The sequence below is a fragment of the Hyla sarda genome, chromosome 2, assembly GCF_029499605.1.
Source record: "Hyla sarda isolate aHylSar1 chromosome 2, aHylSar1.hap1, whole genome shotgun sequence".
NCBI classification, from domain to species: Eukaryota; Metazoa; Chordata; class Amphibia; order Anura; family Hylidae; genus Hyla; species Hyla sarda.
Window position 1 is genome coordinate 353,480,331 of NC_079190.1, and position 72,089 is coordinate 353,552,419.

The following is a 72,089-nucleotide window of genomic DNA, read 5'->3' on the forward strand; positions in this document are numbered from 1 at the left end:
TAGGCAAGGAGCTTGGTGTGAAGAAATCAACTGTGGGAGCAATTATTAGAAAATGGAAGACATACAAAACCACTGATAATCTCCTTCGAACTGGGGCTCCACACAAGATCTCACCCTGTGGTGTCAAAATGATCACAAGAACAGTGAGCAAAAATCCCGGGGGGGGGGGGGGGGGGCTAGTGAATGACCTGCAGAGAGCTGGGACCAAAGTAACAAAGGCTACCATCAGTAACACACTACGCCGCCAGGGACTTAAATCATGCAGTGCCAGACGTGTCCCCCTGCTTAAGCCAGTACATGTCCAGGCCTGTCTGAAGTTTGCTAGAGAGCATTTGGATGATTCAGAAGAGTATTGGGACAATACCATATGGTCATATGAGACTAAAGTATAACTTTTTTGTAAAAATCCAACTTGTCATGTTTGGAGGAGAAAGAATGCTGAGTTGCATCCAAAGAAGACCATACCTACTGTGAAGCATGGGGTGGAAACATCATGCTATGGGGCTGTTTTTCTGCTAAGGGTCCAGGACAACTAATCCGTGTAAAGGAAAGAATGAATGGGGCCATGTATCATGTATTTGAGTGAAAAACCTCCTTCTATCAGCAAGGGCATTGAAGATTAAATGTGGCTGAGTCATTCAGCATGACAATGATCCAAAACATACACCCCAGGCAATGAAGAAGTGGCTTCTTAAGAAGCATTTCAAGGTCCTGGAGTGGCCTAGGCAGTCTCCAGATCTCAACCCCATAGAAAACCTTTGGAGGGAGTTGAAAGTTCATGTTGCCTAGTGACAGCCCCAAAACATCACTGCTCTAGACGAGATCTGCATGAAGGAATGGGCCAAAATACCAGCGACAGTGTGTGAAAACATTGTGAAGACTTACAGAAAACGTTTGACCTCTGTCATTGCCAACAAAGGGTATATAATAAAGTATTGAGATGAACTTTTGTAGTTGACCAAATACTTATTTTCCACCATAAATTGAAATAAATTCTTTAAAAATCAGACAATGGGGTTTTATGGATTTTTTTTTCTCATTATGTCTCTCATAGTGGAGGTATACCTATGATGAAAATGACAGGCCTCTCTCATCTTTTTAAGTGGGAGAACTTGCACAATTGGTGGCTGACTAAATACTTTTTAGCCCCACTGTATTTTCATACATACTGTAGATATGCACAAGCTTAAGCCATGCCCAGGTTTTTATGTAAAAAAAGCTATTCACCCGAGGTCATGTCCTTTTTTGAGGTATGATGGAAAGGGACCAAAAAAAGTATCCAAAACTCCTAGTTTTAGCACCAGAACTTCCAATAGTAAAATTGGGCCAATATGTTTCTTAGGATAACCCTTTAATAGAGATGTTGTGAATTGTTTTCCGGTGAACGGTTCCCTGCGAACATAGCTTGTTCGCGTTCGCCGTGCGAACATATGCAATGTTCGATCCGCCCCTTATTCATCATCATTGCAAGAAACTTTGACCCTGTGTGTCACAGTCAGCAGACACATTACAGCCAATCAGCAGCAGACCCTCCCTTCCAGACCCTCCCACCTCTCTCACGGACTCCATTTTAGAATCATTCTGAAGCTGCATGGTTAGAGAGAGGAGGGCTAGAGAACCAGCTCCTGATTTAAAAGGGAAAGTGATAGTTAGGTGGTTTATTCAGGGTCCACTACACTCCTGAAGCACTAATCTGATCTCTGCTGTAACGACAGCTATCCAGTCACTAGTCGTTTTGTGGTGTAATGGTCCTTGTGTGGCGGTATTATGTGTCCCTTATATAGGTGTAATATTGGTAATATTTATCTTAGTATACAAGTATTATTGGTATTATTGGTCTTAGTATGCCCGATCTGGTCAGGTTACAATAATATAAGCTAATATTTACTCTTAGTTTAGTGTTATCAATCGCATGATTAGTATATTCAGATATTTAGGTATACAGTATTACATATATATATATATATATATATATATATATATATATATATATATATGTGTGTGTGTGTGTGTATTTGTGTATTTAAAAAAAATTTGGTCCCAGGCACCACAATGTCTTGGGCTGGCCCTGACCTGACCTGTAGTGAATGTAGTGTTGTTTGTAATGGTCCAAAAGAAACAAGATCAGTTTATGTATTGCTCCTTATGATACATAGAGCATTATCTTTCATCAAAGAAAAATAAATGCTACATAGAGCATTATTTTGGCAGTACACTAGCATCTTTGTCAAGTTCACAAAGTACTGTACTGTTGAAAGGTTTTTTCATTTTTTTCATTGTGAAGAAATGAAGCTCAATGTTGCTTTATATGAATTCTAAATGTTTTTGTATTACTGCGGTATTCTATCTCTTGGATTGTTTGTTGCTTGAGAGGTTAAAGGGGTACTCCTGCGGAACAAATTTTTTGTAATCAACTGGTGCAATAAAGTTAAACAGATTTGTGAATTACTTATACATGAACATCTTATTCCTTCCAGTTTTTATCAGCTGCTGTATAATACACAGGAAGTTGTATTGTTCTTTTCTGTCTGACCACAGTGCTCTCTCTGCTGACACTCTTTTTATTAGAAAAATACAAAACTTATCAAATACAAAACACAAAGCAAGCTTAACCAGCTATAACATAAATAAGAAATACTCTAGAACCAAAAACAAAACCTCATAAACAAAACCCTGCCTAACCGGCCAGCCCAGCTTTACTGAGATACTAAAATACTAAGATATTAAAGTATGCCCAAAATATCTAATCAAACACTCACACACTTACCGAAAATGAACATAAGAAAAATAAATAAATAAATAAAATAGCACAACTTGGCTTGTCAAAATATAAACATAAAAGTTATCATTATCCGACTATAACTCAAAACCATCCATACTTGGGAACAGGCAACAAGAAAACTAAACAGAAACGTAGCAAGCACACCTCAAAAAAAAAAAAAAAAAAAAAAAAATTATATTTTTTGTACATATACATACATACAAACAAAAACTATAATAGTAATAATAATAATAATAATAATCATCAAAATAATCATATCACACATACATTCACTTACAAAACGTCCAAATTAACTGGATCCTCTATCCGGGACTAATGAAAATACCAAAGAAAACATAAAACAGACCAAATAACTGAAATAAACTAAATAAACCACATATCAACACAGCAACTGGTCCGGCTACCATAACGCTGAAACAATATGAAACAATATAGATATAACACAATATAGGTACAAAATTACTAAATATACTATATAAATAAAATATAATATAAACAAAATATATGCACTACAGAAAACCCCTACAAAATCAATAGAAAACCCTAGGAAAAACCCTACACTAAAACTGTACCCTCACCCACACCACCCCTCCTGTACATGGGTCAGAGTCCATACCGTTCTTACAGTTCACAAAGTCCAGTCCTTAACTGACCCATGTCAGGTCCCCCAAAGATGAACACCACCACCCACAAGCACACCCTCCCCACCTAGCACTCCTCCCAACCAACTTATACACAAACTTATACAAACTGAACCACAACCCACTTTAGGCCCAAGTTTGGTCGCCTGTAAGCCCTTCATATCATATCAGCTTAAAAACAAAACAAAAAACTAGCGTGCACATGCATCAGCCCACCACCAGGGAGAAGGATGGCAGACTTGATACATTCAAAATAATTTTACACTCTTTCCCTAACTCCCCCTACAATTCTCCCTAATCCTATCCCTTCATTCAAACTAACCCTGTTCTCATCCTATCTCTGTCCCTCTGACACTGTCCCCAACCAAAATAAAGGTACTCTACCCAAAAGATCTAGTACCTAGGGCACATCAAAAGAAAACCCTCTCCACAGGAGAGAAGCCCTACTGGTACCAAGACTGCCATACTCCAAAGACCTGATCTTCCCAAGGTCACCGGTGATGTTCCTACAGACCTCCACCTCGGAGAGGATTTTCTGTTGGGTCGACACTAAACACCGTGCATTCCACGTGTAGTACCTAACCACTAAACTGACTAAGAATAAAGTGCCCCGATCCCGGCCACCCAGGTTCCTGAATGCCCCATAAGCCCACTCCTGATAGGTAAGGCCGGCAAGTTGACTCCAGCCGATGGAAGCGCCCACCCTGTTGTAAACTCCTATATTAAAGGGACAATGAAGCAGGAAATGGTCCATGCTTTCCAGCGTGTCCCCACACTCTTCTCGGGGACATCCCCGGTCATCAGAGTTCCTACACTTCAAATTGTCCCTCACATATAGCTTCCCCTGAAAGCAGCGCCAGGCCAAGTCCCAAAACTTCTGGGGGATCCTTTTCATGTTTAAAAGGTACAACCCCACCCTCAGATCCCGACCTGGGCAGTCCCTGAGCGCCAGAGGCTTCTGGAAGTGGGTCAACAGAACCCGTTTGTCAAGGAACTGCCTTGACTGGGTCCTGATCTCCCACACTCCCAGACCCCACCGACGTATCGCCTTCAGAGTCGGGGTAGCGTAAGCCGGAAGATATCCATGGGGCGTACGGAGGTCCTTCACTTGCCCTCCTGTCTCCCATTCCTGGAAGAAAGGCCGAAACCATTCCCTACAGGAGAGTACCCACGGAGAAGCCCTCTCTGACCAGAGGTTTGAGATGTTAGCTTTCAAGAAGGTGTTGGTTAAGAACACCACAGGGTTTACCATAGATAAACCCCCTAGTCTCCTCGTGCGGTACGTAACCTCCCTCTTGACTAGGTTCATCCTGTTCCCCCATAACAGTTGGAAAAACAGGCTGTAGACCCTAGTGTAGTAAGCCTCTGGCAGGATACATACGCTGCCCAGATAGATAAACAAGGGGAGCAGGTACGATTTGATCAGGTGTACCCTTTCCCTGAGGGTCATAGACCAACCCTTCCACTGGTCCACCTTCTGAGTGGCATCCTGGAGCTTACCATCCCAGTTTTTGGTGGGATAATCATCCTGGCCGAATATGATGCCCAACACTTTTGCTGACTCTTGGGGCCCTGGAAGGGTGTCCGGGAGATCAAACGTGGGATCTCCCCCTCCCAGCCAGAGACTCTCACACTTATCCCGGTTGATCTTAGACCCGGATGCCTCCGAGTAGCGGTCCACTTCCGACATCACCACATCGACCTCCTCTCGCGAGGACACGAAAATGGTGACATCGTCAGCGTACGCCACCACTCTCTGGGCGACATCCAGCTCTGCCAGGTTCATCCCGACTCCCGCCAACGGCCCACAATCTACCCTCCGGACGAAGGGATCGATTGCGAACACGTATAATAGCGGGCTCAAAGGACAACCCTGACGGACTCCGGACCCCACCTCAAAAGAGCGGCCAGACCAACCGTTCACCAGTGGGAAACTCTCTGCCCCTGCATACAAGATCTTAAGCCAATTCACAAAAGTACTCGGTAAGCCATATCTCAGGAGGACGGACCAGAGGTACTCGTGGTTCACCCGATCAAACGCTTTGGCCTGATCCAGGGACAGCAAGTACCCCTTCCAGAGACCTGCACTACTCCTCTCCACTGCCTCCCTGACACTAAGGACTGCACTTAAGGTGCTTCGGCCTGGAACAGAGCAGTGCTGGGCCCCCGAAAGGAGCCGGGGTGCAAACTTCACCAGCCGATTAAACAGTATCTTGGCCAGAAGCTTCCTGTCCGTATTGAGAAGAGCTATGGGCCTCCAATTCTCAATACGGCTGGGATCTTTACCCTTTGATAGAAGAATCAGGGCTGACCTCCTCATTGACTTCGGCAGAGTGCCCGAGGAGAGACACTCATTAAATACCTCAGTCAAGAGGGGAGCTAAAGACTCCTTAAAGGTCCTGTACCACTCGGATGTTAAGCCATCCGGACCCGGCGACTTCTTAGGGGCGAGCCCCTCGATCGCCAGTCTCACTTCCTCTTCCCTGATTCCTTCTGCCAAAACATCAAGAGAGGGGTCTACCCCTGGCTCAGGAATGGTTTCAGCCAGGAAAGCCGACATCTTGTCTCGATCTAGATCCTTCCTCCCCAAGAGGTGCGAGTAGAAGGATCTGACGACCTCCAAGATCCCTGATCTGGACCGATTCAGAGATCCTGTACTATCAATCAGTCCTGAAATGACTTTACTACTCACTGACATCTTACAGTTTCTGTAAGGGTCGGGCGAGCGGTACTTCCCGAAATCCCTCTCAAAAACCAAAGATGCGTGCCTATCGTACTGACACCTCATCAGCAAGGATTTCACTCTGGAGATATCCTCTCGGCTACCTCCAGTCGAGACGAGAAGCTCGAGTTTCCTCCTCAGACCCTGATACAGGCGATACCTGTTCAGGGACCTGAGGCTCGAGAGCTGGCGGAAGAACCCCGCAACCCGCTTCTTGAATATCTCCCACCACTCTGACTTACTACTACATAGGCCCAGTAAAGGTACCTGACTCTGAAGAAAATCCTCAAAGGACTGTCTTATCTCCGCTTCCTCCAGGAGGGACGAATTCAGCTTCCAATAACCTTTTCCCATCCGGGGGGTCTCTGAAACATTCAGGGAAAACAAAATCATACAGTGGTCGGAGAACTCCACCTCAACCACGGACACTGCGGAAGAGACGGCTTCCTCCTTTAAATAAAACCTATCTATCCTAGACCTGCGACTACCTTGATGATAGGTGAAACCCGTGTGGCCTGAGGGGCTCCGGATGTGGGCGTCCTCTAGGCGAGCTTCTCTAGCTATGCTAATCAGTGCCACACTATCGCAAGTCAGCGGACCATTGGAGCCTCTCCTATCTTGGGACCTCGTGACATTATTGAAGTCCCCTCCAAAGATCACCTGCCGACTCGTAAAAAGAAAGGGCTTAATCCTCATAAAGAGATCTTTACGGCCCCGCTTAGTTTGTGGGGCGTAGATGTTAATGAGCCGGAGCTCTTGTCCCTTCATGAAGACATCTAAGATCAGGCACCTCCCCATTTCTAACTCAATAACCCGTCTGCATTCAACAGGAGCGGTAAAAAGGACCGCCACCCCACTATACGGCTCAGCCGCAAGAGACCAGTGGGAGGGACCGCGCCTCCACTCTCTTCTGGCTTTTACCAGGGAGGCTAAATCTGACAACCTGGTCTCTTGCAGATACAAAATGTCGGCTTCAACACGGCCGAGAAAATCAAAGGCTGCGAATCTAGCCGTATCAGACTTTATGCTGGCACAGTTAATAGATGCCAGTGTCAGTGGGGTGAGTGCCGCCATCCTGGGTGATTGAGTTAGATGGCCTCACCCTTTAAACCTTCTTCCTCTCCTTCCCTCCACCCCCATCTGAATCGGAGGAAGACCCTTTGCCTCTTTTTAAACTCAGGGATATATCCATCCCAGGATCTTTACCTCCAGCATCTGGTGTTACCTCTCCCCCTGAGGAAACTGCCCCAGAGGAAGGAGGCTCGGCACCTCCTGGAGGCCGCACTGCCTCCGGACCCTCGAGAAGAGGAGGGGAGATGGTATCCCCAAGGGCCTCATATCGATTTGAAAGGACGATCAGAGGGTCAGAGACTGAGTTGTTCCTTCTATGGTCTGAGGCTACAACTGAAGAGGAGGACGGCGCTGCCTTACTCTTACCCTTCTTCCTCCTCTTCTTCTTTTCCTGGCCACCATTTACTGTCTGCCCCTCCTTCTCCTCCTCATCCACAGTTTCGGATTCAGAGGCATGACTGGAGGAAGGAGCATCTTGACATTCTTCCCTACGCAGTCTCCCTATCTCCTCATCCAGTTCGGCCCCACCCAAAGCCTCAGAGTTATTCTGACCTCCTTCTGAGCCAGTGTCTGGAGTGGGACCCCGAGCTACCCCTGGCACCTGGGCATTCTCAAGGGCCCTCTCCAACCTGCGCTTCTCCTCTCGCCTCTTCATAGAGGGGGTCTTATGTTTTTCCTTCACTGGCTTTGGTGCCCCCTCTCCTCCACTAGTCCCCTCCCTCGCTGGGGCAACCGTTAGGCTCTCCCCAGCTGGGGCGGTCACAGTGTTGGAGAACGAGCGTGGACACCGGCTGAACGGGTGACCTAAGTCACCACACAAGTTACACCGAATCTGCCCACAGGTGGCCGCCAGATGACCCACCCCACAGCAGAGGGCGCATATCTGCTGAGTGCAGTTGGCACTAAAGTGGTTTGGGTCACCACACCTGTGACACAGCCTCGGCTGCCCCTGGTAGAAGATCTGAATCCTGTCGCGTCCCAGAAAGGCGGCCGAAGGGATGTGGGTGACCGTGTTCCCTGAACGCCTGAGACGAACGGAAAACGTCCAGGCCCCAGACCATATATTGTGCTCGTCAAAGTTCTTCCGGGGGACGTCCGTCACCTCCCCGTACCTGCCCAGCCAGGTCATAATGTCATAACAAGAAAGTGACTCGTTACGGGTCAAAACGGTCACTTTCTTTACCATACTCTGGCGAGATACCGCTTTTACAGCGAAATCTCGCCATCCGGGCTCGTTTTTCATCAGCTCATAATTAGACCAAAAGAGATCTAGTCCTTCCGGCCTAACAAAGCTGACGTCAAACTCGGAGGAGCCGAAGGGGTGAATCAGGGCAAAGATGTCCCCAGCCCTGAAACCCATCTGGAAAAGAAGCTCCACCACCTTGCCCCTTTGGGGGCACGCATCTTCGCCTTTCCAGACCAAACGGGACACATTCCTGCGACCTACCTCCTGCCCGTGTGTCTGGAGGGACCATACGGTCTCCCCATTCCTCTCTCGGAACGCTCCCAGACCATGTCTCTCCACCCAAAAAGACAGGTCCATCTCCTTTCCCTCTACCTGGAGCGTCCTTTCTCCTCTCTTTAGTGCCTCCAGGAGACGCCGTTGCAACTGACCTTCACCAGATGCAGGAGGTAAAGATCCTACTGAACCCCCAGCCGCCACACTTGCATAACTCCTGACGACCGGGGGGGCAGCCGGACCAGACACCATCCCTACATCCCCGCCTAGGCCACCTGTACTGCCACAAAAGCCACTCTTATTCCTACCATCCACACCACTACTACTACTACTCTCATTCACACAACTACTCCTCCCATCTGCACCACTACCACTCCTCTCATTTACACCACTACCACCTCTCCTATTCACTCCACTATCACCACTCTTAATCACTCCACTACCACTCCTCCCATCTGCACCACTACCACTCCTCTCATTCACTCCACTATCACCACTCTCATTCACACCACTACCACTCCTCCCATCTGCACCACTACCACTCCTCCCATCTGCACCACTACCACTCCTCCCATCTGCACCACTACCACTCCTCCCATCTGCACCACTACCACTCCTCCCATCTACACCACTACCACTCCTCTCATTCACTCCACTATCACCACTCTCATTCACACCACTACCACTCCTCCCATCTGCACCACTACCACTGCCACATACACCCCTCTCATCCACAGCACTACCACTCCCATCTTTCACACACCTTGTATTAACATTGCTTTTATTGACAGTATTTTTGGGATCAGCAGCTGCTTCACCCACTACCTCTGGGCTGGCCTGGACATGCTTTAGCTTGGCCTTTTTGTACATTCTCAGGTCGCCGGCGGCTGCCATTGTCGGCGACGCTGACTCCTCCTCCATTCGAGATGTCACCGCCGACATCACCTCCCGAAGCTGAGGCTGCCCCTCCAGGCGCACCTCCACCACTCCTCCTGCCACTGATGTGCAGGGACTCCCCTCTCTCACAGGGGAGATCCCTGCAGTGCCTGCGCCACACACTGTGCCCAACCGCACAGGCTCAGCAGCAGGTTCTGACACCTGGACGCTCCCCCCCCTCTCAGGGGAGTGCCCCGCAGCACCGACACTACTAGCAGCGCCCAGGGGACCGCCCCCCAAGCAGAAGATCTCACCACACACCTCAGGCGCCTGGACACTCCCCCCCCTCTCAGGGAAGTGCCCCGCAGGGCTAGTAACATTGCCCACAATACTCAGGGAACCGCTCCCCTTGCAAACTGCCGCATAACTATTGCCCACTATTAGCCTGTCCTGCTCTTCCCTACCAGCAGGACGCGTGACTGTAGCACCCGCGGCCATGTTGGATGCAGCACTGTACCCCCCGTGCTGGTCCCGTTCCACAGCAGAAGCGGGATCTGGCAGGGTGGGGGGCCCAGCAGCCTGAACCAACTTTTCAGGTGGCCCAGACTGCTGGATAGGAGAGAAAACAAACCTTATCTGCTCCTCAGCCTTTTTCTTCTTCTTCTTCTTCTTCCTCTTCCTCTCCTCAGGGCCCAGGTCCTGGCCAAAACTGAAATTTTCCAGACGGGTGGGTGACTCCTGCATCACTATGGCCCGCAGGAGCCCCCCACAGACCAGTCCACTGTCACCGCCATCATTACTGTCACTTTCCTCAGAGGTGGCTGGTAGGGCGACTTGGGCAGGGTTGATGTAATCCGCACTCGGGGTGACAGAGGTCTTAGGGGTACACGGGGTATCACACACATCCCCCTCACTCTCATCACCCTCACTGCCGCCATCTCCCTCACCACCTTCCTCCATCTTCTCCTCCGTGACACACAAGCACTCTTCCTCCCCCTGACTATCCTCTTCCTCCTTCACAGGGGTCCGCATGGTTTTATAGCGGTCTTCATTCTTTAATTTTTCTTTAAACATGCCTGCTCCCTCTACAATCAGCATTCGGGCTCTCACCACCTCCTGCTCCTCTGCCTTCAGCTCACACACCCTGGCAGCAAACTTAGCCCTCATAGCCTTGGCAGAGTTATCTGTTTGGTAGCGAGCAAACTTCAGGTCTTCCCTTATGATTTTCAGCTTTTTCCCCAGCTGCTCATATTCTACAAGATTTGCCTGCATGCGGGAACCGAAAGTAGCTAGCGACTCCCTGGGACCCTTCACCCCCCATTGCTGGGGTTCCATAGTATCAGACACAGTCCCCGAAGACATAACCATAAGCTTCTTACCGGACGCCTTGCGGTTTCCAGCGAAGGACGGGGGAGTGGGTTCCACATTACTGCGGAGCCTGCTGGATCTTCTCACCCTGTCCTTGGAATCGGCCGTAGCTCTCTCACTCCCACCCCCCTCCGGCCTAGTTCGAGGGGTGGAAGTCTGGGGCTCCATAGCAGGAGGCTCTCCCAAGGAAGCTGCCACCCTCCTGGGGAAAAGGCTGTAGGAAACACTGCTTCAATCCTCTCTCTCTGGAAGTCAGACACACCCAACAGCTGCTGTGTTCCACAGGAAGTGCTCTCTGCTGACACCTCTGTCCATGTCAGGAACTGTTCAGAGCAGGATAGGTTTGCTATGGGGATTTGCTCCTACTCTGGACAGTTCCTGACATGGACAGAGGTGTCAGCAGAGAGCACTGTGGTCAGACAGAAAAGAACAACTCAACTTCCTCTATATATTACACAGTAGCTGATAAGAACTGGAAGGATTAAGATTTTTCTATAGAAGTAATTGTCACGATGCCGGCTGGCAGGTAGTGGATCCTCTGTGCCAGAGAGGGATTGGCGTGGACCGTGCTAGTGGACCGGTTCTAAGCCACTACTGGTTTTCACCAGAGCCCGCCGCAAAGCGGGATGGTCTTGCTGCGGCGGTAGTGACCAGGTCGTATCCACTAGCAACGGCTCACCTCTCTGGCTGCTGAAGATAGGCGCGGTACAAGGGAGTAGGCAAAAGCAAGGTCGGACGTAGCAGAAGGTCGGGGCAGGCAGCAAGGATCGTAGTCAGGGGCAACGGCAGAAGGTCTGGAAACACAGGCAAGGAACACACAAGGAACGCTTTCACTGGCACTAAGGCAACAAGATCCGGCAAGGGAGTGCAGGGGAAGTGAGGTGATATAGGGAAGTGCACAGGTGAATACACTAATTGGAACCACTGCGCCAATCAGCGGCGCAGTGGCCCTTTAAATCGCAGAGACCCGGCGCGCGCGCGCCCTAGGGAGCGGGGCCGCGCGCGCCGGGACAGAACAGACGGAGAGCGAGTCAGGTAGGGGAGCCGGGGTGCGCATCGCGAGCGGGCGCTACCCGCATCGCGAATCGCATCCCGGCTGGCAGCGGAATCGCAGCGCCCCGGGTCAGAGGACGTGACCGGAGCGCTGCCGCGGGGAGAGTGAAGCGAGCGCTCCGGGGAGGAGCGGGGACCCGGAGCGCTCGGCGTAACAGTACCCCCCCCCTTGGGTCTCCCCCTCTTCTTAGAGCCTGAGAACCTGAGGAGCAGACTTTTGTCTAGGATGTTGTCCTCAGGTTCCCAGGATCTCTCTTCAGGACCACAACCCTCCCAGTCCACTAAAAAAAAATTTTTCCCTCTGACCTTTTTGGCAGCTAAAATTTCTTTGACCGAGAAGATGTCCGAGGAGCCGGAAACAGGAGTGGGAGGAACAGATTTGGGAGAAAAACGGTTGAGGATGAGTGGTTTGAGAAGAGAGACGTGAAAGGCATTAGGGATACGAAGAGAGGGAGGAAGAAGAAGTTTATAAGAGACAGGATTAATTTGACACAAAATTTTGAAAGGACCAAGATAGCGTGGTCCCAACTTGTAGCTAGGGACACGGAAGCGGACATATTTAGCGGAGAGCCATACCTTGTCTCCAGGGGAAAAAACGGGGGGAGCTCTTCTTTTCTTATCCGCAAACTTCTTCATGCGTGATGAAGCCTGTAAGAGAGAATTTTGGGTCTCTCTCCATATGATGGAAAGGTCACGAGAAATTTCATCCACAGCGGGCAGACCAGAGGGCAAGGGAGTAGGGAGGGGGGGAAGAGGGTGACGGCCGTACACCACGAAAAATGGGGATTTGGAGGAAGACTCAGAGACCCTGAAGTTATACGAGAATTCGGCCCATGGGAGGAGATCTGCCCAGTCATCCTGGCGGGAGGAAACAAAATGTCGCAAATAATCACCCAAGATCTGGTTAACCCTTTCTACTTGTCCATTGGACTGGGGATGATATGCAGAAGAAAAATTTAATTTAATCTTGAGTTGTTTACAGAGAGCCCTCCAGAATTTAGACACGAATTGGACGCCTCTATCCGAGACAATCTGCGTAGGCAACCCGTGAAGACGAAAAATGTGTACAAAAAATTGTTTAGCCAACTGAGGCGCAGAAGGAAGACCAGGAAGAGGGATGAAATGTGCCATTTTGGAGAATCGATCAACGACCACCCAAATAACAGTGTTGCCACGGGAAGGGGGTAAATCAGTAATAAAATCCATACCAATCAGAGACCAAGGGTGTTCGGGGACAGGCAGAGGATGAAGAAAACCAGCGGGCTTCTGGCGAGGAGTCTTATCCCGGGCACAGATAGTGCAGGCTCGCACAAAGTCCACAACATCCGTCTCCAGAGTCGGCCACCAATAGAAGCGGGAGATGAGTTGCACAGATTTCTTGATACCCGCATGACCTGCGAGATGGGAGGAGTGACCCGATTTAAGGATTCCGAGGCGTTGGCGAGGAGAAACAAAGGTCTTTCCTGGAGGAGTCTGCCTGATGGAGGCAGGAGAAGTGGAGATCAGGCAGTCAGGTGGAATGATGTGTTGCGGAGAGAGTTCAACTTCTGAGGCATCCGAGGAACGAGAGAGAGTATCGGCCCTAATGTTCTTATCGGCAGGACGAAAGTGAATCTCAAAATTAAATCGGGCAAAGAACAGAGACCACCGGGCCTGGCGAGGATTCAGCCGTTGGGCAGACTGGAGGTAGGAGAGGTTCTTGTGGTCGGTGTAGATAATAACAGGAGAACTTGATCCCTCCAGCAGATGCCTCCATTCCTCAAGTGCTAATTTAATGGCTAGAAGCTCTCGATCCCCGATGGAGTAGTTCCTCTCCGCTGGAGAGAAGGTCCTAGAGAAAAAACCACAAGTGACAGCATGCCCGGAAGAATTTTTTTGTAGAAGAACAGCTCCAGCTCCCACTGAGGAGGCATCAACCTCCAATAGGAAGGGTTTGGAAGGGTCAGGTCTGGAGAGGACGGGAGCCGAAGAAAAGGCAGACTTGAGTCGTTTAAAGGCGTCTTCTGCTTGAGGAGGCCAGGACTTGGGATCAGCATTTTTTTTGGTTAAAGCCACGATAGGAGCCACAATGGTAGAAAAATGTGGAATAAATTGCCTGTAATAATTGGCGAACCCCAAAAAGCGTTGGATAGCACGGAGTCCGGAGGGGCGTGGCCAATCTAAGACGGCAGAGAGTTTGTCTGGATCCATCTGTAGTCCCTGGCCAGAGACCAAATATCCTAGAAAAGGAAGAGATTGGCATTCAAACAGACATTTCTCAATTTTGGCATAGAGTTGGTTGTCACGAAGTCTCTGAAGAACCATACGGACATGCTGGCGGTGTTCTTCTAGATTGGCAGAAAAAATTAGGATATCGTCCAGATATACAACAACACAGGAGTATAACAGATCACGAAAAATTTCATTGACAAAGTCTTGGAAGACGGCAGGGGCGTTGCACAGTCCAAAGGGCATGACCAGATACTCAAAGTGTCCATCTCTGGTGTTAAATGCCGTTTTCCACTCGTCCCCCTCTCTGATGCGGATGAGGTTATAGGCGCCTCTTAAGTCCAATTTAGTGAAGATGTGGGCACCTTGGAGGCGATCAAAGAGTTCAGAGATGAGGGGTAAGGGGTAGCGGTTCTTAACCGTGATTTTATTAAGACCGCGGTAGTCAATGCAAGGACGTAGGGAGCCATCTTTTTTGGACACAAAGAAAAATCCGGCTCCGGCAGGAGAGGAGGATTTACGGATAAAGCCCTTTTTTAGATTCTCCTGGACGTATTCGGACATGGCAAGAGTCTCTGGGGCAGAGAGAGGATAAATTCTGCCCCGGGGTGGAGTAGTGCCCGGGAGGAGGTCGATAGGGCAATCATAAGGCCTGTGAGGAGGTAGAGTCTCAGCTTGTTTTTTGCAGAAAACATCCGCGAAGTCCATATAGGCCTTAGGGAGACCGGTTACTGGAGGAACCACAGAGTTACGGCAAGGGTTACTGGGAACCGGTTTTAGACAGTTTTTGGAACAAGAGGACCCCCAACTCTTGATCTCCCCAGTGGACCAATCCAGGGTAGGGGAATGAAGTTGAAGCCAGGGAAGTCCAAGGAGAATTTCCGAGGTGCAATTGGGGAGGACCAAAAGTTCAATCCTCTCATGATGAGATCCGATGCTCATAAGAAGGGGCTCCGTGCGGAAACGTATGGTACAGTCCAATCTTTCATTATTTACACAATTGATGTAGAGGGGTCTGGCGAGACTGGTCACCGGGATGTTGAACCTGTTGACGAGAGAGGCCAAAATAAAATTTCCTGCAGATCCAGAGTCCAAGAAGGCCACTGTAGAGAAGGAGAAGGCAGAGGCAGACATCCGCACAGGCACAGTAAGACGTGGAGAAGCAGAGTAGACATCAAGGACTGTCTCACCTTTGTGCGGAGTCAGCGTACGTCTTTCCAGGCGGGGAGGACGGATAGGACAATCTCTCAGGAAGTGTTCGGTACTAGCACAGTACAGGCAGAGGTTCTCCATACGGCGTCGTGTCCTCTCTTGAGGTGTCAGGCGAGACCGGTCGACCTGCATAGCCTCCACGGCGGGAGGCACAGGAACAGATTGCAGGGGACCAGAGGAGAGAGGAGCCGAGGAGAAGAAACGCCTCGTGCGAACAGAGTCCATATCTTGGCGGAGTTCCTGACGCCTTTCGGAAAAACGCATGTCAATGCGAGTGGCTAGGTGAATAAGTTCATGTAGATTAGCAGGAATTTCTCGTGCGGCCAGAACATCTTTAATGTTGCTGGATAGACCTTTTTTGAAGGTCGCGCAGAGGGCCTCATTATTCCAGGACAATTCTGAAGCAAGAGTACGGAATTGTACGGCATACTCGCCAACGGAAGAATTACCCTGGACCAGGTTCAACAGGGCAGTCTCAGCAGAAGAGGCTCGGGCAGGTTCCTCAAAGACACTTCGGATTTCCGAGAAGAAGGAGTGTACAGAGGCAGTGACGGGGTCATTGCGGTCCCAGAGCGGTGTGGCCCATGACAGGGCTTTTCCGGACAGAAGGCTGACTACGAAAGCCACCTTAGACCTTTCAGTGGGAAACAGGTCCGACATCATCTCCAGATGCAGGGAACATTGGGAAAGAAAGCCACGGCAAAACTTAGAGTCCCCATCAAATTTATCCGGCAAGGATAAGCGTATCCCAGGAGCGGCCACTCGCTGCGGAGGAGGTGCAGGAGCTGGCGGAGGAGATGACTGCTGAAGCTGTGGTAGTAACTGTTGTAGCATAACGGTCAGTTGAGACAGCTGTTGGCCTTGTTGCGCTATCTGTTGTGACTGCTGGGCGACCACCGTGGTGAGGTCAGCGACAACTGGCAGAGGAACTTCAGCGGGATCCATGGCCGGATCTACTGTCACGATGCCGGCTGGCAGGTAGTGGATCCTCTGTGCCAGAGAGGGATTGGCGTGGACCGTGCTAGTGGACCGGTTCTAAGCCACTACTGGTTTTCACCAGAGCCCGCCGCAAAGCGGGATGGTCTTGCTGCGGCGGTAGTGACCAGGTCGTATCCACTAGCAACGGCTCACCTCTCTGGCTGCTGAAGATAGGCGCGGTACAAGGGAGTAGGCAAAAGCAAGGTCGGACGTAGCAGAAGGTCGGGGCAGGCAGCAAGGATCGTAGTCAGGGGCAACGGCAGAAGGTCTGGAAACACAGGCAAGGAACACACAAGGAACGCTTTCACTGGCACTAAGGCAACAAGATCCGGCAAGGGAGTGCAGGGGAAGTGAGGTGATATAGGGAAGTGCACAGGTGAATACACTAATTGGAACCACTGCGCCAATCAGCGGCGCAGTGGCCCTTTAAATCGCAGAGACCCGGCGCGCGCGCGCCCTAGGGAGCGGGGCCGCGCGCGCCGGGACAGAACAGACGGAGAGCGAGTCAGGTAGGGGAGCCGGGGTGCGCATCGCGAGCGGGCGCTACCCGCATCGCGAATCGCATCCCGGCTGGCAGCGGAATCGCAGCGCCCCGGGTCAGAGGACGTGACCGGAGCGCTGCCGCGGGGAGAGTGAAGCGAGCGCTCCGGGGAGGAGCGGGGACCCGGAGCGCTCGGCGTAACAGTAATTTACACATCTGTTTAACTTTTTGGCACCAGCTGATTTAAAAAAAGGTCTAATGCTGCATGCCCTTGAGCATACATGAGTAGATCTACATTGGACTTCAATACAGGTGGTGCTGTTTTCTTTTATGCTGGATAAAATATATAATGAGAATATGATATACTTGATTGTGTTTTAACTACTCCATAAGCTGGACGTTAAGTTAAGAACCAAGGTTGCACAGTTTATTCAGTGTGTTGTTTGATTGTGAAAAATAGGCTAAACTACCTTAAATAACATGATATTTATATATCAAATATCTCTATATTTTGGTAGCAAGCTTAGAAGTACTGTAATGGGCCTTGGATGAGGTGCAGGGACGGTGCACTAGCTAAGGAGACATAGAAGTAAACAAGGATTTGCCCCTTTCTTGATGTCTTATTTTTTTTCACTTTTGGACTGAAATGTTTCAGATAATCAAACAAATTTCAATATTAAACATGCATAACCTAAGTGAACGCAGAATGTATTTTTAAGCTGATGATTTATTATTTTAAAAAATCCATCCAAACTTACATGATCCTTTGTAAAAAGAAAAAAAAAAGGAATCCACACCTCCTGGTTAAATCATGAATTTACTGTGGTTTATCACTTTATTTGAACAGCAGAGTTAGATTTCACTAGCCACACCTTGGCTTTCTTACAGGTGAGGTAGGCCAAAAGATCTCAAAACAGCAAGACATCAAGCCATGATACAAAGTGTCACGATCACACCCTATCGGTCCAGCCAAGACGCTGGAGAGAGTGTGTTGGTGCAAGGGTTAAAACCGCCAGACCTCTGGGTATCCACTAGTCTCAGCAAGTCACCAAATTAACCCTCAGATAAACGTGTTTCCACCAGAGCTGCCTTCAGAAAGGTGAGCTCATATATTTAGAGATCAAAGACCAGAGCTGATTAATTAAACATTTAATCTGATAAAAGGTATCACAGTGTTATGCATAAAAATAAACAAATGACATACAGGTATAAGAATATATATAAGAGTTATAAGTTCTTACAGGACGATGATATTAGCAGTCCATGAGAGAGAGTGAGGTTCCAGCTGTTCTTAGGATAGGCTTGTCAGCTTGTTCCACATCATTGAACACACTGACTCTAGCATTGTTAAATATTATATATCTCATTTTTGGAGGGACACCATTCCCCCCTCCCCTCTGATCCCACCAGGGGGCATCTCTCTTCCTGGCCCTCTTATCTGGTTGAATATATGATGGGAACAGTGTGTATGACTTCAAAGGAAATGTAAACACACAGCCAGACCCCCAATAAACTGCAATACACAAAAGACACAGGATACACCGTCTGAATGACCCCTCACCCCCCAGGTCTTAGTTTATACATAGATGCAATTATAAAACACATGTATGTTTCCATAATCAGGCCTTGGGCCTGACACCTCCCCCTTAAGATGGAGACAGAGAGATCTGGCCCTCCAAATAAATCCCTTAACTGTCTATTTCTTTTCTTGACACCACAGGCCCTGCATTCCCAGGCAAAGATGGCACTGAAGGGGCCTAGTACCTGATTAAGCTGCTTCCTCCTTTCATCTGAGAGCTGTGGATTGATCTCCACATCCTGAAGGGATCCCTGGCTCTTAGCTTCCTCCACTAGGTCCAGTAGGGGATCACTACCCAGCCCTTCCTCTGGTGCACTACATACACTGAATACCAACTCCTCTGGGTCATAGTATGCCTTTAGCATATTAATGTGGTACTGTCTCTGCCTCTGACCTTTCTCATCAAGAGCAACAACATATGTGGTGGGTTCTAGGTCCTGCAGAATGGGGAAGGGATCCTCCCAGGCGGCCTGCAACTTATTCTGCCTGATGTGGTTCAGAACCATTACCTTCTGTCCCACTTCATAGACCCGGTCCCTTGCATTACGATCATACCAGTACTTCTGCCTGGACTGTGCTGCTGTGAGGTTGTCATGTACCAGCCCAGTCATTGCCTGCATCCTGTCCCTGAATCTCAGAACATACTCCACCACAGAAGACTCAGGGGCATGTAGCCCCCTTTCCCATTCTTCCCTAACTAAATCTCGGGGTCCCCGCACTTTGTGACCATATAATAATTCAAAGGGCGAGAAACCTGTAGATTCTTGGGGTACCTCCCTGTAAGCAAATAACAGATGGGGTGTATACTTTCCCCAGTCTCTGCCCTCTGATTCTACAAAGGTTTTCAGCATTTGCTTCAAGGTCCCATTGAACCTCTCACAAAGACCATTTGTTTGGGGGTGGTATGGGCTTGCTACCAAGTGCTGTACATTCACCTTCTTACAGAGACTTTGCATGAGATTGGACATGAACTGTGTGCCCTGATCAGTGAGCATTTCTTTGGGGAACCCCACCCTGCAGAATATACTGATCAGTGCATCTGCCACCTTATCTGCTCGGATAGAGGATAAGGCAACAGCTTCAGGGTACCTAGTTGCATAATCCACCACAGTAAGAATAAATTGTTTCCCTGTGCTGCTGGGTATAGCTAGAGGTCCCACAATATCCACTGCCACTCGTTCAAAGGGTACAGATATGACTGGTAAGGGAACTAGGGGAACACGAATAACATCCCCAGACTTACCCACCCTCTGGCAGACCCGACAAGATCTACAATAATTGGCAACAGCAGTACCCATACCCGACCAGTAGAAATTGTGTGCCAACCTGGACTTTGTCTTGGCCACTCCCAAATGTCCTGCCAGGGGGGTCTCATGGGCCAACCTCAGCAGCTCTTTCCTGTACGGCCTAGGAACCACTAACTGCCTTTCTCTCTCCTGGGCCCCTAGCATGCCTTTGGAAAGGGACTCTTAGTACAAGATATCATTTTCCCAATATACCCGATGCCCATCTGTGTCAACACCTGTATGTTCAGCACGTTGTCTCAGCCCTTTAAGGGAAGGGTCACTGCGCAGAGCTTCCCGGAAATGCTCATTTCCCTCCCCCCATCTCGTGGTATCACGGAGCACATTTCCCCCAGGTGAACTAGTATCTCCACCTTCCTCTGCTGTGGCTTGCAAGTCAAACAGCTTGCCCCTTGCATCACCATCCTCCCTTCCTTTTAAAGCTGCAGCCCTGGCATGCTGCTGACGCGTTACCACTGCCACCATTGGTATGCCTCCCTGGGGTTTACCTTCCTCCCCCTCAGTTTCAGACATAACAATACAGGCATCATACACAGGGCTATCACTCCTTCCCTACTCCTCCTTAGGCTCACAGGATTGGGACATATCACTCACTGCTGGTCCCTCATCCTTACATGTCACCAGGGGAACACCAACCCCTCCCCCTAGCCCATCTCCACTAGGTTTTGTCATTGGCAATGCATTGTCACCACATTTCACAATACACCCCATTCCACTTTTGGAAAACATTACTGGTTCAGTCACAGGTAAACAATTATCAATCCCCTGCACCCCCTCCCAGTTACCACAGTTCGCAGTGTCTCCCAAAGTCTTGCACAGTACCTCAGAATGAACAGGGCTCTCTCCTAGCCCATCCGGTGTGCAGGTAGTGTCCTCTTGAGCATAATGACAGAGCATCCGACCCAAATCATTCCCCAGCAGAACATTAACAGGGATGTCCTCAGAGACCCCCACCTCCCGCAAACCTTTGTTTGTACCCCAATCCAGGTACACACGGGCCATGGGCACAGCAGGCCGCACACCTCCAATTCCTTTTAAAGCCATGGTTCTTCCAGGGATGATGTCCTCTGTATCCACCACTTCATGCCGTACCAAGGTAAATGAGGCTCCAGAATCTCGCAAACCCACTGTCACCCGGCCACCCACAGTTACACTCTGCAGGTTATCTGCTCCTTTCTCCACCGCTCCGGACACCAGAAGAACATCTGTGTGTCCTCCAGCTACTGGTAGAGGATTCTTTTTGTTGGGGCAAGTGGCACTCAGGTGCCCAATATTGTTGCATCTGTAACATCGGCGGGTGTCCCCCTGACCCAATGTGGCTCCTGTTGCTTTTGGGAATGATGGCAAGAATTTCCCGGCTGACCTGGTGGTGCTTTGTGGTTGTGTGGCTCCCTTCCAGGTACTTGCTCCAGCTTGTGCAGATCCACGCTTTGCTGCTGGCGCCCGGTAGTTGGCAAAGTCATCTCCTAGTTCTGCTGCTTCCATGGCTGTCTTGGGCTTGCGGTCCAAAATCCACTCTCTGGCTTCAAAGCTCTGTGTTTGGAGAAACTGATCCAGGACCATCAAGTCCTCCAGGGCCTCATAGGTAGTGACTTGTAGGCCCCCAGTCCATTGCCTGAATGCAGTCCTTAGCTGACCTGCATGTTGAGTGCAGCTTTCTGTGGCACTTTGTTGCAAAGTCCGAAACTTTTTCCGATAAGCCTCTGGAGTCAGATTAAAACTTTTTAGCACGGCAGATTTTATTGCCACATAGTCCTGGTCACTCTCAGAGGAAAGAGAAGCAAACACATCCAGAGCTTTCCCACGCAACTGTGGGGTTAGATATCGTCCCCACTGTTCCTTAGGTAGATGGAACTGCCGGCAAACCTTTTCAAATCCCCTCAGGAACACATCCAGATCACCATCTTTCTCCAACATGGGGAAATGTTCCAAGCGGGGTTTGTGGTCTCCTTGATCCTGCACATCACTCCGTGCAGATGAAGCATCCCCTCAAAGCCTCAGAACCTCCAGTTCATGCCTCCGCTGGGCTTCTCTCTCTGCCATCTCTCTCTGCAGCTCGTATCTGTGCCTCTCTCTCTGCGGCTCGTGCCTGGGCCTCTCTCTCTCTCTCTGCGGCTCGTGCCTCTCTCTCTGCAGTTTGGTACTGGAGAAGCAGTTGGAGTTTCATATGGGCATCCACATTCCCAAGGTGTTGTAAGGCAGTCCGCATATAAGAGTCCAAGGCCTCATGTGGAGTACTGTCCTGATAGGAAGTAATGTTGCTGTGTTCCCCAGGAGATATCAGTCCTTGGATGGCAGTTCCAGCTGTAGGACTTTGTCTCAGGTCACTCAGCTCTTCTGCATGGGCATCATACTTCACAGGATCAGAAATAAGTTGTTCCTTGTTCTTTCCTGCAGTAGGGATGTCCTTTTCTTGGCACATTAGCTCCAGTGCAGGCTTGGACTGCTTGCGATATGCCTCCATATTTCCGAGATGAGACAGAGGAGGAAAAACAGGAGATGGTGAGGACAGAACTGTCTTGCACTCTTTTTGTATGTCTTTTAAACCAGCACTGAGCTCCGTCTTTGGAATTTACACACAAGAAGATGTATGCAATTTATTTTTTAGTGCTAAGATTTCCTTACAGGTAAAATCCAGAAAGCACTAAAAATCTCTAAATATGTCCCGACGCTGCCACCAGTTGTCACGATCACACCCTATCAGTCCAGCCAAGACGCTAGAGAGAGTGTAAAGATGAAAGGGTTAAAGCCACCAGACCTCTGGGTATCCACTACTAGTCCCAGCAAGTCACCAAATTAACCCTCAGATAAACGTGTTTCCACCAGTGCTGCCTTCAGGAAGGTGAGCTCATATATTTAGAGATCAAAGACCAGAGCTGATTAATTAAACATTTAATCTGTTAAAAGGTATCACAGTGCTATGCATAAAAATAAACAAATGACATACAGGTATAAGAATATATATAAGAGTTTAGTAAGGCAAGTTCAGAAAGCAAAAATGAAGGTCTTACAGCACGATGATATTAGCAGTCCATGAGAGAGAGTGAGGTTCCAGCTGTTCTTAGGATGGTCTTGTCAGCTTGTTCCACAGCATTGAACACACTGACTCTAGCATTGTTAAATATTATATATCTCCTTTTTTGGAGTCCTTATATGATGGGACCAGTGTGCATGACTTCAAAGGAGATGTAAACACACAGCCAGACCCCCAATAAACTGCAATACACAAAAGACACAGGATACACCATCTGAATGACCCCTCACCCCCCAGGTCTTAGTTTATACATAGATGCAATTATAAAACACATGTATGTTTCCATAATCAGGCCTTGGGCCTGACACAAAGAAATTTAGGAACAGATGAGAAATAAAGTAATTGACTTTATCAGTTTGGAAACAGTTATAAAGCCATTTCTAAAGCTTTGAAACTCCAAAGAACTATTGTGGGAGTCATTATCCACAAACTGAGAAAATTTGAAACAGTGTTGAACCTTCCCAGGAGTGGCCAGTCTAGAAAAATTACCCCAAATGTGCAGTGAAGACTCATCCAAGAGATCACAAAAGAACCCACAACAAAATCTAAAGAACTGCAAGGTTTTTTTCTTCAGCTTTTGAGCCCATGATGGCAGGTTATAATACCGTGTAATATTCTTCTATTACCTCCATGCACAGCCAAATCCCATTTTCATGCACGGGACCCACATCCAGAAATGCTGTACTGCAAGTCTTCACTGAAGAAGAGACATATGGTGGTCTTGAAATGCGTCTGAATATTATTTTATATTTTTATACCCCAGTATGTATTCATGATCTGTAGCGATATTAGGGAATCTTGCTTAGTTTCCTTGCTCCATGGTTTACCATCATCTCAGGACACCACAAGGACGTCACCTTGCCAGTATTGTATTAGAGTCAGGACTTTACTATTCAATTAATCTGTGCCAACCATCCATCTTACCTAAGAGTGCTATTGACCATTTGCTCCAAGCAGGAGTAAGACCGTGACTCAAGCCACTGGATCTAAGCCAACTGATCTGACCTGCCTGCGCATCTGGTCTGCGATTCTATCAGGCAGCGGCATCAAAGCAGAGCTATGTAAAGATTTATAGGGACTGTCCTACCTGTGGAATGCATGCCAGATGGGTGGGCGATACAGTGTACAAATCTATACCTAATCTCAGCCTAGAAGTTAGGCCCAATGGAGACTGGGATTGCTCAGTATATTTACTAACATTCTTGTTCAAGTGACATTACTGTATTGGAACGCAGTGCAGGGTGTCTCAAAGCCTAAACGGAACTATTGCGTTCTTGGGATGGAACTTTTTTCAAGAGTTGAATGCATATTTTTTATCGACAGGACTGATAGCTTTTTTCACATAATAATGAAATCATCACTTGAAAACTGCATTTTGTGTTTTGTGTCACCCAACTGGACCCGGTGAGCGGGACATAGTCCCACTGTACTTAATTCCAGAGGAACGCAGCGTCGTTACCCAGACCGGGCACAGACCTATACTATAGACTGTGATTATCTATTTGCTATATCCCCACTGCATTAATTCCTCTTAAAGTAAACTCTGCCTATGATGATTATTCAGTAATATGACTTATACCAGAACTATATTGAGCAGAACTAGGGCCTTTTTCCCCTTACAGATGTAACCCCTTCTTTATCTAAAATGCCCAGACGATGGTGGATGGAGACCACAAATGAACTAGTATATAGTGTTGAGCAGCATAGGCCATATTCGAATTCGCGAATATTCGCGAATATATGGACGAATATTCGTCATATATTCGCGAATATTCGCATATTCGTTATATTCTCGTTTTATTTTCGCATATGCGAATATTCGCGTATGCGAAAATTAACATATGTGAATATTGGCATATACAAAATTAACACGCGCGTAAATTCGCATATGCGAAAATTAGCATATGCTAATTTTCGCATATGCGAATTTTCGCATATGCGAATTTTCGCGCGTCAGTCTCACACAGTAGTATTACAGCCTTCTTTACACCACACAAGCTGGAAGCAGAGAGGGATGATCACTGTGATGTGTACTGTGAAGAAAAAAAAAAAAAAAAAAAACGAATATTCGTAATTACGAATATATAGCGCTATATTCGCGAAATTCGCGAATTCGCGAATATGCGATATTCGCGAATAATATTCGAATTGCGAATATTCGCGAGCAACACTACTAGTATACTGCTAATAAAGACTGGAGCTGTGATCACATGATTAGCAGCCATTTCATGAGAGATGATGCTGATTGGTGTTGACTTCGGTCACATGATTGTGACATCACACAGGTCCTGTGCCCTGAGGATTTACTCAGACGACCACAAGCTCAACCAGAGAAAAGACATGCTTCTAGCTGTGAGAGACTGCACCATAGAGACAGCACCTAGCTATATTACACAGTGCAGTCTGCTTCAGTGACGCTGTGGAGCAGGACTTCTAAGGGCCCCAACACTCCTATGTGCACCAACGGCCATTAGGGCAAAGATAAGGGGGTGGGCCGCAGGTGTGCTAGTGCATTCCTATCTGTGTTACACTATTGTATTATCCTATGTATGTTGTTCATTTGTTACTTACTATATAAAGTTAGCTCACATTAGGCTGTGTCAGTCTCATTGTACCAAGTATGTTCCCAGTGGGATCCCACATCCCTACCCCGGATGCTCCACTGGGTGGAGGCACTTCCGCAGACATGTATCCCAGCTCCCAGAGAGCGGAGGCTTAGGATCTGCCTGTCGGCGTAGTGAGGTAGCATACCATAATGCTGCTGAGCAGTACACCCCTCCCCCTGACAGTGTACACAGCACAGGCACTACAGACATGCTCCTAATTCCTGCAGCAACAGCCGTGCACTCCCTTGTAGTGAGTGCAGCGCTGCCTCTGCCGGAACCCTCTTCGCTGATCTTCATGGTGGCTGCAGGTGAGTGAGGAGTGGTTAATTTAATTTGGGGTCTGGAGGAGCGGCAGGAGCTTAATTTTGGGCCTGGGGGGAAGGTAGGGGGGTTAATTTTGGGTCTAAAGGAGCGACGGGGGGTGGGAGGTTTTGGCTTAATTTCAGGTCCGGAGGAGCGGGGGGAAGGTTAGATTTGGGGTCCAGAGGCAGAGTGTGTATGTATAATGTGTGTGTGATGTGTGTGTATGTACTGTATGTATGGTGTATGTATGATATGTGTATGTACTGTATGTATGGTGTATATATGATGTGTGTGTATATACTGTATGTATGGTGTGTGTGATGTGTGTGTATGAATGATGTGTGTAATCAACATGTATGTATGATGTGTGGAGATGTGTGTACGCTACAAGGATGTATGTTTGATGTGTGGAGATGTATTATGCGGGGGGATCTGGAGGTGGCGGGTGTATGTATGATGTGTTTATGTATGATGTATGTATATGTATGATGTGTACGTATGATGTGTGTATGTATTATGCATGTGGGGGGTGGAGGCAGCATGTGCATGTATCATGTGTGTATGTACTATATGTATGATATATGAATGATTTGTGTGTGTATGAATGATAGATGTGTGTAAGCAACATGTATGTAGGATGTGTGGAGATGTGTGTAAGCTAGAAGGATGTAGGTATGAAGTGTGGAGATGTATTATGTGGGGGAATCTGGAGGTGGCAGGTGTATATATGATGTATTTATGTATTATGTGTTTATGATGTATATTTATGTATTATGCATGTGTGGGAGGGTGGTGTAGGCGGCGTGTGTATGTATAATGTGTATATGCACTGTATGTATGAATGATGTGTGTATGTACTGTATGTATGATGTCTGAATGATGCGTGTGTATGAATAGTGTGTGTATGAATGATAGATGTGTGTAAGCAAGATGTATGTATGTATGATTTGTGGAGATGTGTGTAAGCTAGAAGGATGTATCTATGATGTGTGGAGATGTATTATACGGAGGGATCTGGATGCAGCAGGTGTACGTATGATATGTGTTTATGTATGATGTGCGTGTGTAAGTATGTATTATGCATGCGTGTGTGTGTGTGTGTGGGAGGGGGGGGGCGGAGGTGCCAGGTGTGTATTTACAATGTGTGTATGTATGTTATATATTTATGCTAGATGGATGTATCTATGATGAGTGGATGTATGATGTATGTGTGTATGTATGATGGATGTGTGTATGATAGATGTATGTATGAAGGATAGGTATGTGTATGTATGATAGATGTGTATATGTATGATAGATAGGTGTATGATGTGTAAATTTCTCATACATCTATCTTACATACATAATACACACAAATATCATACATACACCAGCCTCATACACATCATATATAAATACATATACTGTTCATCACTGTTGGGGGGCCAGGAGGTGATTGGGTATTGGTCGGACTTTGGGGTCTAAAGAGTTGGGCAGGGGAGCCTAGAGCGGAATTTGAGAGTCTGGGGAGGGGGCAGAGGAGCCTGGAGAGGACTTAGTGGTCTAGGGAGGAGGGAAGAGGAGCATGTAGGAGAACTTATGGGTCTGGGGGGGGGGGGGAGTTGGAACAGAGGAGCCAGAAGAAGGATAGAGGGGTCTGGAGAGGACAGAGGGTTCTGGAGGAGGACAAGTGTGATTCAGCTAAACTGAGAAGAAACAGTGTGTAACATTATTAGTATTATTATGGAGGGATTATTATATTTGGAAGGTACAGTGTGTGGCAGGGTTATATTCAGAGGGTACAGCGGATAGCATGGTTATTTTTGAGAGTTTAAATTCAGGGGCACAGTGTGTAGTAGTATAATATGCAGGGGTACAGTGGGTGGCAGTATTAAGTTCATGGGCACAGTGTGGCAGTATTATATTCAGAGGGTACGGTGTGTGGTAGTATTATATTCATAGAGTACAGTGTGGCAGGATTATATTCAGAGAGTACAGTGTGTGGCAGGATTGGATTCAAAGGGTACAATATGTGGCAGTATTATATTCAGAGAGCGCAGTGTGTGGCAGTATTATATTCAGAGGTACAGTGTGTGACAGTATTATATTCAGGGGGTACAGTAGGTGGCAGTATTATATTCAGGGGGTACAGTAGATAGCAGTATTATATCCAGAAGGTACAGTGGGTGGCAGTATTATATGCAGGAGATACAGTGGATGGAACTTTTATATTCAGGGGCACAGTGGTTGGCAGGGTTATATTCAGGGGTACAGTATTTGGCATGGTTATAATGATTATTGTCTTCATAGAGAGGATGAGGGTCTACTGACAAAGTGAGGAGTTAATGATGTCAGGGTGTCAGACTCTGCAGAGAAGATGGAGCTGGAAGACGTCCTGGTGTCTGAACCAGATGGAGAAGAAATGAAAAGACAACGGAGAAGACGTCACTCAGGTTACTGACATCATTATGCTTTCTCATTACTGAACCATCACAGCTGTAATCAATTGTAAGTTCCGCAGTGATGATGGGTGATGCTGTACCCTAATCTGTGTCTCTCCAGCTGTTGCAAAACTACAACTCCCATAATGCCTGAGGCTTTCCAGACAGAAGGGGATTTATAGCTTTACAACTGCTGGAGAGCAACTGGAACCAAGGTGATTGGTGGGGGTCCCAACAGTTGGACCCCCACTAGAAAAATTGTCTGCTTATTCTTAAATGCCTGGGCCTATGTTTTGTCTGTCTGGCCCTGCCTGTTAGTCACTTATATTGTTGTATATTCTCCTGACTGTGTCCCATCAGTGCTGTAGTCACTGATATCTTTGTGTGGCCGAGTAAGGGGTCGTCCGGGATTGGGGAAGGGGGTCATCAGGTGGTAGGGGGGCCCAGGGCAATTTTTCGCACCAGGGCCTTGTGGTTTCTAGCTACGCCTCTAAATATTGTATATTCTTTTTTTTTTGGTCCAGACACACCACTATTCTTTTTCTCCTCTGTTTCTTTTCTTCTATCTTCACTTACCACATCTTTTCTGCTGTTGCTTTTCTTTTGCCTCCTCTCCTCTTTCCAATTGTTCATTCTTTTCACACATTATTTTCCGACATTACATGTAGATATTATATTTTGTGTCCCCCATTTTTTTTCACCTTTTTTTTTTTTTATCTCCCCAGATATCCCATATAGAACATTAGAGGACTGTACTGTACTCTTTATATTCTATATACACTGTACATTGTATTGCACAATGAAGTGCATACGCTGAAGTTTAACTTGAAGGGATTTTCCAGGGATAGAGAAACATAGCTAATTTCTTCCAAAAACAGCACCACCCCTGTACTCAGGCTTTGTGTGGTATTACAAATTGGCTCCATTTACTTGAGTGAAACTGAAATGCAATACCACACACAGCCTAAAGACTGAGGTGGTTCTGTTTTTGGAATAAATATGCTCTGTTTTTCTATCCCAGGATAACCCCTTTAAGTGCAATGGTTTACATTCTCTGTGTTGCTACCTCTGCTGGATTGTATGTACACATATAAGAGGTAAGTAAAAGCTCTTTACCACACAGGTTTAGAGAAGCTGCTAAAAAAAAAACCTGTGGAAGGAATCCCAAAGTTTACTCCTCACCCTAGAGGGCAGGAACCAACTAATCAGTGCAGTCTGGTCTTGGCCAGAGAAGATTGAGTTTGTCTCTGCCATCATTGCTGAGAATATAGTTTGTTAGGCCTGGCTCTATAAATTCACAACCTCTAGCGAATTCTATGCTTAGTCTGCCCAGTTCACAGTGAGTCCTCACAGAATCATGTGAAGTGATATTACACCCACAAGCTGATACCAGTCCATGCTGAAGGGAAATCTCTAAAGTCATCTACCTCAAAGACTGTAAAAATAGGATGAGATAAGGTGAACAAGTGTTCTTCTGCAACCACAGGTTTCTTAGAGGGCATCTGGCTGTAGCCAGTGCCATGGGGCTTCCACGTCACAAACCTTACTGCTCTACATCCTGCAATAGGGCATTGTAGCACAACAACCATGAGTAACTCAAGTAACTAAAGGTGGCTATTACCATGGGCGTCACTTCTGGGCTGTCTACTTACGTACCCTCCATGGTGCCGGTCCCTTCCGATGTAAGTCATGGCCGTAACAGTCAATACAATAAACTACAAAAAACAGACACAGGTCGGGGACAGTCGGAAGGCACACAGACTAAAAGAAAAATACTAAACAAATACACAATAAAGTCAAAGTCGACTAGCTGAGTCTGCAATAGGAAATGTCAAGATACCAAGAAGAAAATACAGTGGAAAAGTCAGAAAGCCAAGCTAAGATCAAATAACAAATATCAGGAAAAACAGGGAACACAATGCTAGTATAACTCTTTCACAGGCAAACAATGAATGGCAAAAGCCTTGTTAAATACATCTGAGCAACTGGCAGGAGGACACTGATAGGCTGCAACAGAAACACACCCAGAAGCTCAGAGGCGTCGTCCCAGCAATTAGGATAAACAAAAGTTCTCAAGGCAGATTAACCCTTCGGGTTCTTACAATGGGGAGCCAAGCTGTAAAGGTCCCTTTGCTGCAGATTCATTATTTGATGTAGAAAATGAGACCTATCTGATTGAAGGGTTTTAAAAGTAAAAGAGTTGTCCTAGGATAACCCTTTAATACAACAAAATGTCTGCACCCACTGTAAGGAAGGCAATATATATACACCTTAAGGGTCTATTCACACGTACAGCATTCTGCACAGATTTGATGCACAGGATTTCAAGCTGTGTTCAGTCATTCAGTTTACATTGAAATCTGCAGCAGAAAATCCTGCACATCAAATCTGCGCAGAATACTGTATGTGGGAACTGACCATAAATGGGTTCTCTGGTGGAAAAAATGTTTTAATCAACTGGTGCCAAAAAGTTAAACAGATTTGTGAATTCCTTCTATTTAAAAATCTTAATCCTTCCAGTACTTTTCAGCTGCTGTATGCTCCACGGGAAGTTATTTTCTTTTTTAATTTATTTTCTGTCTGACCACAGTGCTCTCTGCTGACACCTCTGTCCCTTTCAGCAACTGTGCAGAGCAGGAGCAAATTCCTATGGCAAACCTATCCTGCTCTGGACAGGTCCTGACATGGACAGAGGTGTCAGCAGAGAGCACTGTGGTTAGACAGAAAAGGAAAAAAGCACTTCCTCTGGAGCCTACAGCAGCTGATAAGTACTGGAAGGATTAAGATTTTTAAATAGAAGTAATTTACAAATGTGTTTAATTTTCTGGCACCAGTTGATTACAATTTTTTTTTCCACCGGAGTACCCCTTTAAGTATAGTTGTATGACAACTTTTATAGATTCTTAAAGATCATCATTTGAATGTCCATTAGCAATCAATAATGGTGATTGTACACTAGTGAACAAACCCCATAGAGAAGTCAAATAAAACCATCGATTTGCTGTTCTGATTCTGAATACAATTCCCTTGCTACGGTGGCTGTTACAAAGAAATAAATAGCATGTAGCTCAGTGGGGGTAGCAGTTGTCAAACAGAGTCTAGGCCGAAATCAATCTAAACAGAATGGGAAAGCCAGCTAGAAAACACTTGTTAGAAGACTTTAATTAAAATGCCAACAAAGCCTGGCCTCGGAGAACAGATGAAATAGATTACGAAGGTTAGAGCAAACTGGGAACATACAGTATTTTACCTCCCTGAACCCCTTCAATGCCAGATAAATAAGTGATATGTGCAAGGGTAATACATTTTTTATATATAAATGTACACTGTTCTCACCTGAAATGTGTAAAAACTATTAAAAGTTTACTCTGAGATAAATGTTCTTATTCTCTTTTACTTTACTTTAAGGTAAGGTACTGTATATTAATAACATATATTTCCCACAAAGTAAATCTATTAGACTGGTATGGTCTAGGGAGTGTACATTAGCTTCTCTGCTTCCCAAGGTGAACTATGAAAAGGTACACTTCCACTTGCCCCTGCCTCTAGGCGGGGGAGGGGGGGGGAGTTCAACGGGGCAAACAAATGTTTCATGCCTTTGCGGCGCTTCCTCTGAAGTACACCCATGTTGCTGAAACACTGCGGTGAGTGCTCCATTGTTCTTTTCTTTATTGTGAATCTAGTGCTTTATCTATTGCGCCTTATATATGAGAACCACTGCCGAGCAAGGCTCAAGGGCTGCAGTTTGCAGATTTTTATTTTTCAAATAAAATAAAAGAACAGAAACAGGGGAATACAGAAGATACCTATGGCAGTATCAATGGTAACACATCCAACTAGTCTGCATCAACAATCACATCATTGTAAATTGAGCATGAGTAAAGGATTCATCATCTGGCAGGGGTGGAGAAAAACAATACCAAACTGTAATGGGACACGGCAGGTGGTGGATCCTCTGGGCCTGTGTGGAAGATGACGTGAGCCGTGCCAGGGAGCAGAGTCTAATGTGCCGCTGCTTTTCACCGGAGCCCACCGCAAACCGGGAGGGAAACAAGGGAGGAGCTGATATTTAAGGACATGGTGCAGGTGTAGACACTTGATTAAATGAGCACTGGCCCTTTAAGAGTAAGACCTCCATCGTGCACGCGCCCTAGGAGGCCGGGGCTGCGAGAACACGGTGAGGCGGAAGATGAGGGAGGTGATTGACGGGCTGGGATTCGCATGCGGGCGCGTCCCGTGATGCGAATCCCAGCCGCGCCAGCAGCAGGTATATGAGCAAAGAGCGCTTACGGCCGGCATGTCCGCCCGGAGCGCAGGCATTACACAAACAAATGGGAGGAATCCCAGAAGAAAAGAGATGGAGGAGAAGGAGAGGTGGGAAAGAGGAAAAGGCAAGAGGGGGCAGGAAAAAGAGTGGGTCGAAAAGGAAGAAATGTGAGAAAAGAATAGGAAGGAAGGGCAAGGGTAAGGGAGGTAAGGGAAGGCACAGGAACACAGTTCGAGACAGAGGAAGTAAGAAAGAGGGCAACTTACCTCATTGGATGACTGCAACTCCAAGCATCTCCAAGGCCTTGAGTCAAGATGAATAAAGAGTGAGTTGTGGGGAAAGAGGGATCGGACTAGAGGGAGGAGAGAAATGTTACTAGGTGGAGGCAGGAGGGCAAGGATCAAGAAAGTCATTTGAGCCTATCAAGGTCAACCACAGGAGCCAAATAGTCATGTATTTATCAATCCTGTGATGAGAGTCTGCAAGCAGCTCTTCCATCCTATGAAAGTGGGCTACTTCTGGAAGCCAGGACGAATGGGTCGGGGGGATGTTGATCTCCAAAGACTGGGTATAACCGTCCTTGCTTCCAAGGCATTTTTTCCTCTTGTGGTTGGATAAACATTATACATATGTTGACTAAAGAATCTTTGTTGTTTATATTAAACTTTGAAGTGTTGCCTTAAACTTAATAATGGCAGGTAGATGGAAAATAGACAGACAAACCCTTGCACATAAATTGCTATACACATCCCATCAGAATTTTCCATATTGGTATAAAACATCTTCTGTACATCCATCACATTTGAATAAACAATATCAATATTATGAATCTGATAGAATGTATTGCGGTTTGAATCTAAAATAATTATTTGACAATTTTGACTTCTTTACGGCTAAATTGTTTATTGGATCCTAGAGACATGTCTATTTCTTTGATTAAGGTCCTTGAGAACTTTCATTTTCTCCAAGAGCGCTGTCAGGCCACCTGCACTCAATCTACACAGGTCATTCCCAATTTAAGCCGCCTGCACATGATTCAATATCAATTCCTCCCAGCAATGCTTGTAAGGCATTATATCCCTTTTACAAGGTAGGAGAACAAAGTTATTTTATGCAACATGGTTCTGCTTGATATAGGACTGACACACTACATTAGCTATGAAATTGAAATGTAACAATTCATACTTTGTACAACAAACATCACTTTCATTTCGCATTGGGAAACTTCAGACAAATCAAAAGAACTTCAAAGTTATGCGGAATTAAATAACCAATTCCCTCTTCTATTTTTTAATTGTGACTGCATTACAATGTCTATTGGAAAAAAAATGTTCGGAAGAATTGATGTACACATTGTCAAACAACTCTTTAAAGTGCTGTCGTACAATTACAAATAATAAAAAATCACATGAGTACCAACTACCTTTCTTGTTGTTTAACCCCCTACCTGACACCTTCACATAAATATACAACATCAAGCAGGGTGCCAGTCTACATAGCTCCCGTACATTTACCGTTTCCCTTCCCTGGTGATCAAAAGATTCTCTTTTAAGGGGTTATTTAGATACGGCACTAACTAACAGACCTTGGTCCTGGTACAATCATTGGGACCTAGTTGCTCCAGATCTAGTTGATCTCAACTAGAGATGAGTGAATCGCATATGACGAATCCGAATTCATTACGAATTTCATGGAAAATTCAATTTGCAATGAATCCGAATATCGCCGTGATTCTATTGCGCGAATCGCTTCATTAAACTCCATTTAGTGCGGTCCAGGCTACATGGCATCTAAAATGGCGGATCCACATGTGAGGACATGGGGCAAGAAATCCTGGGATGGCGGGAACAAGGAGAGGCGGGATGACCCTGAATCACATGCAGGATGCAGCCTATCAGCAGCCAGTCACCCCTGTGATGTCACAGCCCTATATAATCGGCAGCCATATTCCTGCTAGTCACTTCATCCTTTCACTGCAGAGAGATAGGACAGACACTGCTTTGTGTGTTACACAGAAAAGCTTATTGTCACGATTCGGCTGGCTGGAGGTGGATCCTCTGTGCCAGAGAGGGATTGGCGTGGACCGTGTTGGTGGACCGGTTCTAAGTTGCTACTGGTATTCACCAGAGCCCGCCGCAAAGCGGGATGGTCTTGCAGCGGCGGTAGCAACCAGGTCGTATCCACCAGCAACGGCTCAACCTCTCTGACTGCTGAGATAAGCGCGGTACAAGGGAGTAGACAAGAGCAAGGTCGGACGTAGCAGAAGGTCAGGGCAGGCAGCAAGGATCGTAGTCAGGGGCAACGGCAGAAGGTCTGGAACACGGGCTAGGAACACACAAGGAAACGCTTTCACTGGCACAAGGGCAACAAGATCCGGTGAGGGAGTGCAGGGGAAGTGAGGTATAAGTAGGGAGTGCACAGGTGATAACACTGATTAGGCCTGCTGCGCCAATCAGTGGCGCAGTGGCCCTTTAAATTGCAGAGACCCGGCGCGCGCGCGCCCTAAGGAGCGGGGCCGCGCGCGCCGGGACAACACAGACGGGGAACGGGTCAGGTACGGGAGTCGGGATGCGCATCGCGAGCGGGCGCATCCCGCGTCGCGGATCGCATCCCGGCTGGGAGTAATATCGCAGCGCATCCGGTCAGCAGGTCTGACCGGGGCGCTGCGAATGCGAGGACTCTGCGAGCGCTCCGGGGAGGAGCGGGGACCCGGAGCGCTCGGCGTAACACTTATTCCAGCAGCATTTCACCTCCTAGTCACATCAGCATTCTGGTGGAAAGGGAGCAGTGCGTTTTTCACAGAAAATCATTTTTACTGCAGAAATCAACCTCCCAGTCACTTTCTATAGCATTGTATTACAGAGAGAGGCAGGGAGCTGTGTGTTGCCTCATACATTTTAACAAGCTGGCTCAGCTGAAGAAACCATACCAGAAGAGGGAGGAATAAGATTTTAGTGCAACTCTGTGTCTTTGTTCCACAACAAACGGTTTGCTGGTTATACTAGTCTGTAGATGGTATAAAACCCAGCAGTCCATTCCTAATAGTCTTTAAGAGAGTGCAATTTTGGGTTTAGTACACAGCGACTGTGTGCTGCAGCACTGTTGTTTACTGCTGGTGTTGTGCACAAATACGTTTTTTAAGCATACTGTAGCGCATTTTTCTGCTCTCATAAGTGCATACCACATACCTACATCTAAGTAATGTACTATTTTGTACCTGTTAAAATGTCAAGGTCCTAGATACTGTGAAAGTCCAGGCAAAAGTAATCACTGGCTGGTGTTTTACTAGAATACTTTTTTAAGCGTACTGTAGTGCATTTTTCTGCCCTCACAAGTGCATACCACATACCTACATCTAAGTAGTGTACTATTTTGTACCTGTTAGTCTGTCAAGGGCCTAGATACGGTGAAAGTCCAGGCAAAAGCCATCACCGGCTGGTGTTTTACTCCAATACTTTTTAAGCATACTGTAGCGCATTTTCCTCCCCTCATAAGTGCATACCACATACCTACATCTAAGTGGTGTACTATTTTGAACCTGGTAAACTCTCAAGGGCCTACATACTGTGAAAGGCCAGCATAGTTAATAGTGTTGAGCAGCATAGGCCATATTCGAATTCGCGAATATTCGCGAATATATGGACGAATATTCGTCATATTCGCGAATATTCGCATATTCGTAATATTCTCGTTTTATTTTCGCATATGCGAATATTCGCGCGTGCAAAAATTAACATATACGAAAATTTGCATATACAAAAATTAGTATAAGCGAAAATTCGCATATGCGAAAATTCGCACACCAGTCTCACACAGTAGTATTAGAGCCTTCTTACACCACATAAGCTGGAAGCAGATAGGGGAGATCACTGTGATGTGTACTGTGAAAAAAAAAAACAAAAAAAAAAACGAATATTCGTAATTACGAATATATAGCGCTATATTCGCGAATATTCGCGAATTCGCGAATATGCGATATTCGCGAATAAAATTTGAATTGCGAATATTCGCGAGCAACACTAATAGTTAAGCGTATTGTACTTCCCTCATATATGCACTAAGTATGTCAGGCAGAGATGTGCCAGGACGTGCACAGAGGAGTGGCAGAGGCCTAAATTCATCAGGCACAGGCAGAGGTCACAGCAGACTAGGGGTGAGTGGCAGCAGGAGTCACAGCGAGAGGCCTGATCTCCCGGTATCAGCTAGCGGTCGTGTCTCGACCAGCAACCTATCTGCCATCATTGATTGATTAACACGGTCATCCACTTCCTCACAAGTGACATCTAATATCCCCAGTCAACAGTCGGTGGGTTCCTCAGACACAACCCTCAGTTGGCATGGCCCAGGAGCAGTCCCTGTCCTCCGAGTGCCTCTTTCTCATGCTGTTCCCTCCCCTAAGGAAGTATCTTATGCTGTGGGCTCAGCTCCACTATTCAGTGAGGAGTATCTAATAGAGGACAGTCAGCAGCTACTGCCCAGCCAAGAAGTGGAGGAGACATCCGTGATGAGGAGAATGACGTGGAAGGTGGTGTTGCCAGGGTTCAGGGTCCTAAAGCAGACACTGTTGAGGAACCTGAGGAGGACATCAGTGACGTGCAGACAATTGTTGATGATGATGAAGCCGAATGTAATACGGAGCCGGGTGCAGAAGGGACTTCATCATCATCAGGAGAAGAGGGTTGCAGGTTGCCCGCGAGACAGCAGCTGAGCCAGCAAGGTGGAGGCATGGTTGGCAGTCAGCATGGTGGCAGAAGTGGAAATTCTGGAGCCAATCGTGCCCGGGGGAGACCACCTGCTTTGCAGCAGCCTACCTTCCCGGAAGGTAGTGGAACAGGGGTTCCTGGAGACGGCAGCAGTAGCAGTAAATTAGTCCGGAGGAGGTTTACAAAGCCACATGCAAGATTTGTGGGCAAAAAGTGAAGCGTGGCCAGGGTCCCAATGTTGGCACCATGGCCCTGCGTCAACATATGCTGCACCACCATAAAGTGGCCTGGGAGTACCATGGCTCCGATGTAGTGGTCCAGCCTGCGGCATCACCCAGTGCCACGCGGCACCCTCTTTCAGCCAGCTATGGCTCCATCACCTCAGCCCAAGGGAGCTGTGTGTCATACCCTCCTTCTGTCGCTCTAGATGCTCCTGCTCCTCCTACTTTTAGTCAGTCATTCCACCAGTAATCCATCGGCGAAGCCATGTCCAAGAGACAACAGTATGCGCCCACTCATCCAACGGCTCAGAAGCTGACTGTGCTCCTGTCCAAGTTGCTGGTGCTGCAGTCCCTCCCTTTTCAAGTGGTGAACTCTGCACCTTTCAGAGAACTGATGGCTTGTGCCGAGCCAAGGTGGAGAGTCCCAAGCTGTCATTTCTTTGCGAAGAAGGCAGTACCAGCCCTGTACAATTTTGTGGAAGAGAAGGTGGGCCAGTCCTTGAGCCTGTCGGTGTGTACCGAAGTGCATGGCGGCACCGACATCTGGTGCTGTAACTACAGTCAGGGACAATACATGTCCTTTACCGCCCACTGGGTAAATGTGGTTCCTGCACAGCCACAACAAAAAACTTTGTCAGGTCATACCGCTTCCTCAACATAGTCTGATTTGAGACGTTGCCACATGTTGGAATTCCACCCTCGATGTGTCCCTCAGAGTCACTTGCACAAATGGCACGATGCATGCTCACTTGCTTGCGTAGTGACAGCTATATGGTCACCATTCAGCAGCGGGATGACTTCTGGCTCTCCACCTTATTGTCCCCTTGCTACTGCCACAAAATGGGGGACTTTTTTACACCCACTGAGAGGGAGGACAAACTGACCTACTACAGAGACATCCTACGTAGTCATTTGGCCGATGCCTATCGGCGCCATCCTCCATCCTCTCGCAGGTCTGAATAGGGGGCCCTATGCGCTCACCTATGGCTGCTGGGGAGGAGTGGGGTGGCAGGAACAGTACCAGCTCCATCAGCAGCAGCCTGAGTCTACAGTAGCTGATGAGTACCTTTCTTCACCCGCACAGCGAAGCAACTCATCAGCAGCAGGTAGACCTGTAGCAGGACCGGAACCAGCAGGTGGTGGTATACCTTGACATAACCATGCCAACACACCTTGAAGATCCGCTGGATCTCTGGGCAGCCAAACTTGTTTTGTGGCCGTAACTAGCAGAGTTTGCCCTGGAAAAGCTGTCCTGTCCGGCCAGTAGTGTGGCATCAGAGTGGGTGTTTAGTGCGGCGGGGGCCATAGTCACCCCAACGAGTACTCGTCTGTCCATGAAAAATGTGGAGACTGACCTTTGCGAAGATGAATCAGGCATGGATCAGCCAGGATTTCTTCCCACATTGCCTGATGCATCAGAGTAGATTGACCATGGTGCCACACCAACACTTCATAAATATGCATAGTGCCAAAAATATTTAAGGCGCTGCTCCCCAGTTACAAACATTCCTCTGCATCAGACCCTTTTTCACCCACCTTCGTCACCAGGTATTGGTATTGCCACCCACCGCACCACTCTGTCACAGGGTCACTTTAAGGACTCCTGATGCTGCTGCTGCCACCTCCAGGCCGTCTCATTCTGCCACTATTTGGTCTCCTCATGCTTCCGCCACCTCCAGGCTGAGTCATTCAGACACGATAGGTTCTAGTAATGCTGCCGCCAACTAAGGGTGTGCCATTCAGCTACTATATGGTCTCCTCATCTTCTTCCAACTCCAGGCTGTGCCATTCAGCCACTATATGGTCTCTTCATGCTTCTGCCAACTCCAGGCTGTGCCATTCAGCCAATATATGTTCTACTAATGCTGCCACCCACTCCAGACTGTGCCATTCAGCCACTATATGGTCTCCTCATCTGCCGCCAACTCCAGGCTGTGCCATTCAGACACTATAAGGTCTCCTCATGCTTCAACCAACTCCAGACTGTGCCATTCATCCACTATATGTTCTCATTCTGCCACCAACTCCAGGCTGTGAAATTTAGCCACTATATGTTCTACTCATGCTGCCGCCAACTCCAGCCTGTACCATTCAGCCACTATATGGTCTCCTTATCTGCCACCAACTATAGGCTGTGCCATTCAGCCACTATATGGTCTCCTCATGCTTCAGCCAACTCCAGGCTGTGCCATTCAGATACTATATGTTCTACTCATGCTGCCGCCAACTCCAGGCTGTGCATTGCAGCCACAATATGGTCTCCTTAACTGCCCCCAACTCCAGGCTGTGCCATTCAGCCACTATATGTTCTACTCATGCTGCTGCCAACTCTAGGCTGTGCCAATCAGCCACTATGTGGTCTCCTCATGCTTCCAAAAACTCCAAGCTGTGCGATTCAGCCACTATTTGTTCTACTCATGCTGCCGCCAACTCCAGGCTGTGCCATTCAGCCACAATATGTTCTCCTCAACTGCCGCCAACTCCAGGCTGTGCCATTCAGCCACTATATGTTCTACTCATGCTGCCGCCAACTCAAGGCTGTGCCATTCAGCCACTACAGGGTCTCCTCATGCTTCCAACAACTCCAGACTGTGCCATTCAGCCACTATATGTTCTCATGCTTCCGCCAACTCCAGGCTGTGCCATTCAGCCACTTTATGTTCTACTCATGCTGCCGCCAACTCCAGGCTGTGCCATTCAGCTACTATATGGTCTCCTCATCTACCGCCAACTCCAGGCTGTGCCATTCAGCCACTATATGTTGTACTCATTCTGCTGCCAACTCCTGGCTGTGCCATTCAGCCACTATATGTTCCACTCATGCTTCCGCCAACTCCACGCTGTGCCATTCAGCCACTTTATATTCTACTCATGCTGCTGCCAACTCCAGGCTGTGCCATTCAGCCACTATATGTTCTACTTATGCTGCCGCCAATTCCAGGCTGTGTCATTCAGCCACTATATGGTTTACTGATGCTGCTGGGCCTGGGACATTACCTAAAAAAATTAGCCACCTGTTAGGATTCGGCAGACTGGATGTGGATCCTCTGTGTCAGCGAGGGATTGGCGTGGACCGTACCGGTGGACCGGTTCTAATCTGCTACTGGTATTCACCAGAGCCCGACGCAAAGCCAGATTTTAGTCTCCACATGCTGCTGCCACCTCTAGGCTCTGTCATTGTGATGCCATGTGACTCCTTGTTAGATTGGGTTTTGTGGTCATACAGTACTAGTTCAAAGTAAACACCGGGACATTAAACTTGGGAGTCTAATATAAATCTTAAATTTTAAAAAATCAATGTAATCTTTTCAAGACTGAGGCCTATGGTCATCGACGTCATAAATTATCTGTGGAATTATCACAAGAATCCAATGAAACAAGTTGGAGCGATAACAATGAACCATAACTGATTAAATGAAACATTCACACTTTCACAGTCAGGGGGGCGCTGAGAGACAGGGTCTGGAACAGGTGGTATCTCGCATGGCAGAGGACTACCAGCTCGATTTTAAGATACAAGTACGAGCTTTTTTACTGCAGCCACTTCTAGCTTTATGCGCCCACTTATCCAATGGCACAGAAGCTGAATGTGCTCCTGTCCAAGTTGCTGGTACTGCAGTCCCTCCCTTTTCAAGTGGACACTCAAAGTATGGGGTTGCGCTTAGAGGCTGGGGCTGGAACAGGTGGTAGCTCGCCTCACGGCGGACCGCCAGCTCGCTGCTCACCAGAATGGGTAGTCAAAAAATTTAAATAAATTCAAATTAAATTAAATAAAAATTACATAAAGAATCTGCCACATCCAGACATTCTGTGGCAGTGATTCTAATAGCGATGCCTGTAATCTGCATGTCATACTGAACAACAGTATTATTTCACTATCCCAGCACACTCCATATGCGTGTTAGGACAAGGCAAAGTGTTCTACACCCCTATTGAGCCTCTCTGTAGGCAAGTAATAGCCATTTTTAACCTCTCAAGGACTCTTTTTTCATTTTTTTCTCAGTTTTTGCATTTAAATTTTTTCTCCTTACTTTTTAAAAATCATAACCCTTTCAATTTTTCACATAAAAATTCAACAAAATTAAAGAAAAAAAACTCAATTTTGTAACTTTTGGGGGTTTCCATTTTTATGCAGTGCATTTTTCAGTAAAAATGACACCTTATCATTAATCTGTAAGTCCAAACGGTTAAAATGATACCCTACTTATATAGGTTTTATTTTGTCGTACTTCTGGAAAAAAAATCATAACTACATGCAGCAAAATGTATACGTTTAAAAATGTCCTCTTCTGACCCCTATAACTTTTTTTTTAATTTTTATTCCGCATATGGGGATGTATGAGGGCTCATTTTTTGCACCGCGATCTGAAATTTTTATCGGTACCATTTTTGTTTTGATTGGACTTTTTGATCGCTTTTTATAAATTTTTTAATGGTAGAAAAAGTGACCATAAATACGCTATTTTGGACTTTGGAATTTTTTTACATGTAAGCCATTGACCATGCGGTTTGATTAACGATATAGTTTGGACATTTACGCCATTTGTTTATATTTCTTTTTACTTACATCGTTTTTTTATGGGGGTAATTCTGACTTTTATCAGGGAAGGGGTTAAATCACATTTATTAAAGGGGTACTCCGGTGAAAACCTTTTTTCTTTTAAATCAACTGGTGGCAGAAAGTTAAACACATTTGTAAATTGCTTCTATTAAAAAATCTTAAAGGGGTACTCCGGTGAAAACTTTTTTTCTTTTAAATCAACTGGTGGCAGAAAGTTAAACATATTTGTAAGTTACTTCTATTAAAAAATCTTAATCCTTGCTGTACTTATTAGCTGCTGAATACTACAGAGGAAATTATTTTCTTTTTGGAATACTCTCTGATGACATCACGAGCACAGTTCTCTCTGCTGAAGTTATTATAATAATAATAACGCTTTACTTATTGTTGTAAAGTACTAACCACTGAGCCACCATGCTGCCCTTAGCAAACATCTGCTATGCACGGTTGCTAAAATGGACAGAGATGTCAGCAGAGAGCACTGTGCTCGTGATGTCATCAGTGTTCCAAAAAGAAAGGAATTTCCTCTGTAGCATTCAGCAGCTAATAAGTACTGGAAGGATTAAGATTTTTTAATAGAAGTAATTTACAAATATGTTTAACTTTCTGCCACCAGTTGATTTAAAAGAAAAAAGGTTTTCACCGGAGTACCCCTTTAATCCTTCCAGTACTTATTAACTGCTGAATGGCTACAGAGGAAATTCCTTTCTTTTTGGAACACTGATGACATCACGAGCACAGTGCTCTCTGCTGACATCTCTGTCCATTTTAGCAACCATGCATAGCAGATGAATGCTAAGGGCAGCATGGTAGCTCAATGGTTAGCACTGCTGCCTTGCAGTGCTGGGGACTTGGGTTCAAATCCCACTAAGGACAACAATAAATAAAGCATTGTTATTATTATTATAATAACGTCAGCAGAGAGAACTATGCTCGTGATGTCATCAGAGAGCATTCCAAAAAGAAAATAATTTCCTCTGTAGTATTCAGCAGCTAATAAGTGCAGGAAGGATTAAGATTTTTTTAATAGAAGTAATTTACAAATATGTTTATCTTTCTGCCACCTGTTGATTTAAAAGAAAAAAGGTTTTCACCAGAGTACCCCTTTAACACTTTTTTTTGGCGATGTTATAGCCCCCATAGGAGACTATAACATTGCACACACTGATCTCTTACACTGTTCACTGTCATGCATTAACATGGCATTGATCAGTGTTTTCACCACCCGACTGCTCCTTCCTGGATCTACGGAGCAGACATTCGACGATCGGACACGCAGGAGGCAGGTAGGGATCCTCCTGGTGTCCTGCAAGCTGTTTCGGACACCGGAAATTCATTGCGGCCTTCCCTAACAGCCTGACTGAGCTGCTGGGATGCTTTCGGTTTCACCTCAGACGCAGTGGTCATCTTTGATCGCCGCGTCTGAAGGGTCAATACCGGGCATCACCGTGATCGATGATGTTTGATATTAGCCGTTTGTCCCGGCCATTGACCCTGCGTGACCCAGTGTTATATTGCGGGAGCCAGCGCAGGTCGTAAATATACATCCTTTGTCGTTAAGGAGTTAATTTAACGCAAATAAATTTGTACCAAACTGAATATTCGCTGGTGGAAAATTCGGCAAATCGGCCGAATCAAATTTTTGAAAAATTTGCTCATCTCTAATCGCAACACCACCAGAGACCTTAGTTACAGCCATATTTGTACACGCTCTGAAACAGGAATGCACAGATCCCTGAGTTACTGCAACAGTAGACTGTTCACCTGTGGTTGTAACTAACATCCTTTGGTCTAGTGACAGTATTTGTACTGAAGGCTGCTATTTACTGCCCAACCTGGACACCCCACACTGCAAGAACCTCACCATTGTTCTTTCACCACCAAAGGAATGCTTGGTCAAGGGGCATCGAGCGGTGGCAGCACTAAATCACTGTCAAGTTTAGGGGGGGTGGGAGTAAAAATGCCATATCCAGCCGGTAGGGATTTTTTTAACTACTTGAAAACCCTGTTAACTTACTTTGCCACATAATGAATTAATATTTCTTATCCCAGAAAGGATGGTTGCATAAGGTTACTGTAGATAAAATCTGTTCAAATACATTTGACTGTCAAGAGAAATCCCAGAGTGTCCACCAGAAGAGCACAATTATTTTACAAGATCTGGTAATGTCTGGAAAACAATTTCATGCTAACAATGGCTTGACAAACAGCTGCTCCCCTTTCAATTAAAGATGCCTTAAGGGAAGAGATATTCCTTAAATTAAATTAAAAAGCTGGTTTCCAAAGTTAGATGGTTCTTCTAAGAAGAAACAAACAGCATTTGCATGTAGAACACTTTTAGATTTTAACATTTTAATGTTATGTCTATGTTGACTTAATTTTCATTGGTTTTATATATGCGCTTGAAAGTTTGTGCGCCCTTTAGAGTTTTCTTTATTTATGCAAAATTTGACCTAAAATCGAATTTTCACACAAGTCCTTTAAGAGGTACTCTGCCCCTAGACATCTTATCCCCTATCCCAAGGATGTCTGGGGTGCCGCAGCCGAGATCGCGGTTGTCCCCAGTGGCGGGATCCCCGCGATCTCGGTTGTGGCACCCCAGACATCCGGTGAGCGGAGCAAAGTTCACTCCATGTTGGATGACTGGCGATGCAGGGCAGAGGCTTGTGATGTCATGGTCAGTCACGCCCCGCTCGTGACATCACGGCCATACCCCCTCAATGCAAGTCTATGGGAGGGGGCATGAAGGGAGATCGTGGGGGTCCCCAATCAGACATCTTATCCCCTATCCTTTGGATAGAGGATAAGATGTCTAGGGGTGGAGTACCCCTTTAAGGTAGATAACAGAACCTTGTCAAACAAATAAGTTAAAAATAGTAGACTTGGTAATGTATTTATTGAGGAAAATGATGCAATATCACATATCTGGGTTGACCCCCTTGTGCAGTAAAACTGCATCTAAGCTTTTGTGGTAACTGTTGATAAGTCCTGCACATTGGCTTGGAGGAATTTTAGACCCTTTGTCCATACAAAACAGCTATAACTTATGTGTTTTCTCACAAGAACCTCTCGCTTCAGGTCCTTCCGCTACAGTTTTTCTTGATTAAGGTAGAAAGAACTTTGACTTGGCCATTAAACAACTTTAACTTTCTTCTTCTTTAACCACCCTTTAGTAGAATAACTTGTGGGCTTAGGGTCGATCTCTTGCTGCATGACCCATGTCCTCTTGAGATTCAACTCACAGGCAGATGTCCTGTTATTTTCCCTTAGAATTTGTCTGTATAATTCAGGATATATTGTTCCATCAATGATGACAAGCTGTCCTGGCCAACTTAACATTTCTCATTCAAACACAAACCTTCCCTCTATTTTGATCTTATCCATCTACAAAATATTGTTCAATGTTCTTTTGGTTTGTCATGTGGTCTTAAAATGCCTCTTAAAATGTTTTTGCAACTACAAATTGAGAAGAGACCATAGGGCCATATATAGATTAGATTTCAACTTAATTTAAGATGTCTGATTGTGGATTCCCGCCGCTAGGGCCTCCCACAATCTCCGTGCAGACACCTAGCGTTCTGGAAATTATGGTCAGAACGCTGGGTGTGGGAGGCCGTGGCCGTGACATCATGCCACATCCCCTTGTGACGTCCCATCATGCCCCCTCGATACATATTTATGGGAGGAAAGCATGGGGAGTTTCGGACCACACTGAAAATGGAAGAATTACACAACTTAAAGGGAATCAACAAGGTAAAGGAGGAGAGGAGGTTTCTGTAGTAATATCAGGAAGTATCCCCTTACTGAGAGAGTAGTGGGTGCATGGAATAGCAGAAGTGGTAGCTGCAAATACAGTGAAGGAGTTTAAGCATGCATGGGATAGGCATAAGGCTATCCTTCATATAAGATAGGGCCAGGGACTAGTAAAGATATTAAAAATATTGGACAGACTACATACAGTCATGGCCGTAAAAGTTGGCACCCCTGAAATTTTTCACAAACATTAAGTGTTTTTCACAGAAAAGGATTGCAGTAACACATGTTTTGCTATAAACATGTTTATTCCCTTTGTGTGTATTGGAACTAAACCAAAAAAGGGAGGAAAAAAACCAAATTGGACATAATGTCACACCAAACTCCAAAAATGGGCTGGATAAAATTGTTGGCACCCTTTCAAAATTGTGGAAAAATAAGATTGTTTACTGGGGCAAGTAACAGATGTGGGCAATATAAAAATCACACCTGAAAGCTGATAAAAAGGAGAGAAGTTCACTTAGTCTTTGCATTGTGTGTATGTGTGTACCACACTAAGCATGGGTAACAGAAATAGGAGAAGAGAACTGTCTGAGGACTTGAGAACCAAAAATGTGGAAAAATATCAACAATCTCAAGGTTACAAGTCCATCTCCAGAAATCTAGATTTGCCAATGTCCACAGTATCAAGAAATTTGCAACCCATGGCACTGTAGCTAATTTCCCTGGTCGTGGAAGGAAGAGAAAAATGTATGAAAGGTGTCAACGCAGGATAGTCCGGATGGTGGATAAGCAGCCCCAAACAAGTTCCAAAGATATTCAAGCTGTCCTACAGGTTCAGGGAGCATCAGTGTCAGCGCGAACTATCCATCGACATTTAAATTAATGAAACGCTATGACAGGAGACCCAGGAGGACCCCACTACTGACACAGAGACATAAAAAAGCAAGACTACATTTTGCCAAAATGATCTTGAGTAAGCCAAAATCCTTCTGGGAAAACATCTTGTGGAAAGATGAGACCAAGATGGAGCTTTTTGGTAAAGCACATCATTCTACTGTTTACCGAAAACAAAATGAGGCCTGCAAAGAAAAGAACACAGTACCTTCAGTGAAATATGGTGGAGGTTCAATGATGTTTTCGGGTTGTTTTGCTGCCTCTGGCACTGGGTGCCTTGAATGTGTACAAGGCATCATGAAATCTGAGAATTACCAACAGATTTTGGGTTGCACTGTACAGCCCAGTGTCAGAAAGCTGGGTTTGCGTCTGAGATCTTGGGTCTTCCAGCAGGAAAATGACCCCAAACATATGTCAAAAAGCACAAAGAAATGGATGGCAACAAAGCACTGGAGAGTTCTGAAGTGGCAAGCAATGAGTCCAGATCTGTCACGATGCCGGCTGGCAGGAGGTGGATCCTCTGTGCCAGAGAGGGATTGGCGTGGACCGTGCTAGTGGACCGGTTCTAAGTCACTACTGGTTTTCACCAGAGCCCGCCGCAAAGCGGGATGGTCTTGCTGCGGCGGTAGTGACCAGGTCGTATCCACTAGCAACGGCTCAACCTCTCTGACTGCTGAAGATAGGCGCGGTACAAGGGAGTAGACAGAAGCAAGGTCGGACGTAGCAGAAGGTCGGGGCAGGCAGCAAGGATCATAGTCAGGGGCAACGGCAGGAGGTCTGGAACACAGGCTAGGAACACACAAGGAAACGCTTTCACTGGCACAATGGCAACAAGATCCGGCGAGGGAGTGCAGGGGAAGTGAGGTATAAATAGGGAGTGCACAGGTGAACACACTAATTAGAACCACTGCGCCAATCAGCGGCGCAGTGGCCCTTTAAATCGCAGAGACCCGGCGCGCGCGCGCCCTAGGGAGCGGGGCCGCGCGCCGGGACAGGACCGACGGAGAGCGAGTCTGGTACGGGAGTCGGGGTGCGCATCGCGAGCGGGCGCCACCCGCATCGCGAATCGCATCCCGGCTGGAGGCGGTATCGCAGCGCACCGGGTCAGTGGATCTGACCGAGCGCTGCAGTAGCGAGAGTGTAGCGAGCGCTCCGGGGAGGAGCGGGGACCCGGAGCGCTCGGCGTAACAGTACCCCCCCCCCCCTTGGGTCTCCCCCTCTTCTTAGAGCCTGAGAACCTGAGGAGTAGACTTTTGTCTAGGATATTGTCCTCAGGTTCCCAGGATCTCTCTCCAGGACCACAACCCTCCCAATCGACTAAAAAAAAAGTTTTCCCTCTGACCTTCTTGGAGGCCAGTATCTCCTTTACGGAGAAGATGTCCGAGGAGCCGGAAACAGGAGTGGGAGAAACAAGTTTGGGAGAGAAACGGTTGATGATGAGTGGTTTAAGAAGAGAAACGTGAAAGGCATTAGGAATACGAAGAGAAGGAGGAAGAAGAAGTTTGTAAGAGACAGGATTAATCTGGCACAAAATTTTGAAAGGACCGAGATAGCGTGGTCCCAATTTGTAGCTAGGGACACGGAAGCGGACATATTTAGCGGAGAGCCATACCTTGTCTCCAGGAGAAAAAATGGGGGGAGCTCTTCTTTTCTTATCAGCAAACTTCTTCATGCGTGATGAAGCCTGTAAGAGAGAATTTTGGGTCTCTTTCCATATGGTGGAAAGATCACGAGATATTTCATCCACAGCGGGCAAACCAGAGGGCAAGGGAGTAGGGAGGGGGGGAAGAGGGTGACGGCCGTACACCACAAAAAATGGGGATTTGGAGGAAGATTCAGAGACTCTGAAGTTATACGAGAATTCGGCCCATGGTAGAAGATCTGCCCAGTCATCCTGGCGGGAGGAAACAAAATGCCGTAAATAATCACCCAAGACCTGGTTAATTCTTTCTACTTGCCCATTGGATTGAGGATGATATGCAGAAGAAAAGTTTAATTTAATCTTGAGTTGTTTACAGAGAGCCCTCCAGAATTTTGACACGAATTGGACGCCTCTATCCGAGACGATCTGCGTGGGCAACCCGTGAAGACGAAAAATGTGTACAAAAAATTGTTTTGCCAACTGAGGCGCTGAAGGAAGACCAGGAAGAGGGATAAAATGTGCCATTTTGGAGAATCGATCAACGACCACCCAAACAACAGTGTTGCCACGGGATGGGGGTAAGTCTGTAATAAAGTCCATACCAATCAGAGACCAAGGCTGTTCGGGGACAGGCAGAGGATGAAGAAGACCAGCGGGCTTCTGGCGAGGAGTCTTATCCCGGGCACAGACAGTGCAGGCTCGCACAAAATCCACGACATCCGTCTCCAGAGTCGGCCACCAATAGAAACGAGAGATGAGTTGCACGGATTTCTTGATGCCCGCATGACCTGCGAGATGGGAGGAGTGACCCCATTTGAGGATTCCGAGGCGTTGGCGTGGAGAGACGAAGGTCTTCCCTGGAGGAGTTTGCCTGATGGAGGCTGGAGAAGTGGAGATCAGGCAGTCAGGAGGAATAATGTGTTGCGGAGAGAGCTCTACTTCCGAGGCATCCGAGGAACGAGAGAGAGCATCGGCCCTAATGTTCTTATCGGCAGGCCGAAAGTGAATTTCAAAATTAAATCGGGCAAAGAACAGAGACCACCTGGCCTGGCGAGGATTCAGCCGTTGGGCAGACTGGAGATAGGAGAGGTTCTTGTGATCGGTGTAAATAATAACTGGAAATCTTGATCCCTCCAGCAGATGCCTCCATTCCTCAAGTGCTAATTTAATGGCTAGAAGCTCTCGATCCCCGATGGAGTAGTTCCTCTCCGCCGGAGAGAAGGTCCTAGAAAAAAAACCACAAGTAACAGCATGCCCGGAAGAATTTTTTTGTAGAAGGACCGCTCCAGCTCCTACTGAGGAGGCATCAACCTCCAATAGGAAGGGTTTAGATGGGTCAGGTCTGGAGAGCACGGGAGCCGAAGAAAAGGCAGACTTGAGCTGTTTAAAGGCGTCTTCCGCTTGAGGGGGCCATGACTTAGGATTGGCATTCTTTTTGGTTAAAGCCACGATAGGAGCCACAATGGTGGAAAAATGTGGAATAAATTGTCTGTAATAATTGGCGAACCCCAAAAAACGTTGGATAGCACGGAGTCCGGAGGGGCGTGGCCAATCTAAGACGGCAGAGAGTTTGTCTGGATCCATTTGTAGTCCCTGGCCAGAGACCAAGTATCCTAGGAAAGGAAGAGATTGGCATTCAAACAGACATTTCTCCATTTTGGCATAAAGTTGATTGTCACGAAGTCTCTGAAGAACCATACGGACATGCTGGCGGTGTTCTTCTAGATTGGCAGAAAAAATCAGGATATCGTCCAGATATACAACAACACAGGAGTATAGGAGATCACGAAAAATTTCATTAACAAAGTCTTGGAAGACGGCAGGGGCGTTGCACAGGCCAAAGGGCATGACCAGATACTCAAAGTGTCCATCTCTAGTGTTAAATGCCGTTTTCCATTCATCCCCCTCTCTGATGCGGATGAGATTATAAGCACCTCTTAAGTCCAGTTTGGTAAAGATGTGGGCACCTTGGAGGCGATCAAAGAGTTCAGAGATGAGAGGTAGGGGGTAGCGGTTCTTTACAGTGATTTTATTAAGACCGCGGTAGTCAATGCAAGGACGTAGGGAGCCATCTTTTTTGGACACAAAGAAAAATCCGTCTCCGGCAGGAGAGGAGGATTTGCGAATAAAGCCCTTTTTTAAATTTTCCTGGATGTACTCAGACATAGCAAGAGTCTCTGGGGCAGAGAGAGGATAAATTCTGCCCCGGGGTGGAGTAGTGCCCGGGAGGAGGTCAATAGGACAGTCATAAGGCCTGTGAGGAGGTAGAGTCTCAGCTTGTTTTTTGCAAAAAACATCCGCAAAGTCCATATAGGCCTTAGGGAGACCGGTTACAGGGGGAACCACAGAGTCACGGCAAGGAGTACTGGGAACCGGTTTAAGGCAGTCCTTGAAACAAGAGGGGCCCCAACTCTTGATCTCCCCAGTGGACCAATCCAGGGTTGGGGAATGGTGTTGAAGCCAGGGTAGTCCAAGGAGAATTTCGGAAGTGCAATTGGGGAGGACCAAAAACTCAATTTTCTCGTGATGAGGTCCGATGCACATTAGGAGGGGCTCCGTGCGGAAACGTATGGTACAGTCCAATCTTTCATTGTTAACACAATTGATGTAGAGGGGTCTGGCGAGACTGGTCACCGGGATGTTGAACCTGTTGACGATAGAGGCCAAAATAAAATTTCCTGCAGATCCGGAATCCAAGAAGGCCATGGTAGAGAAGGAGAAGGTAGAGGCAGATATCCGCACAGGCACAGTAAGACGTGGAGAAGCAGAGTTGACATCAAGGACTGTCTCACCTTTGTGCGGAGTCAGCGTACGTCTTTCCAGGCGGGGAGGACGGATAGGACAATCCTTCAGGAAGTGTTCGGTACCGGCACAGTACAGGCAGAGATTCTCCATGCGGCGTCGTGTCCTCTCTTGAGGTGTCAGGCGAGACCGGTCGACCTGCATAGCCTCCACGGCGGGAGGCACAGGAACGGATTGCAGGGGACCAGAGGAGAGAGGAGCCGGGGAGAAAAAACGCCTCGTGCGAACAAAGTCCATATCCTGGCGGAGCTCCTGACGCCTTTCGGAAAAACGCATGTCAATGCGAGTGGCTAGATGAATGAGTTCATGTAGGTTAGCAGGGATTTCTCGTGCGGCCAGAACATCTTTAATGTTGCTGGATAGGCCTTTTTTAAAGGTCGCGCAGAGGGCCTCATTATTCCAGGATAGTTCTGAAGCAAGAGTACGGAATTGTACGGCGTACTCGCCAACGGAAGAATTACCCTGGACCAGGTTCAACAGGGCAGTCTCAGCAGAAGAGGCTCGGGCAGGTTCCTCAAAGACACTTCGAATTTCCGAGAAGAAGGAGTGTACAGAGGCAGTGACGGGGTCATTGCGGTCCCAGAGCGGTGTGGCCCATGACAGAGCTTTTCCAGACAGAAGGCTGACTACGAAAGCCACCTTAGACCTTTCAGTAGGAAACTGGTCCGACATCATCTCCAAGTGCAGGGAACATTGGGAAAGAAAGCCACGGCAAAATTTAGAGTCCCCATCAAATTTATCCGGCAAGGATAGTCGTAGGCCTGAAGCGGCCACTCGCTGCGGAGGAGGTGCAGGAGCTGGCGGAGGAGATGATTGCTGAAGCTGTGGTAGTAGCTGCTGTAGCATCACGGTCAGTTGAGACAGCTGGTGGCCTTGTTGCGCTATCTGTTGTGACTGCTGGGCGACCACCATGGTGAGGTCGGCGACAACTGGCAGAGGAACTTCAGCGGGATCCATGGCCGGATCTACTGTCACGATGCCGGCTGGCAGGAGGTGGATCCTCTGTGCCAGAGAGGGATTGGCGTGGACCGTGCTAGTGGACCGGTTCTAAGTCACTACTGGTTTTCACCAGAGCCCGCCGCAAAGCGGGATGGTCTTGCTGCGGCGGTAGTGACCAGGTCGTATCCACTAGCAACGGCTCAACCTCTCTGACTGCTGAAGATAGGCGCGGTACAAGGGAGTAGACAGAAGCAAGGTCGGACGTAGCAGAAGGTCGGGGCAGGCAGCAAGGATCGTAGTCAGGGGCAACGGCAGGAGGTCTGGAACACAGGCTAGGAACACACAAGGAAACGCTTTCACTGGCACAATGGCAACAAGATCCGGCGAGGGAGTGCAGGGGAAGTGAGGTATAAATAGGGAGTGCACAGGTGAACACACTAATTAGAACCACTGCGCCAATCAGCGGCGCAGTGGCCCTTTAAATCGCAGAGACCCGGCGCGCGCGCGCCCTAGGGAGCGGGGCCGCGCGCGCCGGGACAGGACCGACGGAGAGCGAGTCAGGTACGGGAGCCGGGGTGCGCATCGCGAGCGGGCGCCACCCGCATCGCGAATCGCATCCCGGCTGGAGGCGGTATCGCAGCGCACCGGGTCAGTGGATCTGACCGGAGCGATGCAGTAGCGAGAGTGTAGCGAGCGCTCCGGGGAGGAGCGGGGACCCGGAGCGCTCGGCGTAACAAGATCCAATTGAACAACTGTTGGAGAGATCTTAAAACTACTGTTGGGAAAAGGCGCCCTTCCAATTGGTGAAAGAGGGGTGTAGAGGAGTGTACATGGGTGAAAGAGGGGTGTAGAGGAGTGTACATGGGTGACAGAGGGGTGTACAGAGGGGTGTAGAGGAGTGTACATGGGTGACAGAGGGGTGTAGAGGAGTGTACATGGATGAAAGAGGGGTGTACAGAGGAGTGTACATGGGTGACAGAGGGGTGTACAGAGGAGTGTAGAGGAGTGTACATGGGTGAAAGAGGGGTGTAGAGGAGTGTTCATGGGTGACAGAGGGGTGTAGAGGAGTGTACATGGATGAAAGAGGGGTGTACAGAGGAGTGTACATGGGTGACAGAGGGGTGTACAGAGGGGTGTACATGGGTGAAAGAGGGGTGTAGAGGAGTGTACATGGGTGACAGAGGGATGTACAGAGGGGTGTAGAGGAGTGTACATGGATGAAAGAGGGGTGTAGAGGAGTGTACATGGGTGACAGAGGGGTGTAGAGGAGTGTACATGGGTGACAGAGGGGTGTAGAGACGTGTACATGGGTGACAGAGGGGTGTAGAGGATTGTACATGGGTGACAGAGGGGTGTACAGAGGGTTGTAGAGGAGTGTACATGGGTGACAAAGGGGTGTAGGGAGGTGAGCAAGGGTAACAGATGGGTGTAGAAGAGTTAACATGGGTGGTGACAGAGGGGTGGACAGGAGTGACAAGGTGGTAACAGAAGGGTGGACAGGGGTGACAGAGGGGTGAATAGGGGGTAGACATGGGTGACAAGGATGTGGTCAGGGGGTGGACAATGGAGGGTGAACATGGGTGACAGGGATGGACAGGGGTGACAGAGGGTTGGATGGGGGGGTGGACATGGAAGACAGGAGGGTGGACTTGACAGACAGGGGGTCAGAGGGGTGGACAAGGGTGACAAGGGGGTAAAAGAGGGACAAGAGTGACAGAGGGTGGACTGGGGTAACAAAGGGACAGATGGGTGAATAGGAGGGTGGATATGGGTGACAGGGTAGACGGGGGTAAAACATGGGTGACAGTGATGGACAGCGGAGTGGACAAGGCGGACATGGATGACAGGAGGGTGGACATGGGTGACAGGGGGAGGACATCGGTGACAGGGGGTGAACATGGGTGACAGGGGGGGTGAACATGGGTGACAGGGGGGTGGACATGGGTGACGGGGGGGTGAACATGGATGACAGGGGAGTGGACATGGGTGACAGGGGAGTGGACATGGGTGACAGAGGGGGTGAACATGGGTGACAGGGGGGGGTGAACATGGGTGACAGGGGGGTGGACATGGGTGACAGGGGGGTGAACATGGGTGACAGTGGGGTGGACATGGGTGACAGTGGGGTGGACATGGGTGACAGGGGGTAAACATGGGTGACAGGGGGGTAAACATGGGTGACAGGGGTTAAACATGGGTGACAGGGGGGTGAACAGGGGTGGACATGGGTGACAGATGGTGAACAGGGGTGACGGGTGGGTGACAGGGGGGTGGACATGTTATTATAACATAATTACGGACAGTGTACACACCTGACATCCTAACTGGCCATGGTATGGGATGAGTGTGGACTGGATCGGTGTTTCCCAACCAAGGTGCCTCCAGCTGTTGCAAAACTACAACTCCCAGCATGCCTGGACAGACTTAGGCTGTCCGGGCATGCTGGGAGTTGTAGTTTTGCAACAGCTGGAGGCACCCTGGTTGGGAAAAACACTGGACTGGCGGGGGCTTGAGGGGGGCTAGACATGGGTGACAGGGGGGTAGGAAATGGGTGACAGGGATGGACAGGGAGGTAGACAAGGCACATGGATGACAGGGGGGGTGGACATGTGTGACGGGGGGGGGGTGCAGAGGGTGGACCTGGGTGAAGGTGGGGGGGTTTGGACAGGGTTGAGAAGGGGTAACAGGGGGGTGGAAAGGGTACGGTACCTCTCACCTCACACCGGCCCGCGCAGCTTGCAGTTCCACGGCAGTCCGGCGCAAATGCAGCTCGCTCCGCCGTCGGGCACCATTTTCGTCTCACTGCGCCGCAAGTGGGAGGGGGAGGGGGGTCACGCACGGGACGCAGGAGGACGCTGTGTGCGCAGTGCGCACGCAGGCTTCCCTTCCCCCCTGCGCGCAGGCCGGGGCGGGACATTTGAAAAAAATAAATAAAAATGTCGCCAAAATCACTGCTCTAACTACACGATTTAGGCGGCCGCGAGGCCGCTTTTAGTGCGAGGCCTCAGGCGGCCGCCTAAATCGCCTAATTAGAGAGCCGCCTCTGCTGTGAGGTGTTAAGGCTCTCTGTACCCCTTGTTACGTTCCTTGAGGGGTGTAGTTTCCCAAAATAGTATGCCATGTTTTTATTTATTTATTTATTTTTTTTTTTTTGCTGTTGTGGCACCATGGGGGCTTTCTAAATGCAACATGCCCCCCAAAAACAATTTCAGCAAAAATCTCTTTTAGAAAGCCCAATTTAGCTCCTTGTCTTCTGAGCATTGGAGTGTGCCAGCAGAGCACGTAACGTCCACATATGGGGTTTTAAATTTGGGGGGGGGGGGCATTTTCTTCGATTACCCCTTGTAAAAAAGCTAACTTTGGGGTAACACCAGCATTTAAGTGTTAAATATCAAATTTTCCATTTTCATGTCCAACTTCAACGCAAAGTCGTCAAACACCTGTGAGGTGTTAAGACTCACTATACCCCTTGTTACGTTCCTTGAGGGGTGTAGTTTCCCAAATAGTATGCCATGTGGTTTTTTTTTTTTTTTTTGCTGTTCTGGCACCATGGGGGCTTCCTAAATGCAACATGGCCCCCAAAAACCATGACAGCAAAATTTGCTCTCCAAAATCCCACAGTTGCTCTTTCCCTATTGAGCCCTGTTGTGAGCCCGCAGAGAACTTTGGGGGAGATTCTCAAAGAATCTCAAAAAAGTATCGGCCACATTTTCAAACAGCTTTGTGCCGCAGTTTACATTGTTCACGTCAGTTTTGTAAAAGCGGGCGTGTCCATGTATATTGTCTTCTTAACATGATATTTTCAAAGGGGTGAGAGTCCCGTTTACATAAAAAATTTCACACCAGCTTTTTGATAGTGTAAAAATCACAGAAATGGTTGTCATTTTATTGTTTTTGTTTTTATTTGTTTTTTTTTGGGACATGTAATTATTAAAAACATTTATATTTATTTTGAAAAATGTTATAAATTTTTTTTTTTTTTTTTTTTTTTGGTCACTACACCTGCACTCATATTTAAGCTTAGAAATGTTTTATTTATACAGTTATTGCTTGTCTGGGCACTAGGGGCACTAGCAACCATGGAATATTTTGTTGTTTTTCCACATATGGGGATGTGTGAGGGCTCATTTTTTGCACTTGATCTGTAAAGTTTCTATAGGTACCATTTTTGTTTTGATGGGACTTTTTGATCGCTTTTTATAAATTTTTTATAAACGGCGATACCACATGTTTATTTTCTTTACATTTGTTTTTATGGGAAGGAGTTAATTCACATTTATTAACTATTTTTTCACTTTTTTTAACACAATTTTATAGTCCCCATAGGGGACTATTATATGTAATCTTCTGATTGCATACACTGTTCAATGCTATGCCATAGCATAGCATTGATCAGTGTTATCGGTGCTTGATTGCTCCAGGCTGCTGAGACTGCCTGGGGCAACCTAACAACAATCGTATGGCGAGGAGGCAGGTAAGGACCCTCCCGCCATCCTATAAGCTTTTCGTGACACCACAGTTTCACCGTGATGGTCCTGATCAGCTCCGCTGAGCTGCTGGGATACATTATTTTTATATTTTAGATGCCGCAATCAACTTTGATCATGGTGTATAAGGGGTTAATGCCAGACATCACTGCTGTCCGGTATTAGCCACAGGTCCTGGCTACTGATAGCCTATAGGACCACCCCGCTATGATGCAGGGTCAGCCTGTGACCCTGCGTCTTAGAAATGGAGCAGGATGAGGGAGTACAGGTACAACCTTTGTCCTTAACCCCTTAACGACAATGGACGTAAATGTACGTCATGGTGACGTGGTACTTAGCGCACCATGACGTACATTTACGCGCCGACATGATCGCGAGCACCGGAGCGGTGCTCGCGTCATGCCCGGCAGGTCCCGGCTGATATCAGCAGCCAGGGACCCGCCGGTAATGGCGGACATCCGCGATTGCGCGGATGACCGCCATTAACCCCTCCAATGCCGTGATCAATACAGATCACGGCATCTGCGGCATTGCGGTAGTTTGAATGGACGATCGGATCGCCCGCAGCGCTGCCGCGGGGATCTGATCATCCAGCATGGCGGCTGGAGGTCCCCTCACCTTGCTCCGGCCGTCTCTCGGGGTCTTCTGCTCTGGTCTGAGATCGAGCAAACCAGAGCAGAAGATCACTGATAATACTGAGCAGTGCTGTGTCCTATACATAGCATTGCACAGTATTAGCAATCAACTGATTGCAATGAATAGTCCCCTATGGGGACATAAAAAGTGTAAAAAAATAAATAAAAAGTAAAAAAATGTAAAATAAAAAAGTAAAAAAATTTGAAAAATCCCCTCCCTAAATAAAAAGTAAAATGTCCGTTTTTCCCCATTTTACCCCCCAAAAAGCGTAAAAAAATTATTAATACACATATTTGGTACTGCCGCGTGTGTAAAAGTATGAACTATTAAAATATATTGTTAATTATCCCGTACGATGTAAACGTAAAAATTTTTTTTTTTTAAAGTCCAAAATTGCTGCTTTTTGTCACATTTTCTTCAAAAAAAATAATAAAAAATAAATAAAAAGCAAAACCTAAGTAACAGTGGTACTGATAAAAACTACAGATCATGGCGCAAAAAATGAGCCCTCATATTGCCCCATATACGGAAAAATTAGAAAGTTATAGGGAGTCAAAATAGGGCAATTTCAAACATACTGTTACGCCGAGCGCTCCGGGTCCCCGCTCCTCCCCGGAGCGCTCGCTTCACTCTCCCCGCGGCAGCGCTCCGGTCACGTCCTCTGACCCGGGGCGCTGCGATTCCGCTGCCAGCCGGGATGCGATTCGCGATGCGGGTAGCGCCCGCTCGCGATGCGCACCCCGGCTCCCCTACCTGACTCGCTCTCCGTCTGTTCTGTCCCGGCGCGCGCGGCCCCGCTCCCTAGGGCGCGCGCGCGCCGGGTCTCTGCGATTTAAAGGGCCACTGCGCCGCTGATTGGCGCAGTGGTTCCAATTAGTGTGTTCACCTGTGCACTTCCCTATATCACCTCACTTCCCCTGCACTCCCTTGCCGGATCTTGTTGCCTTAGTGCCAGTGAAAGCGTTCCTTGTGTGTTCCTTGCCTGTGTTTCCAGACCTTCTGCCGTTGCCCCTGACTACGATCCTTGCTGCCTGCCCCGACCTTCTGCTACGTCCGACCTTGCTTCTGTCTACTCCCTTGTACCGCGCCTATCTTCAGCAGCCAGAGAGGTGAGCCGTTGCTAGTGGATACGACCTGGTCACTACCGCCGCAGCAAGACCATCCCGCTTTGCGGCGGGCTCTGGTGAAAACCAGTAGTGGCTTAGAACCGGTCCACTAGCACGGTCCACGCCAATCCCTCTCTGGCACAGAGGATCCACTACCTGCCAGCCGGCATCGTGACAGTAGATCCGGCCATGGATCCCGCTGAAGTTCCTCTGCCAGTTGTCGCTGACCTCACCACGGTGGTCGCCCAGCAGTCACAACAGATAGCGCAACAAGGCCAACAGCTGTCTCAACTGACCGTTATGCTACAACAGTTACTACCACAGCTTCAGCAGTCATCTCCTCCGCCAGCTCCTGCACCTCCTCCGCAGCGAGTGGCCGCTCCTGGGATACGCTTATCCTTGCCGGATAAATTTGATGGGGACTCTAAGTTTTGCCGTGGCTTTCTTTCCCAATGTTCCCTGCATCTGGAGATGATGTCGGACCTGTTTCCCACTGAAAGGTCTAAGGTGGCTTTCGTAGTCAGCCTTCTGTCCGGAAAAGCCCTGTCATGGGCCACACCGCTCTGGGACCGCAATGACCCCGTCACTGCCTCTGTACACTCCTTCTTCTCGGAAATCCGAAGTGTCTTTGAGGAACCTGCCCGAGCCTCTTCTGCTGAGACTGCCCTGTTGAACCTGGTCCAGGGTAATTCTTCCGTTGGCGAGTATGCCGTACAATTCCGTACTCTTGCTTCAGAATTATCCTGGAATAATGAGGCCCTCTGCGCGACCTTCAAAAAAGGCCTATCCAGCAACATTAAAGATGTTCTGGCCGCACGAGAAATTCCTGCTAATCTACATGAACTTATTCACCTAGCCACTCGCATTGACATGCGTTTTTCCGAAAGGCGTCAGGAACTCCGCCAAGATATGGACTCTGTTCGCACGAGGCGTTTCTTCTCCTCGGCTCCTCTCTCCTCTGGTCCCCTGCAATCTGTTCCTGTGCCTCCCGCCGTGGAGGCTATGCAGGTCGACCGGTCTCGCCTGACACCTCAAGAGAGGACACGACGCCGTATGGAGAACCTCTGCCTGTACTGTGCCAGTACCGAACACTTCCTGAGAGATTGTCCTATCCGTCCTCCCCGCCTGGAAAGACGTACGCTGACTCCGCACAAAGGTGAGACAGTCCTTGATGTCTACTCTGCTTCTCCACGTCTTACTGTGCCTGTGCGGATGTCTGCCTCTGCCTTCTCCTTCTCTACAGTGGCCTTCTTGGACTCTGGATCTGCAGGAAATTTTATTTTGGCCTCTCTCGTCAACAAATTCAACATCCCGGTGACCAGTCTCGCCAGACCCCTCTACATCAATTATGTAAATAATGAAAGATTGGACTGTACCATACGTTTCCGCACGGAGCCCCTTCTTATGAGCATCGGATCTCATCATGAGAGGATTGAACTTTTGGTCCTCCCCAATTGCACCTCGGAAATTCTCCTTGGACTTCCCTGGCTTCAACTTCATTCCCCTACCCTGGATTGGTCCACTGGGGAGATCAAGTGTTGGGGGTCCTCTTGTTCCAAGAACTGTCTAAAACCGGTTCCCAGTAACCCTTGCCGTAACTCTGTGGTTCCTCCAGTAACCGGTCTCCCTAAGGCCTATATGGACTTCGCGGATGTTTTCTGCAAAAAACAAGCTGAGACTCTACCTCCTCACAGGCCTTATGATTGCCCTATCGACCTCCTCCCGGGCACTACTCCACCCCGGGGCAGAATTTATCCTCTCTCTGCCCCAGAGACTCTTGCCATGTCCGAATACGTCCAGGAGAATCTAAAAAAGGGCTTTATCCGTAAATCCTCCTCTCCTGCCGGAGCCGGATTTTTCTTTGTGTCCAAAAAAGATGGCTCCCTACGTCCGTGCATTGACTACCGCGGTCTTAATAAAATCACGGTTAAGAACCGCTACCCCTTACCCCTCATCTCTGAACTCTTTGATCGCCTCCAAGGTGCCCACATCTTCACTAAATTGGACTTAAGAGGCGCCTATAACCTCATCCGCATCAGAGAGGGGGACGAGTGGAAAACGGCATTTAACACCAGAGATGGACACTTTGAGTATCTGGTCATGCCCTTTGGACTGTGCAACGCCCCTGCCGTCTTCCAAGACTTTGTCAATGAAATTTTTCGTGATCTGTTATACTCCTGTGTTGTTGTATATCTGGACGATATCCTAATTTTTTCTGCCAATCTAGAAGAACACCGCCAGCATGTCCGTATGGTTCTTCAGAGACTTCGTGACAACCAACTCTATGCCAAAATTGAGAAATGTCTGTTTGAATGCCAATCTCTTCCTTTTCTAGGATATTTGGTCTCTGGCCAGGGACTACAGATGGATCCAGACAAACTCTCTGCCGTCTTAGATTGGCCACGCCCCTTCGGACTCCGTGCTATCCAACGCTTTTTGGGGTTCGCCAATTATTACAGGCAATTTATTCCACATTTTTCTACCATTGTGGCTCCTATCGTGGCTTTAACCAAAAAAAATGCTGATCCCAAGTCCTGGCCTCCTCAAGCAGAAGACGCCTTTAAACGACTCAAGTCTGCCTTTTCTTCGGCTCCCGTCCTCTCCAGACCTGACCCTTCCAAACCCTTCCTATTGGAGGTTGATGCCTCCTCAGTGGGAGCTGGAGCTGTTCTTCTACAAAAAAATTCTTCCGGGCATGCTGTCACTTGTGGTTTTTTCTCTAGGACCTTCTCTCCAGCGGAGAGGAACTACTCCATCGGGGATCGAGAGCTTCTAGCCATTAAATTAGCACTTGAGGAATGGAGGCATCTGCTGGAGGGATCAAGTTCTCCTGTTATTATCTACACCGACCACAAGAACCTCTCCTACCTCCAGTCTGCCCAACGGCTGAATCCTCGCCAGGCCCGGTGGTCTCTGTTCTTTGCCCGATTTAATTTTGAGATTCACTTTCGTCCTGCCGATAAGAACATTAGGGCCGATGCTCTCTCTCGTTCCTCGGATGCCTCAGAAGTTGAACTCTCTCCGCAACACATCATTCCACCTGACTGCCTGATCTCCACTTCTCCTGCCTCCATCAGGCAGACTCCTCCAGGAAAGACCTTTGTTTCTCCTCGCCAACGCCTCGGAATCCTCAAATGGGGTCACTCCTCCCATCTCGCAGGTCATGCGGGTATCAAGAAATCTGTGCAACTCATCTCCCGCTTCTATTGGTGGCCGACTCTGGAGACGGATGTTGTGGACTTTGTGCGAGCCTGCACTATCTGTGCCCGGGATAAGACTCCTCGCCAGAAGCCCGCTGGTTTTCTTCATCCTCTGCCTGTCCCCGAACAGCCTTGGTCTCTGATTGGTATGGATTTTATTACTGATTTACCCCCTTCCCGTGGCAACACTGTTATTTGGGTGGTCGTTGATCGATTCTCCAAAATGGCACATTTCATCCCTCTTCCTGGTCTTCCTTCTGCGCCTCAGTTGGCTAAACAATTTTTTGTACACATTTTTCGTCTTCACGGGTTGCCTACGCAGATTGTCTCGGATAGAGGCGTCCAATTCGTGTCTAAATTCTGGAGGGCTCTCTGTAAACAACTCAAGATTAAATTAAATTTTTCTTCTGCATATCATCCCCAGTCCAATGGACAAGTAGAAAGGATTAACCAGATCTTGGGTGATTATTTGCGACATTTTGTTTCCTCCCGCCAGGATGACTGGGCAGATCTCCTCCCATGGGCCGATTTCTCGTATAACTTCAGGGTCTCTGAGTCTTCCTCCAAATCCCCATTTTTCGTGGTGTACGGCCGTCACCCTCTTCCCCCCCTCCCTACTCCCTTGCCCTCTGGTCTGCCCGCTGTGGATGAAATTTCTCGTGACCTTTCCATCATATGGAGAGAGACCCAAAATTCTCTCTTACAGGCTTCATCACGCATGAAGAAGTTCGCGGATAAGAAAAGAAGAGCTCCCCCTGTTTTTTCCCCTGGAGACAAGGTATGGCTCTCCGCTAAATATGTCCGCTTCCGTGTCCCTAGCTACAAGTTGGGACCACGCTATCTTGGTCCTTTCAAAATTTTGTGTCAAATTAATCCTGTCTCTTATAAACTTCTTCTTCCTCCCTCTCTTCGTATCCCTAATGCCTTTCACGTCTCTCTTCTCAAACCACTCATCCTCAACCGTTTTTCTCCCAAATCTGTTCCTCCCACTCCTGTTTCCGGCTCCTCGGACATCTTCTCGGTCAAAGAAATTTTAGCTGCCAAAAAGGTCAGAGGGAAAAATTTTTTTTTAGTGGACTGGGAGGGTTGTGGTCCTGAAGAGAGATCCTGGGAACCTGAGGACAACATCCTAGACAAAAGTCTGCTCCTCAGGTTCTCAGGCTCTAAGAAGAGGGGGAGACCCAAGGGGGGGGGTACTGTTACGCCGAGCGCTCCGGGTCCCCGCTCCTCCCCGGAGCGCTCGCTTCACTCTCCCCGCGGCAGCGCTCCGGTCACGTCCTCTGACCCGGGGCGCTGCGATTCCGCTGCCAGCCGGGATGCGATTCGCGATGCGGGTAGCGCCCGCTCGCGATGCGCACCCCGGCTCCCCTACCTGACTCGCTCTCCGTCTGTTCTGTCCCGGCGCGCGCGGCCCCGCTCCCTAGGGCGCGCGCGCGCCGGGTCTCTGCGATTTAAAGGGCCACTGCGCCGCTGATTGGCGCAGTGGTTCCAATTAGTGTGTTCACCTGTGCACTTCCCTATATCACCTCACTTCCCCTGCACTCCCTTGCCGGATCTTGTTGCCTTAGTGCCAGTGAAAGCGTTCCTTGTGTGTTCCTTGCCTGTGTTTCCAGACCTTCTGCCGTTGCCCCTGACTACGATCCTTGCTGCCTGCCCCGACCTTCTGCTACGTCCGACCTTGCTTCTGTCTACTCCCTTGTACCGCGCCTATCTTCAGCAGCCAGAGAGGTGAGCCGTTGCTAGTGGATACGACCTGGTCACTACCGCCGCAGCAAGACCATCCCGCTTTGCGGCGGGCTCTGGTGAAAACCAGTAGTGGCTTAGAACCGGTCCACTAGCACGGTCCACGCCAATCCCTCTCTGGCACAGAGGATCCACTACCTGCCAGCCGGCATCGTGACACATACAAATTTTGTTAAAATGGTTTGAGATTTTTTTTAAGCGGTACAATTATAGAAAAGCATATAACATGGGTATCATTTTAATTGTATTGACTCACAGAATAAAGAAAACATGTCATTTTTACCGGAAAGTATACAGCGTGAAAACAAAACCTTCCAAAATTTGCTAAATTGCGATTTTCTTTTCAATTTTCCCACATAAATAATATTTGTTTGGTTGCGCCATACATTTTATGGTAAAACAAGGGATATAATTACAAAGTAAAATTGGTGACGCAAAAAACAAGCCCTCATATGGGTCTGTGGATGGAAATATAAGAGAGTTAGGATTTTTAGAAGGCGAGGAGGAAAAAACGAAAATGCAAAAATAAAATTGGTCTGGTCCTTAAGGCCAAAATGGGCTTGGTCCTTAACCCCTTAAGGACAATGGACGTACTCCTACGCCCCCGTTTCCGAGTCCTTAAGGACCGAGGACGTAGGAGTACGTCCTGTCCATTCCTGGCCCCCCGCCGCTAGCCGGAGGGGAGCCGGTGCCCGATGCCTGCTGAAATCGTTCAGCAGGCATCGCGGCATATCGCCCAGGGGGGTCATTATGCCCCCCCATGTCGGCGATGGCCGCAGATCGCTGGACAATTCAGTCCAGCGATCTGCGGCGATTCCGGGTCAATCGGGTCTCCAGTGACCCGGAATTACTGGCTGATCGGGGCCGTCAGAGACGGCCCCGAACAGCCAGAGCCTGCAGGGGTGAGGTGGCACTGGTGCCACCTCACGATCGCCCTGATTCGTCGGCCGGATTCCCGGCCGACCAATCAGGGCGCCTGCTGCAGGTGTCACTCCCGCACCCGCTCCGCCCCTCTTCCGGAGGACGTGAGCGGGTGCGGGACGTGCACCCCGGGTGCTGGAGACCCCGATCCCCGGCGTTGATGTTGGGATCGGGGCCCCAGGAGCGACGACGGCGGCGGCGGCGGGACTGACCTGCAGCGTCGATCAGCAGCAGCAGGAGGTGAGTGACAGCCTCCTGCTGTTGCTTAGCAACAGCTCCCAGCATGCAAAAAGGGCATGCTGGGAGCTGTAGTTATGCAACAGCAGGAGGCAGACCACCACAACTCCCAGCATTCCCTTATGGGCATGCTGGGACTTATGGTTTTGCAACAGCTGGAGGCACATTCTTTCTATGGAAAAGTGTACCTTCAGCTGTTGTGTAACTACAACTCCCAGCTTGCACAAACAGCTAAAGTGCATGCTGGGAGTTGTAGTGGTGCATCTGGTGGTTGCATAACTACAACTCCCAGCATGCCCGTTGGCTGTCGGTGACTGCTGAGAGTTGTAGTTTTGCAACAGCTGAAGGCACACTGAGTTAAGTAGCAAACCAGTGTGTCTCCAGCTGTTGCATAACTACAATCCCCAGCATCCCCAGCCAAAGTAGTATGCCTCCCGCTGTTGCATAACTACAACACCCAGCATGCCCTTCCGCTGTCCGTACATGCTGGGAGTTGTAGCTTTTGCAACAGCTGAAGGCACACTGGTTGCAAAACACTGAGTTTGTTGCCAAACTCTGTGTTTCACAACCAGTGTGCCTCCAGCTGTTACAAAACTACAACTCCCAGCATGCACTGATAGACCGTACATGGGAGTTGTAGTTTTGCAACAGCTGGATGTCCCCCCCCCCCCCCCCAATGTGAATGTACAGGGTACACTCACATGGGCGGAGGATTACAGTAAGTATCCGGCTGCAAGTTTGAGCTGCGGCAAATTTTCTGCTGCAGCTCAAACTGCCAGCGAGAAACTACTGTGAACCCCCGCCCGTGCGACTGTACCCTAAAAACACTACACTAACACAAAATAAAATAAAAAGTAAAAAACACTACATATACACATACCCCTACACAGCCCCCCTCCCCAATAAAAAGGAAAAACGTTTGGTACGCCACTGTTTCCAAAACGGAGCCTCCAGCTGTTGCAAAACTACAACTCCCAGCATGCACTTATAGACCCTACATGCTGGATGTTTTGCAACAGCTGGATGTTCCCCCCTCCCCAATGTGAACGTACAGGGTACACTCACATGGGCGGAGGATTACAGTAAGTATCCGACTGCAAGTTTGAGCTGCGGCAAATTTTCTGTCGCCGCTCAAACTGCCAGCGAGAAGCTACTGTGAACCCCCCACCCGTGTGACTGTACCCTAAAAACACTACACTACACTAACACACAATAAAATAAAAAGTAAAAAACACTACATATACACATACCCCTACACAGCCCCGCTCCCCAATAAAAATGAAAAACGTCTGGGACACCACTGTTTCCAAAACGGAGCCTCCAGCTGTTGCAAAACAACTACTCCCAGTATTACCAGACAGCCACTGACTGTCCAGGCATGCTGGGACTTTTACAACAGCTGGAGGCACCCTGTTTGGGAATCACTGGCGTAGAATACCCCTATGTCCACCCCTATGCAAGTCCCTAATTTAGGCCTCAAATGCACATGGCGCTCTCACTTTGGAGCCCTGTCGTATTTCAAGGCAACAGTTTAGGGTCACATATGGGGTATCGCCGTACTCGGGAGAAATTGTGTTACAAATTTTGGGGGGCATTTTCTGCTATTACCCTTTTTAAAAATGTAAAATTTTTGGGAAACCAAGCATATTAGGTAAAATTTTTTTTTTTTTTTACATATGCAAAAGTTGTGAATCACCTGTGGGGTATTAAGGTTCCCATTACCCCTTATTACGTTCCCCGAGGGGTCTAGTTTCCAAATGGTTTGCCATGTGGTTTGTTTTTTTTGCTGTCCTGGCACCATAGGGATATTTGCGGCATGCCCCCAGAGCAAAATTTCCTTCAAAAAAGCCAAATGTGACTCCTTCTCTTCTGAGACTTGTAGTGCGCCAGCAGAGCACTTTTCACCCCCATATGGGGTGTTTTCTGAATCGGGAGAAATTGGGCTTCAAATTTTGGGGGGTATTTTCTGCTATTACCCTTTTTAAAAATGTAAAAATTTGGGGAAACCAAGCATTTTAGGTAAAAAAAATATTTTTTTTTTACATATGCAAAAGTCGTGAAACACCTGTAGGGTATTAAGGTTCACTTTACCCCTTTTTACGTTCCCCGAGGGGTCTAGTTTCCAAAATGGTATGCCATGTGTTTTTTTGCGGTTCTGGCACCATAAGGGCTTCCTAAATGCGGCATGCCCCCAGAGCAAAATTTGCTTTCAAAAAGCCAAATGTGACTCCTTCTCTTCTGAGACCTGTAGTGCGCCAGCAGAGCACTTTTCACCCCCATATGGGGTGTTTTCTGAATCGGGAGAAATTGGGCTTCAAATTTTGGGGGGTATTTTCTGCTATTACCCTTTTTAAAAATGTAAAAATTTTGGGAAACCAAGCATTTTAGGTAAAAAAAAATATTTTTTTTTTTACATATGCAAAAGTCGTGAAACACCTGTAGGGTATTAAGGTTCACTTTACCCCTTTTTACGTTCCCCGAGGGGTCTAGTTTCCAAAATGGTATGCCATGTGTTTTTTTTTTTGCGGTTCTGGCACCATAAGGGCTTCCTAAATGCGGCATGCCCCCAGAGCAAAATTTGCTTTCAAAAAGCCAAATGTGACTCCTTCTCTTCTGAGACCTGTAGTGCGCCAGCAGAGCACTTTTCACCCCCATATGGGGTGTTTTCTGAATCGGGAGAAATTGGGCTTCAAATTTTGGGGGGTATTTTCTGCTATTATCCTTTTTAAAAATGTAACATTTTTGGGAAACCAAGCATTTTAGGTAAAACATTTTTTTTTTTTACATATGCAAATGTCGCGAATCACCTGTGGGGTATTAAGGTTCACTTTACCCCTTGTTACGTTCCCCGAGGTGTCTAGTTTCCAAAATGGTATGCCATGTGGTTTTTATTTGCTGTCCTGGCACCATAGGGGCTTCCTAAAGGTGACATGCCCCCCAAAAACCATTTGTCGCTCCTTCCCTTCTGAGCCCTCTACTGCACCCGCCGAACAATTAACATAGACATATGAGGTATGTGCTTACTCGAGAGAAATTGGGTTTCAAATACAAGTAAAAATGTTCTCCTTTCTACCAATTGCAAAAATTCAAAAATTGGGTCTACAAGAACATGCGAGTGTAAAAAATGAAGATTGTGAATTTTCTCCTTCACTTTTCTGCTATTCCTGTGAAACACCTAAAGGGTTAATACACTTATTGAATGTCATTTTGAATACTTAGGTGGGTGTAGTTTTTATAATGGGGTCATTTATGGGGTATTTCTAATATGAAGACCCTTCAAATCCACTTCAAACCTGAACTGGTCCATGAAAAATAGCGAGTTTGAAAATTTTGTGAAAAATTTCCAAATTGCTGCTGAACTTTAAAGCCCTCTGGTGTCTTCCAAAAGTAAAAACTCATAAATTTTATGATGCAAACATAAAGTAGACATATTGTATATGTGAACCCAAAAATGTTTTATTTTGAATATCCATTTTCCTTACAAGCAGAGAGCTTCAAAGTTAGAAAAATGCAAAATTTTCATTTTTTTCATCAAATTTTGGGATTTTTCACCAAGAAAGGATGCAAGTTACCATAAAATTTTACCACCAAGTTAACGTAGAATATGTCACGAAAAAACATTCTCAGAATCAGAATGATAACTAAAAGCATTCCAGAGTTATTAATGTTTAAAGTGACAGTGGTCAGAATTGCAAAAAACGCTCTGGTCCTTAAGGTGTAAAATGGCCTGGTCCTTAAGGGGTTAAGGGGTTAAGGAGTTAAGCATACTTGATAAAATTTTGAGTAAAACTGTTATGAACAATATGTACATTAGATAACACTATTTGAATACTATAATACATAATACATATTTTGTTCCTGATTTTCAGATACCATTTTCACTGATATTCATGTATAATAAGAAGCTATTCAAGAAAAAGTCAATGTAATAAATCCTATCAATGACCCAATCTTACAATTTAATGGAGAATGGAACTTGATGTTTTGCCTGATCTGACTTAACTGTACTATAATGTTCTGTACTCCTAAACAAAAGCTGATGTAGGAATGTACAAAGCATCATAGTATTTGGCATTGACCTTCCATGTTTTCGTTTCCCAAACACTTAAACAACACTTTTTTGTTATATTCATGGCCAAAAAATAAAGAAACACCTCCTGCCTCTTTCATTTTTTTAAACTTTTACTTTTGCATCATTCTAAAGCTTGGACACATGCCAATTTTACCTCATACACGTTTTCATTCTTAAAGATCAGGAAGAAAACAGAAAGAGGAAAATAACCTGTTAATCCAAGATGTTGCATAGGTGACAGATGATATATTGGTGGGGGTTAGATATTTTACTTGTCTGTTTCCAGCACTCCCATAAAGTGCCACAGTGCCAGGAATTTGGGACAGGGTGGGGGAAGGGCAGGCAGTTAGTACTGATCCCTAGAATAAGTTTAACATGATAGTTTTATCATACAATTTTGCCCCACAAATAATGTAGTATTCTATTTATTATTAATAACAATAATCAAAAATAATTATCCTAACAATCAGAATTCAGAGGGTTGGGAGGGAATAAACAGGCAAGATGCTGAAAAAAAAGCTAATTTCCAAGGTTAGCGCCCAAATCTACATTTATCATCATGGGTAAGAAAGGTTCAAATGGCCATGATCAGGTTAGGTTGGCTGGAAACTTTTTTTTTTTTTCCAATAACAACTAGATAGGATTCACAACCTGACTCAGTAGGGTGGCTAATTTTTCCACTTTTTCCTCTGATTAAATTCTAATGTCCAGCAAAAGTTTCCTACCCATAAGTGAAACTCACATGCAAAATTTGGTTTGGATTAAACAATATTTTCTGTCTCCACTAGGAGCTTCATATTTTGGGAAATGGGCCTTGAATTGTGTGAAAAATTGTTCTTTTGCAGCTCCTCGCCCTCCTGATGATGTAGTTTATCAAGTGACCCAGAGTCCACCACGTGGAGGATTTTCAGACTCTTCCCAAGCCCTACCCAACCAACCATGTGTGGAGCTTGTGCGACCTAATCTGAGTCATCTTCAGCAGGACAGATGGTAATAAATTCACCCTTATTGTCAAATTTGAGCAAGTTCTGTGGATAAGAGAGTCTCTGTCACAAGTCCTAGTCCTCAGAGTTGTTTGTTTGAAACACATCGCAACACAGGATGGACTTTAATGCTGACATCTGGATAATCCCGTGTAATTATTTCAGTATAATCCGTGAATTGAGTGTAGGAACAATTCAAGGAACATTTCTCATGTAAAACATGGCGCTAATAGTAAAGACAGAAAATGTAGTCTGATCAGAACTAAATTTAGCATGTGAGTTGCCCTGGGAAACTTTTGCTAGGTATGTGTGCGTGATCGTGGGGTCCTGATAGTAGGCATGGCAACTGAAGACCCCCAAACAGGCTCTGGTTTCCTGGCTACGGAAGCTGATCAGACTATGCCTGAGCTCAGTGTAAAACTGACAAGCATAAGACATTGTAGTACAGATCTGTACTGCGATGTATTATATGTGTCAACTAGTGGAACAGTAAAAAAAAAATGTAAAATATTGGATTATATTAGAAATTTTATAAATATAAATAAATAGTAAAAAAAAAATATACACAATCCAACAATCCATCACCATTATGAATTATATTTTAGTCACCACCCCCCCCCCCCCCCCGCCAAAAAATAAATAAATTTTATACGCATATTTGTTTGCTATCGCCGTGTCCGTAAAAACCAAACCAAAACCAAAAAAACAATCATGTTGTTTAACCTGCAACGATAAATGGCGTAACATTTTTTTATAATAAAGCTTTATGTTAATGCTGCCTCTGTAAAGCTAAATAAAAAGTTATCAAAACGTCACATATAAACACTGTTTACAAAAAAACTTATTGTTTGTTTTGGGGGGGAGGGGGGGGATCCTGCATAAGTCATAAAAAAGTGATCAAAATGTCAGATGTACCCCAAAATAGTACCATCGAAAACCACAACTTATCCTGCAAAAAAAAAAAAAAAAGCCCCCGCACAGCTCCATTGGTAAAACAATAAAAAAATAGAATTTTTTTTTATAGCTCTAGGGCCACATATGGGTTATTTCTAAATACATCAGAAGACAGCAAAGACAGCGATACCAGATGCACCAGGGGAGTGGCGGAAGGTAAGTCCAGGTTTATTGATTTTTAACGAAAACTTATCCGGAGTGCCCCTATAACTGTTACAGAATCTTGCCCCAGAATTCCTTCCACATTTTGCTCTGCATTTGACCCATGGAGTGGTACCCTAAAGGCAAAGGTTTAAAAATTGGTGCTTTCACGCACATAAAAAAGCCAGAAAAAGCATTTGTACTTGCAAAAAAAAAGTGCTAACCTCCCCTAAGAGTACATGTATTGGAGTCATGTTCCTTTTTTTTTTTTTTTTTTTTTTTTTTTACAAATTATATATAAAAAGAGCAGTAAATGGGATTAACTGTAACTGTGCCGTGTAATTACAGACTATGAGCTTTTTGCTGTGGAAGCGAAGCTAAAGAAAATAGTTTTCTATATATTTCATGGCATGAACAAGAATATTTGGGCCTGCTTTTTCGCATGTTAAATCTGTGATCACACAGATTTGCCTGTAGCTTCTATTGGATTTTGAGAATACCTGCATTACCACTTCTAACCGCTAGATGGCAGCAACTTATAATATAAAATAAATAGCTTGAGCATCAGTAAATTTGTTAAGAATCTATTCATGTGAGAACTGTGGATGTTTTTGTACTTACTAAAGATTTCAAGAGATTAGTAAAAGTGAGTCAACACCCAGGTATTCACAGTGTTCATGTGTGATCTAACACATGACCTTTGTTCAGGGGCGTAGCTAGAAACCGCAGGGCCCCGGTGCGAAAAATTGCCCTGGGCCCCTCAACCACCTGACGACCCGCTTCCGCAATCCCGGATGACCCCCTTACGAGGCCTTGGCCGCACAAAGATATCAGTGACTACAGCACTGAAGGGACACAGTCAAGAGAATACACAACGATATAAGTGACTAACAGGCAGGGCTGGACTGGTATCAAAAATACGCCCGGGCATTTTAAAATAAGCAACCCTTTTTTTTGGTGGAGGTCCCAATGCTGGGACCCCCACCAATCACCTTGGTTCCAGTTGCTCTCCAGCTGTTGTAAAGCTATAACTCCCATCATGTCTGTAGAGCCTCAGGCATTATGGGAGTTGTACTTTTGCAACAGCTGGAGAGCCAAGCATGGGTACAGCCATCATCACTGCAGACATTACAAGTGACTCCAGCTGATGGGACAGTCAGAAGAATATACAAAGTGACCTGAGTCACGTCTTCTCAGTTGTTTTTCCTTTTCTTCTTCAATTGGTCCAGACGTCAGGACTTCTTCCAGCTACATCTTTTCTGCAGAGTCCACCCGGACATCATTGGTTGCTCACGTTGTCAGTAGATCCTCATCCTCTGTATAAAAACAAAATCATTATAATCCTGCCAAATACTTTACCCCCTGAATATAATACTGCCACACACTATGCCCCCAAAATATAACCCTGCCACACACTATATCCCTGAATATAATACTGCCACACTCTGTACTCTCTGAATATAATACTACCACATACTGAGCCCTCTGAATATAATACTACCACATACTGTACCCCCTGAATATAATACTGCCCCACACTGTACCCTCTGATTATAATACTGCCAAACTGTGCCAATGAATATAATACTACCACCACTGTAGCCCCTGAATATAATACTGCCACACACTGCCCCTCAATAAAAATCCACAAAATATAACCCTGCTATACACTGTACCCTCTGAATATAACCCTGCCACACACTGTGCTAATAATAATGTCCTCAGAC